General features: G+C 38.6%; 3 protein-coding genes across 3 annotated transcripts; 2 read left to right on the top strand and 1 right to left on the bottom strand.

The window, feature by feature from the left end:
• The first annotated feature begins 22461 nt into the window (after window positions 1–22461).
• LOC146139447 (serine/threonine-protein phosphatase 6 regulatory ankyrin repeat subunit C-like) lies at window positions 22462–27307 on the top strand. The gene has a single exon (XM_083391854.1). It carries the CDS (start codon window positions 22514–22516, stop codon window positions 25841–25843), a length of 3330 nt encoding a protein of 1109 aa, XP_083247980.1. The 5' UTR covers window positions 22462–22513; the 3' UTR covers window positions 25844–27307.
• Window positions 27306–45089, top strand: LOC146139446 (cap-specific mRNA (nucleoside-2'-O-)-methyltransferase 1-like). The gene is made up of 20 exons (XM_083391855.1): window positions 27306–27427; window positions 28009–28055; window positions 28297–28384; window positions 28745–28782; window positions 29038–29184; window positions 30516–30653; window positions 31518–31589; window positions 32665–32820; window positions 34706–34892; window positions 36179–36297; window positions 37166–37395; window positions 38688–38870; window positions 39570–39626; window positions 39967–40228; window positions 40928–41050; window positions 41458–41549; window positions 42156–42272; window positions 42662–42777; window positions 42943–43051; window positions 44007–45089. The coding sequence occupies exons 1-20, from the start codon at window positions 27352–27354 to the stop codon at window positions 44140–44142; spliced, it is 2493 nt and encodes an 830-aa protein (XP_083247981.1). The 5' UTR covers window positions 27306–27351; the 3' UTR covers window positions 44143–45089.
• A 766-nt stretch (window positions 45090–45855) lies between these two features.
• On the bottom strand, window positions 45856–48153 carry LOC146139445 (uncharacterized protein C5orf34 homolog). The gene is made up of 2 exons (XM_083392194.1): window positions 48072–48153; window positions 45856–47650 (listed from the first exon to the last, which is right to left on the bottom strand). The coding sequence occupies exons 1-2, from the start codon at window positions 48114–48116 to the stop codon at window positions 45860–45862; spliced, it is 1836 nt and encodes a 611-aa protein (XP_083248320.1). The 5' UTR covers window positions 48117–48153; the 3' UTR covers window positions 45856–45859.
• Window positions 48154–72089: the final 23936 nt, after the last annotated feature.

Below are 72089 nucleotides of genomic sequence, written 5' to 3'. Positions count from 1 at the left end.
AATGTACTAGTCGAAATTTCCTCAGTTTGGCTGTTTATAACGTCTCATTTTACACTTGTGTTTAAAACTGTCTGATAAGTTTACACATCGTATAGTGACTTAATAGTAACTCAATATGCAGTAAACATTTTAATGTGTATTACAGCAACTGGTAAAAGTAAGCCGTAACTATCCGGACGCCGTTCCTTCCTTGCATATTCGTGCACTACATCGAACAAAAACCTCAGGTGTTAGAAGTTTACGTTTTTTAGAACGTCCTTTTACGACGTAACTTTCTGACTTCATCTCTGAAAATTTCCATGTACCTATTGCGGTAAGAAAATTTATTATCGTTACGACAAAAAATTTATTTTACTTTCACCCCTCATTATAAACAATCGTGAATCATAAAAGTTATTTTCGAAAAGAAATAGGAAATAAATATTACCACAAAGAAACTATATAGGTACATGTAGTCTTAGAAAGGCTTCTATACCAAAAGACAGACATTTAGTTGCAATAATTTTTTTGTTTTCTAAATATAGATATGACAGCTTAAACTTACATGCTACGATTAATGATGCTAGTGCGACACATCTATAGGGTAACAAAAGATTCGACACAATCCGTTCACAACGCGCAACAATAATCTAAACTCCTGAAGTCGTTTTATGGGAATGCAAATTTTCATCTTTTGTCGATTGAGATCGCTCATCAGAAACAACGGGTTTAGTGTTCATACGAAACTTGGATAATTGTGCTCGGCAAAAACCCAAAGCAATCGGTAAGGTATCGGAGTAAATTATTGGATTTAAAGCGCTGTTAATTGGCAACAGGATAACGGCGGAAAAGGCGTAAGCGAAGGAGGGCATGACCACTCCGCCCATACTTAGGAAAGTCATAATGCAAATGGGCATCCAACAGCACATATCGGTTGCAATAAGGAAAGTGATCTTGCGTTGCATTGTAGCATTTCTAGTAGAAGAATCAACCGCAGAGCGAATGTCTGGTGGTAAGGTTGGAAATGTGTTACTTTCAATACAAAAGATATATCACAAAGATTTTATCGATTTACACAAAGTCAAAGAAACGCCTTTATATTGTTTAAAGCTGGCAAAAACTATTTTAGATGACGGAGGGAGAAAGATGTTTGCATTGGAATATAAGCAAAAATGCAGATTGGGTGCCATGTCGACGTGGCTTATTTCCAGTTATCTTCTGTTTCCTAAAAAAAAACATAAGAAATTCTGTCCGAGTTTCACTAAAACATGATGCTAGTTTAATTTAAATTCTTCTGTCAAGTTGCTATTAGCCATTAAAGGTTTTTCTTACTTCCGTTAATTGGTTAATAAGCCGGAAGTTTTACCGTTTGACCATTCAACCGTACAGGCAAAACGGTGCAATTAAAAACTGCAAACCTATATGTCTGTCATTTGTTTGTCCCAGTAAGGTTCAATACAAGGGTCGGCAACCTTTTTCTAGTCGTGGGTCAAAACCAAACTCAGAAAGGGTGCTGTGGACCGCACAAAATGTTAACTAAGAATTGTGGTATTAAAATGTTAAAACAGCAGTGCATCAGGCGGGCCTCGGATCTTTTTTGCACTTTCAGACGTGTATAATAACGTTTAAAGAGGCAGTAAAGTGTGGCCGCAAAATTCGAGGTTCACACGTTATACATACTATTAATAAAAAGTGTAATAAGACTACTTTAAGGAGAACGCGATAACATTTAAAGTTAATTGAAGTAATTGTTGGTTAACTATTTTTAAGTTCGAGCGCACCTGGCGAGCGAACCGAGCGCGATTTTTTGGTAAACCGGCATTTCTTTTCATTTTCTTGCAAGTTTTATTACATTGCCGAAAATAAAAATAAAAAAAATGGTTAAAAAATATGTGCAATATTTTTAAATACGTTTTCCACTTTTCCGCGACGCACTATAGGCAGTCTTGCACGGCGCAACTATAAAGAATCGCTGATTTAGTTAAAAAGACAGCATAAAAAGGTACAAACCGGATGTAAAAAGATCATACGCGCAAAGCGCGAGAATAGGTAGCCTTAAATAGTCAAATAGGTAGCCTTAGGTAAAATAGTCAAAAAGTATGTTAAATGGACTCGTGTCTAATTTGTCAAACAGGCGGCGGGCCGGATGAATTATATCAGCGGGCCGTAGGTTGCCGAACCCTGGTTTAACATATGACGTTATGGTGTGCTCGCTATATGGTAATGAATTAGCTGCACATTAAATACGTCATTTGTACAATTTATTATTTTATTACAAAAACGCCTTAACACCGAATACATAACCGTGCTATTTACAACCAATAATACGATCGTTCAGTCCGTTGTCTGTTTCGGAATGTTTATAGCCTATACCCTCATAATCTCATAAATTAAATTTAGAATAACAGAAAAAAAATGAAGTAAATAGTCACAAGACAACCCTATGAGTGTGCAGTCTACAAACAGAATTTAACATAAGACAAAAAATAACAAAAATGTTTTTTTCTACTGGAATAATAAATACAACATTTGAACTTGCATTAAACAAAAGACGCTACAGCATCACAACCTTAACGTGTAGTCAAAAGTTCAAAACTTGAACAAACTTCTATACTGCACAGCGTGTGTAAAAATCTATAGTCCTGAAGTCGTGTAAGGGGAAGGCAAGTTGCCTTCTTTTGTTGATTGAGATCGCTGCTCAGAAACAACGGGTTTAGTCTTGGTGCGGAACTTTGAAAGATGCGTTCGACAAAAACCTAAAGCGGTCGGTAAGGTATCGGAGTAAATTATTGGATTCAAAGCGCTGTTAATTGGCAACAGGATAACGGCGGAAAAAGCGTAAGCGAAGGAGGGCATGACCACTCCGCCCATACTTAGAAAAGTCATAATGCAGATGGGCATCCAACAGCACATATCGGTTGCTATAAGGAAAGTGATCTTGCGTTGTATTCCAGCATTTCTAGCTGTAGAAGCCGAAGCTGAACGAATGTTTGGTTTCTGTGCAGATCTTCGGTATATAATGACATAAGCTACTAAAATATATAGCAAAGAAACGAAGCTAAACGTGATTGTCACAGCGGAGTAAATGTTGAAACCTGACTCGTCACCTGACAAGCGATAAATCTTAGGTATACAGACGCCGTTAGCGCTGTAATACCCGTGAAAGCCTAAAACATCAGTGGTTTGATTAGGAAAGTTTTTCGACAGGAACTGAACCAACTCGCCCCAGTCCAGCGGTAAATTAGAAGTCGCATTTTCAGGTTGAAGTGCGTTTAAGCGCAATGCAAATTGCTCCAGTTCGTAAAGTTTCACTGTTCCTTTTTTGAAGTAAGGGCTTTTGGCAATCAGCATGTCTGTCACCATATACGTTGATAAAATATCGCTCAAGGGCATGAGAGCAATAAACAAAGCAACTGCCCAAATAGCTGCAAGATACCCAACAGCCACCCTAACTCTCAACTGACGACTTTTGAAGGGCAACAGGACTCCGTAGAGGCGATAAGACGTTAGAAGGATAAGTGTGAAGACGGATGCCTCGCTTGACAAAACTATGCTCACTCCCAGCCCACTGCAAGAAGAACTCGCTCGCCAGACCAAGTCTTCCAAGCAATAGTTTCCCGAAAATTCAGCCGACTTGGCGCCCAAGCCGAAAAGGCAACAGCCCATCAGTAAATCGGCAAAGGCGAGGTTAAGAACAAAGATGTTGTTAATAATCGAAATAGACGATGCCTCCCGATTTCGAGAATGGAAAATGAACCTGACCGTCTTGAAGATCACGGCGACATTTCCGAAGAATGCTAAAATAGCCATGAGCCAAACGAAGCCGCGGAGGACGGGCGACTTGATCATCTCGGTCTTGGAGGAAACGGCGCTCGTGTCGGCAAAGTCCTCCGGACATTCGTCGGATGAGTCCGTGCAATCGATCTTCCCGTCAAGAACCTAAGAAAATTAAAAAAAAACATCACCTAGCAGAGTTTGGGTTTGTCATTGTTTTAGCTTAAAGGTGTTTGTTTCACCGATGTAAATGAAGTTGTTGGCAACCTGCAAGATGAAAGATATAATAGCCTTTATTGCTTTACAGGAATTGATAACAAATATATGTTAAAACTGAAAACAAATGGCACTTTTGAAAATTTGTATTTAGTGTTAATGAGCTTTTGTACAATAGTGCATCATCAGGTCAGTGTAAGAATAAACGGTGAAAATGTGCAAACGCACAGAGTAAAATGCGATAAAACATATTCGGTCAAACAATTCACATATAGGCGCAGGTTTGCTGATGCGTGGACCCCCGCAAAAACATAGGTAGCATCGCATCTCTTAATGGGATATATGGCTATGTCACGCCCAAATTGGTCCGGCCAAAACTGGTCCGGTCGTATCGATTTTGGCGTTGAAACAGCCGCAAAAACAGGTCTGGCTAGGGTCAGGGTTAGGGTTAGGGTTAGGGTTATGCCGGACCAGTTTAGGCCTAGCCGGACCTGTTTTAGCGGCTGTTCCAACGCCATAATTGATCCGACCGGATAAGTTTTGGCCCCGGACCAAAGTTCGCGTTACAGCTACATGTTAAAAGGCTTGAAACCAAAATCACCATGAAACCAAAATCACGATTAAGTCCGACGTTAACACATTTATCTTTTGTAACGTTTTGCTAAAGGGCGATCCTCTCAAAGGTGCGTAATAGTGTAATTGTTTTTAATTAAGTCGACTCTGAGGTCTTTTAGGTTGTGCGCTTATATGTAATGTAGCTTTGGCTTTGAAAGTAACATCTCACCAACCTAAGACTTAAACCAACTGTCTGGAGCACTTAAGGTTACATCTTTATGGCGTTTTACGTTTTTATGTAACTTTGTGGTGTTATGGTTATGACGTAATTTCGTGACGCTATCTCTGCGACGTGGTTCTTTCCTATCGAAAGGGCTCACATCATTTAGTATAGTTATAAATATTGATGAACAGCCATTTGTAAATTCAATTATTTTATTTATAAAAAGGCGATGACGGTTTTACTTAAAAATTGTTTGTTGAAGGTATTAACTATAACTTTGAGAACTATAAACACAATGCCACCAACCTATGGCCGTTCGTTATGATACTCGTACCTTTTCGCGATCAACAAACAGAGGCTCTCTGTTTTTGCAATAGAAATGTGTGGATTTGTTGCAGTTCATTTCGTCCGTTTTGTCCTTGCAGTCGAACTCTCCATTGCAACGTTCCAACCAAGGAATACTAATCTTCGGCCTTGGTCCTAAATAAATATTTATTTATCTGTGTCTAGTGTGTGTTGTGTTTCTCATTTTATGTCGGTCTGTTACAATCCATTTTGTGCCAAGAGTTTGTTCAGTGTGACCCCAAATACCCTAAGTTGAATACAATCTGAGTTTTCGCCTTTGGGTTTGAAATACTCGAAATATGTGGATATATTGGCATTTGCGATTTCTCGCGGTGGATTTGCACTTCCTGAAGAACAGATGAGGTCAATGACCTGGGGTAACCTGGAGACCAGGTGAGGACAATGACCCGGGGTAACCTAATGACCTTGCATGGGGCAGGTTTTGCTAATCAACAGCCAACAGTGAAGCTGGAACTTTTGTAATCCAACTAAAATGGAACGTAATTCCCTTTCGTGTCGTGTGCTTTTATGTGCTTTCACCTGAGATCCACGGCACTTTTCCCGCGTCGCAGTAGAAACGATCGCAATCGGTCTCGTCTTCCTTTTCGCTACATTCCTGAACACCATTGCAAATCGAAGATCCAATCACGTATTCCAGGAAACCACCGCACAAACGGTTCATTTCCTTGCCTGTCGCGTTGTACAACCTTGTCCATAGCGTGGGAATTACTATCTGGTGAAAAAAAGCGTTCCAGGCTTTTGTGTTGTACAACACCTATAACCTACTTTTATTCTTTGCATCATGAGTGGTTTTAAACTTTCTTTAATCCGTTAATGATAGGTTCACTACCCACTATTATAGTAATAGTCTCTATTAACTTTCCACAAAACAAAGTTATGCTCTTTAAATATAAAAAAAACTCACTTTTTTTAGTGGAATGCTGTCGCAAACTTTGAGCCTTGTGCTACAATTTGCTCGCGGGGAGCATTCGTCTTCAAAATACAGACATTCCACTTTTCCATCGCATCTAGATTAAAAATAGCTATTCCTTAAAACGAAAACGGCAACCCAAAATATTAGAAAATATTCATGCTGCTGTTTTTGCTTCACAGATTATTGTTTGAGTAAGAATTTGTAGTTTAAAGTTAAAATTACCCAACAGCGTCGTGGACAATCGCTTCTGCTGTGAGCTTGAGAATACCCGCCAAGGTACGGTGAAGGGAACTAACGGGGTCGCAAACAAAACGCTTTCGTTTTTTGGCAGTGGTATTCTCCTTTTCTCTACCGCAATACAATTCGTCTATTTTCGATTTATGGCAATCCGAAAGGCCGTCGCACAATTTATCCTTTGCCAAACAGTTTGAATCGCACTTGAAATGCCCAACGCTGCAGTTGCGACACGCAGCACCCTGTAGGTCCGTATTGTAACACACGTTCGAGCAGACCTCAGTAAGGACAGTCGTATTAAAACTATTCGAACAAAGGCACTCGTCTGAAAGATCTGGACAGTCAATTATCCCATCACACAACTGCCTCTTGGCTATGATGGTCTTGCCGTCCAAGCACATTGAGCACAGAAAATCGCCTCTGTCATCGAAGCAAATATCAGATCCGTCGTCGCACCAAGGCAACTGGTCGTGTAAAGCCCACTGAGGCACTGAGCAGTACTTCTTGCCGGTAGGCGAGTTTAAAACTAGTTTTTGGCACTTAAAGCCTGGAATCCACGTGATGTCGTCGGCGCCATTCGGGCAGTCGGTTAACGCGTCGCAGGAATACTGCCAAGACAGGCAAGTGCTTGGTTGGTTCGGGCAGCGAAACATCTTCGGACCTTGCTCTTTGCAACTCTCGATCTCGTCGCTACAATCCCCGCAGTTGTCGATTCCGTCGCATAAATATTCAAGTGGGATACAGCGACGCGATGAGGCGCATAAGAATTGGTTTGCCGAACAGTTTGTTGGTTGCATAATCACCTTTTCATCGCTCCCGTCTGGACAATCGCTTACTTTGTTCCCAATCCAGGTATCGGGAATGCATCTTCCGCTATCGACACAATGAAACTCGTCTCTGTTGCATACGGGTTGCTCAAGCTCGTCGGAAGAGTCGCCACAATCCGAGTATCCGTCTCTTACCCTATACCGCCGCACGCATCTGCCGCTATCTTTGCAGCGAAACTCGGTTACATTATTACAGGAGCTCAACGGCGCCACTTCGTCACTTCCCGTTCCTGTACAATCGGTAATGTTATCGCGAACCCACGCCCGCGGAATGCAGCGCGCCTTCTTTAAGCTTATTCCTATGGGAAGATGACAGCGCACCTCCGAGCTCGTGCAGGATTCGAACCCGCGCTCCTCGTCACTTGTATCGTTGTGCGACAAAGTGTCGCAATCTCTCTCTCCGTCCATCACCATCCACCTCGGGATGCAGCGGCGAGTCTTGCGGCAAGTGAATTCTGCGGCACCAATTTATGAAGGCAATATCACAAAAGTTATGATTTTCGGATTTGTAAAAACGTTGTTCAACATTTTCTTCACTACGCCTTGCCCTCACGACATAAAGAAAACATGAGAAAGCAACTATATTCTAACTCCAATTAAGAAAATATATTTAAAACCTTATGTCATATATGCGACGTATCTAACCTTTATCTTCTCTGCACCCGAGTATCACGTTTCTTTTACGAACACATCCGTCCACCGCAAACTGCCTCGGAACGCAACGGAAGGTCGATCGGCAAGGGAATTCGTCGTCCGTGCAATTTATTGCTGGAAGGTAAATTCGTTGCCTTTAGTTAAAGCGGACCATGCGTTTCTATGCGCACAACTTCATGATTTGAGTTAAGGTATCCAAACACATTAAGGGCACATTTTACTCTACGGTTTCCCAAAGGAAGTTTGAAAATTAAACATTATTAAAAATAAATGCTATGTTTTCTCATTTCTTAGTAAACCCCGGGATTAGCACTATTACAGGGTGACAAACTCAAGTCTTACTGAGAACCCTGTGACATATTTCGATTACGTCTGTGGGCCGCAACAACAAACCTAAGAAACAAAAACGTTTTAAAATGATCAATATAGGCCTATTTAATGTATCTGCACTAAGCTGTTAACAGTATTTCTTTTCGTTTGCTGGTGGCACACCTGCGCTGATTTACTTGTAGATACACACACTAACTTTTAGCAGCATTCATAAATATATAGTGATAGAGTGGTATGGGCGCCCACAGAAATGTTTTCTAGCTCAGAAAGTGCCACGAATCCGGAAAACGTTGCAAATGTAACGACTGTAATTTGCGACAAAGGCACCAATAATCGTTGTTTTTTTCTTGATTTTAAAACCATAAAAAAGTGTTCAAAAGATCAGTATATCCACCCAGTTAAGCAAGAATTTTAAATATTCAAACGTTGTATGCGCCTCAGCTGCAAAACGTGAGTATAGGTTGCATGTGTGACACAACTTACTTAGACAAAATCTTTCATTTTTAAACAGGCAAGCTGGCTAATTTTAAATATGATATTTAGGTTTAATGACAGTTAATTAGCAATAGCACAAGACAATGGTGTTAAAAAGGATGGAATGCGGAAGATAATTCGAGTTCTTGCCCAAAATTTAAAACGATTCGCGGGCCTCACAAAATTTAACTTTGTGATGTCATTCCTGAAAAATTTCCCGGCTCCCCTAAACGAAAATCCTGGGCTCTTTTCTGGTGGACATATATAATTTATTTTTAAAGCTTTTTGGCTTGTGTTGGATTCATGGTAAAATCAAAAGTCTAAACTGCTCATTGTATATCAAGTCTTGCTAAGATAATAATATGTGGCATACGTGAGCGCTGGTCACTCCCATCTGCGCAGTCGATTGTGGAGTCGAGGACATCCTGTCTTTGCACGCACTGCAAATTGTCGCACAGGAAAAATCCATCCTCCGTCCGACAGGAGGAATCACGTCTTCGGATCGCCAAGTAGTGGCTCTCAACTGGAATTTGTAATATACAAGTATAAACTTTAAAACTTATTTTTAACATTAACCAATTATTATACACGACAGCAATTATGGTGTTGCTATATTGGCTGGGCTTAAAGAGACTAGTAGCTCAAAATCCAATCATGGACCAACAAAAATCTACTTACCGAAAACAGTTTTGAATTTAGTTGAGATTACCAGGAAGCAGATAATTGAATAAAGAAAATCGAGCATGTTGTATAATAGGCCTGTTGGTGAAAGCTAAAATATTGATCGTTTTTTCTTGTACTTTGATTCGTGTTATTATTATTTATTTTAACCTTGGTAGACTAGTCACGCTGAAACAGGAAACCATATTTAATTGAACTAAACTCATGAACGAAAACATATTCTTCGTAATTTGCTGCGGCATAAGGTATAAAAAACTAAATCGTTTAAAGCTACTCACTATATGGCTAAGTTTGAATATAGGCTGGCAACTTTGAAAACATAAACTTGTGGTTTCGAGTTGCACGGTGACGCATAGAAACGTGACGTTAGTGGTTAGCTGCACCAAGCACAATTGCACGTATCTATGGGTGTTTACCGGAAAGTTAAGCGTGGATCATTCAACGGCCTTATTTTTCATTTCGTAAATTGGACGGCATGACGCAATACTTCCTTTTACTGGCGCCATCTTAAGTCTCTATCATGTAATATAATATAGTCCGAAAATTGATTCAAATTTCTTATAATAAACTAAACGTAAAAAGAAGTAAAGTCTTGTAAGGTCGCCCGTGCGAAGCAGATGGAAAAAAATATAAGTAAAAAATCAACACCACTGTAGCTTATGGCGTATTGATATAAACGTCCTATTAGAGTATTAGACCATGGTCGTTCTACATTACATAATTTCAAACAGACTTTATAACAAAACAACAATTAACCAATATAAAGCACTGTGCCGTTATAGTATAAAGCACTGTGCACTTATATTTGAGTTTGTGTGGAATATCGAATTGAGTTAAAAAAAGTCAGCAATGTACTATATAAGGCGTGAGTGAGGCATCGTTGGCGGTGAAAAAGTTCACTATTCATATTACCTTATAAACTACAAAATTATCATGGTAAATGGTCTTGATTAAGTTAAATGACATATTTTAGGCGTTGACATGAAAAACATAATTATCGTCATTCAGATTCACTCGTCTTGGGAGGTAAGATATTATGATGTTGTAAAAGCCGAAACAGATGCCACTTTGCGTTTTATTGTTATCCTTTATGTGTTATACTTTGCAATGAGACATCGCAGGATTTGTCACTGTTGTATAGTGGTTGCGGGAAATTTTGTTAGGATTAGGCAGCGGTCACGCCAAACACTCCTGGCCGCGTTTTGATAAATGTCCAGAATTTTCTGTGTTGTTATTTCGTGTGTTGGATGCGTGATTTCAAGTCACTTTACTGATCGTATGTCACAAAAGCTTAACTACCAACATCTGGCCGATGTAAGCTATATAAGGGCAAGTAAAAATCGTTATAAATAGCAGTCGACGTTCTGTATATTTCGGAGTCGAATGCGCTCGTTTATGAGTGAATATTACTAAACATTTTCTATGTACAGTGTATAAGTACTGATTTGCTTTTTGTTCTTTGTAATTGTTAAATTCTTTCATATCTTCCACACTCCTATATTGATATGTACTAGTCGAAAGCTTCCTCAGTTTGGCTGTTTATAACGTCTCATTTTACACTTGTGTTTAAAACTGTCTGATAAGTTTACACATCGTATGGTGACTTAATAGTAACTCAATATGCAGTAAACATTTTAATGTGTATTACAGCAACTGGTAAAAGTAAGCCGTAACTATCCGGACGCCGTTTCTTCCTTGCATATTCGTGCACTGCATCGAACATAAACCTCAGGTGTTAGAAGTTTACGTTTTTTAGAACGTCCTTTTACGACGTAACTTTCTGACTTCATCTCTGAAAATTTCCATGTAGCTATTGCGGTAAGAAAATTTATTATCGTTACGAAAAAAAAATTATTTTACTTTCACCCCTGATTATAAACAATCGTGAATCATAAAAGTTATTTTCGAAAAGAAATAGGAAATAAATATTACCACAAACTATATAGGTACATGTAGTCTTAGAAAGGCTTCTATACCAAAAGACAGACATTTAGTTGCAATAATTTTTTTGTTTTCTAAATATAAATATTACAGCTTAAACTTACATGCTACGATTAATGATGCTAGTGCGACACATCTATAGGGTAACAAAAGATTCGACACAATCCGTTCACAACGCGCAACAATAATCTAAACTCCTGAAGTCGTTTTATGGGAATGCAAATTTTCATCTTTTGTCGATTGAGATCGCTCATCAGAAACAACGGGTTTAGTATGCATTCGAAACTTGGATAATTGTGCTCGGCAAAAACCCAAAGCAATCGGTAAGGTATCGGAGTAAATTATTGGATTCAAAGCGCTGTTAATTGGCAACAGGATAACGGCGGAAAAGGCGTAAGCGAAGGAGGGCATGACCACTCCGCCCATACTTAGGAAAGTCATAATGCAAATGGGCATCCAACAGCACATATCGGTTGCAATAAGAAAAGTGATCTTGCGTTGCATTGTAGCATTTCTAGTAGAAGAATCAGCCGCAGAGCGAATGTCTGGTGTCTGTGTAGATCTTCGGTATATAATGACATAAGCTACTAAAATATATAGCAAAGAAACGAAGCTAAACGTGATTGTCACAGCTGAGAAAATGTTGAAACCTGACTCGTCGCCTGACAAGCGATAGATCTTAGGTATACAGACGCCGTTAGCGCTATAATAACCGTGAAAGCCTAAAACATCAGTGGTTTGATTAGGAAAGTTTTTCGATAGAAACCGAACTAATCCGCCCCAGTCCCGCGGTAAATTAGAAGTCGCATTTCCAGGCTGAAGTGCGTTTAAGCGCAATGCAAACTGCTCCAGTTCGTAAAGTTTCACTGTTCCTTTTTTGAAGTAAGGGCTTTTGGCAATCAGCATGTCTGTCACCATATATGTTGATAAAATATCGCTCAAGGGCATGAGAGCAATGAACAAAGCAGCTGCCCAAATGGCTGCAAGACACCCAGCAGCCACCCTAACTCTCAACTGACGGCTTTTAAAGGGCCACAGGACTCCATAGAGGCGATAAGACGTGAGAAGGATAAGTGTGAAGACGGATGCCTCGCTTGACAAAACTATGCTCACTCCCAGCGCACTGCAGGAAGAACTCGCTCGCCAGACCAAGTCTTCCAAGCAATAGTTTCCCGAAAACTCAGCCGACTTGGCGCCCAAGCCGAAAAGGCAACAGCCCATCAGCAAATCGGCAAACGCGAGATTAAGAACAAAGATGTTGTTAATAATCGAAACAGACGATGCCTCCCGTTTTCGAGATTGGCGAATGAATCTGGTTGTCATGAAGATTACGGCGCCATTTCCGAAGAAAGCCAAAATAGCCATAAGCCAAACGAATCCGCGGAGGACAGGCGACTTGATCATTTCGGTTTTGGAGGAAACGGCACTCTTGTCTGCAAAGTCCTCCGGACATTCGTCGGATGAGTCCGTGCAATCCATCTTCCCGTCAAGGACCTAATAAAATTATGTAAACATCAACTATAGCAGAGTTTGTGTTTGTCATTGTTCTAGCATAAAGGTGTTTGTTTCGCCCTTGTAAATATTGATTACACCTATATGTAAAAACTGAAATTTTAATGTTAACGAGCTTTTGCATAACAGTGCATCGTCAGGTCAGAGTAAGAATAAAACGGTGAAAAACAAGCAAAGTAAAGGCGCAAACGCACAGGGTGAAAGGCGATGAAAGTTATACGGTCCAACAATTCACATATAGGCGCAGGTTTGCTGATACGGTTTGACCAAGCAGGAGCATAGGTACCAGCGCATCTATTGGTTGGATATATTTAAATAGCTTGATGCGCCTTGAAACCAAAATCACGATTAAGTCTGGCGTTAAATGCATTTATCTTTTATAACGTGTTGTTAAAGGGCGAGTTCAAAGGTGCATAAGAGTGTAATTGTTTTATTAATTATGTCGACTCTGAGTTCTTTTAGGTTGTGCAATTATATGCAATGTAGCTTTTGCTCTGAAAGTAACACCTATCCAACCTAAGACTTAAACGAACTATGCGCAGCACTTAAGGTTACATTTTTATTGCGTTACATTTTGATGTAACTTTGTGGTGTTATGGTTATGACGTAATTACGTGACGCTATCTCTGCGACGTGGTTCTTTCCTATCGAAAGGGCTCACAGCATTTAGTATAGTTATAAATATTGATGAACAGCCATTTGTAAAATAGATTGTTTTATTGTTAAAAAGGCGATGACGGTTCTAGTTAAAATTTGTTTGTTCTAGTTAAAGGTATAATCTATAACGTTGTAAAATGTTAACACAATGCCACCAACATACATGGCCGTTCGTTAGAATACTTATACCTTTTCGCGGTCAACAAACAAAGGTTCTCCGTTTTTGCAATAGAAATGGGTGGATTTGTTGCAGTTCATTTCGTCCGTTTTGTCCTTGCAATCGAACTCTCCATTGCAACGTTCCAACCAAGGAATACTAATCTTTGGTCTTGTTCCTAAATAAATTTATATATCTGTATCTAGTGTGTGTTGTGTTTCTTATTTTTATGTCGGTCTGTAACAATCCGTTTTGTGCAAACCCAAAAGTTTGTTCAGTGTAGCCTACCCTCAAATAGCTTATACTTTCAACATTAGTTTAGGTTAATTCTATATTGATAAAAACGAAAAGTCACCCCCCCCCCCATTTGCCACTCTGAAAAAAACTTTTTAGAAATGAGACAAATTAATTGTCATATAATAAACAAATTAGTTCAATCAATTAGAGTTCCCGCCTTTGTGTTTGAAATACTCAAGTTTGAAATGGACAAAATTGTAGGAATAACAAGTCGTGTGCATTTGTGCGTTTTCACCTGAGATCCACAGCACTTTTCCCGCGTCGCAGTAGAAACGATCGCATTCGGTCTCGTCTTCCTTTTCGCTACATTCCTGAACACCATTGCAAATCGAAGATCCCAGCACGTATTCCAGAAAACCGCCACACATGCGGTTCATTTCCTTGCCTGTCGCGTTGTACAACTTCGACCATAAAGTGGGAATTACTATCTGGCGGAAGAGAAAGCGTAGCGGTAGGGTGTGTGACGCCTGATTTAATCTTTCACTTAACGCTGATGTGATAGTTGGCAGCAAAGAAAACTCATAGCTATCGTTGAGAGTAATTTTTAATTTTGAGATATTGAATGTATTCTTATAGATTTTATACTGGTGTTCCACTTTGTATTTAATTTGTGTTTACGATGCAGTATCTTGTTAGAAAAAAAAATTCTCAGTAATATAGCAAAACAAAATTGAACACTTGGGTATTAACATACTAACTTTTTTCATTGGAATGCTGTCGCAAACCTTGAGCCTTGTGCTACAATTTGCCCGGGGGGAGCATTCGTCTTCAAAATGAAGACATTCCACTTTTCCGTCGCATCTACAGTAATGGTAAAAACAAATTCTTTCTAAAGATCAAATACTTAAAAAGCGGGAAATGTGGACGCATTTCTGCTACGTTTGCAATCAGAATTTTTCGCTTGTTTTATATTTTATTGTGTTTCTATCAATGTTGTACTGACTTAAGTGCACTTAAGTCACTGTGTAACTAGGGTACAATGACTTAAATTGACTTAGGTCTTTCGGACAAATGACTTGACTAAACTTAAGTCTTATGGACAAATGACTTGGGTGAAAATAAAATGTTTTTTCTTTATTTTTTTTTTATAAAATTGAGCTATTAATTTAAGTTTTTGCACATAAAACAATTTGCTTGCTATATGTTGCATTTTTCTTAAATTTTACTTCAGTTATTGCTCATATTCAAACGAGTTTAATAGTTCTAATAGTTTAACTTTTTATTTTTATGACAAGCAACGTGACGTGAAGTTGACTTGCTCTAATTATGACTTGACTTGGACTTGACTTGCGCAACTGATGTCTTGAACTAGAACTTGACTTGTTATTTATTCAAAACGATTTGACTTATACTTCAGTATCACAATAAAATCAAAACAAACTGACTTTAGGTTTTCTCAGTTTAAGCTTCTCAAGGTGAAAATTTAATTTACCCGACAGCGTTCGCGACAAGCGCTGCTCCTTCAGCGTACGAGGCGAATTGAAGGATGTCACCCAAGGTTCGATGTAAGGGAGTAATCGGGTCACAAACGAAGTTCTTCGGACTTTTTGCAGCGACAAGTTTTTGATCTTTAGCGCAATACAACTCGTCTGATTTAGATATCGGGCAATCTACCACGCCATCGCAAAATTTATTTCTTGCCAAACATATTGAATCGCACTTGAGATGCCCAACGCTGCAGTTGCGACACGCAGCACAATGCCGGTCAGTATTGTAACACACGTTTGAGCAGACGTCAGTAAGGACAGTTGTATTAAAACCATTCGAGCAGAGGCACTCGTCTGAAAGGTCTGGACAGTCGATGATCCCATCACACAACTGCCTCTTGGCTATGATGGTCTTACCGTCCAAGCACATCGAGCACAAAAACTCGCCCCTGTCATCGAAACAAATATCAGATCCGTCGTCGCACCAAGGCAACTGATCGTGTAAGGCCCATTGAGGCACCGAGCAGTATTTCTTGCCGGTGGGCGAGTTTAAAACTACTTTTTGACACTTGAAGCCTGGCATCCAAGTGATGTCATCGGCGCCATTCGGGCAGTCAGTTAACGCGTCACAGGAATACTGCCAAGACAGGCAAGTGCTTGGTTGGTTCGGGCAGCGAAACATCTTTGGACCTTGCTCTTTGCAGCTCTCGATCTCGTCGCTACAATCTCCACAGTTGTCGATTCCGTCGCATAAATACTCAAGAGGAATACATCGACGCGACGAGGCGCATAAGTACTGGTTTGCCGAACAGTTTGTTGGTTGCCTAATCACCTTTTCATCGCTTCCGTCTGGACAATCGCTTACTTTGTTCCCAATCCAAGTATTGGGAATGCATCTTCCGCTATCGAGGCAATGAAATTCGTCTCTGTTGCATACAAGTTGCTCAAGCTCGTCGGAAAAGTCGCCACAATCCGGGTATCCGTCTCTTACCCTATACCGCAGCACGCATCTGCCGCTATCTTTGCAGCGAAATTCGGTTGCGTTATTACAGGAGCTTAACGGCGCCACTTCGTCACTCCCCGTTCCTGGACAATCAGTGATGTTATCGCGAACCCACGCCCGTGGGATGCAGCGCGCCTTCTTTAAGCTACTTTCGACTGGAAGATGGCAGCGCACCTCCGAGCTTGTGCAGGATTCGAACCCGCGCTCCTCGTCACTCGGATCGTTATATGACAAAGTGTCGCAATCCCTCTCTCCGTCCATCACCATCCACCTCGGGATGCAGCGACGAGTCTTGCGGCAAGTGAATTCTGTGACAGTAAGTTATGAAATTCCTTGATCGTTAAATTGCCCCAACTACCTTGAACGTGTAATTGCGTAGCACCCGCAAATCATTTGTGCTGTGAAACTTGCTCTTCGCGCATTGCGAAATGAGCTATCAATATTGTTGAACAAACGAACAAGACGTGTAGGACTAAATATGCACTATCTGTGTACTTTGGTTAAACGTTTTAGTATTTTATTGAATTAAAACGTTGTCAGTTGGTTTGGGACTTTGGTAACTCACACTTCAAACATTTGTGGCCACTATTGAAGACACTTGCTTCATAAACAAACTTTTTTAAGGCAACACTCGTTGGTGACTTGATATTTTTGAAATTTATTTAATAGAAAAGTAATTTTTAGGAATCGTTTGGGTTTAAATAAGTCCAGTGTGGTCATCAAACGTATGCCCTAAACATATTTGTATGCAATTTACATACTCTTATATTTATTTTATTGGCCGAAAATTAATCATTTTACTGGAACAGAGTGTTACCGACTGTTCCGGCTTACTTTCACCACTGAAGCGAAGTCGTACTGCGTATTTCTAATACTTATACTATTTTATTTCAGTAGCGCAACTCGATACTTAGGCTAATAGATCGTTCGCTGAAACCAATATCCAATGACATCATAACTAAAGTTAAAAAAGAAAATTTGCAAGATTTACAAAGTATTATAACTCAGATTATAATTTACTTGCTTAACGGGATGATAAATGATACTTGAAACTGGGACTTGACTTGTTATTTACTCGAAAAGACTTGACTTGGACTTAAGTTATTTTACGAATGACTTGACTGGGCCTTAAGTCATTTCAAAATGACTTGTATACAACACTGCAAGCTCAGTACCTTGATTTTCTCTGCACCCGAGTATAATGGAACGTTTATGAAGGCATCCGTCCACCACAAACTGCCTCGGAACGCAACGGAAGGTCGATCGGCAAAGAAACTCGTCGTCCGTACAATTCAGTCCTAGATGTACAAATCAACATAAAGTGATGAAGCTGACGAACTAACTGTTGGGGTGTTTAATTCCATAATATACATTTTGTGGTCAAAATTTCCTTATTTTTACCAAACGATGGACATCTAACTCCATGCTATTTAAAATAGTTTGAAATAAGTTTAAGGTTTACAGATAGTTTTAGGGAAATAATTTTTTTAAACCGCGGGTTTTCTGAGCGAAAAAAACAAACTGTATATGCTAAGAGCACATTTAAAAAATAACAGATAGTTAAGCTAGTAAAACCACTTGTTTACAATAGCTACATTTGACATTGAAGCAACATACAATAACAGCCAAGTGTTTCTACGTTTGCACCACACCAATCGAAATTGATCTAGATTAAATCACCGTTAATGGCCTTTGAAAACGTATATGAATTGTTACAATATTCCCCCACATAATGTTTATAGCCTACTAAGCGTAACGTCTCTTGGCGTCAGAGCTTAATAAAAGAAAAGGATTGAGTCTGCCATGGTGTCCTTTTTAGAGAGTTTGTTTTCCTTTTTCATTGTCAGTTTTTTGTTTTTCTGTATTTATTCAGATTTATAAACAGATTCCTTTCCTTATAAAATAGGTTTATATCTAACAAACAAACAAGCGTGATTTATTTGAAAATGTTTTTGAAAAATGGTTAGTCTAAAGACAGACTACAACAAACTAATTCAGCTCCTAACAAACAAAAGACCTTTTTTCCGGAATGTCATCCTACAAGTAACTTGAGCAGACAGATTATTTGTCGCAAAACTCTTAAATAACTTTTAATGTCTGCCTGTGAACCAGATTACGAAAACGCTACTGTTAACTGTGAAGTTGACTTATAGATGGTCTATTTGTCTGCATCGTTGCCTAAAAAATCTGACTTCAATGAACAACATCCATGCTATGTTAGGCTACACCTCGTTTAGGGCCAAAAACTAATTTTCTATCCAAAGTGCGATTTCGTCCAGTTCCGAGACTGACTCTACAGCCTGTAATCCGCCATTTTGCGTAACTAAAATAACGTCGATATTCAGCAATCCACTGTTATGTTCATTCACTCACAATAACGGTTGAAAAATATACCACCATATGCTATTCCACCTTTACAATTTCCAGTTGGCTGCCTTATCAGATTTAAAATTTGGTACTGAGCATGCGCATGTCGGCCCGTTTTAAAACAAACTATTTTTTACCTGAGCGTTGATCGCTTCGATCCGCGCAGTCGTCGTTAAAGTCGCGAACTCGCTGTCTTTCAACGCATTGTGAGTTGTCGCAGAGGAAGTATCCGTCCTCTGTCCGACAAGACGAATCCCGTTTGCGGAGCTCCAACAGGTGACTTCCCACTGGCCGCAATGGAGTTTGGTCAAGTAAGTATGCAATTTTTTTCTCATTTTTAAATTCAATATTATCAGAGGGCACTAGTTGGTTAGTGATTAGTAAGTAGGTTAAAACCCTAAAACAGGGACAGACCCATGCAGGGAAGGGGGTAATGCCATATGCTCGCGAAACTATATTTTTTACCAACGTTTACTATGTTACGTTTAAGGGAAAATATATTTAGCGTATAGCCTATGGAATGTTACGCCCGTGCGACCTCGTGAAACTCTATAAAATATGCGATTTTGTTAACTCAAAAAAATATAAATACTGTTATTTCGAGCAATACGCGATTCTCTTTTATAGGCCTATACCTGCGTCACGTACCGTTTGTTTCGAAACATTTGTCAATTTGAACCAAATAAACTAATTTTTTGGGCTTGGTAAGACACACGTTCTGCATGTTCCATATTTGTAAATTTATAATATTAAATGTAAACTTAACAATGTTTGGTGCCTCTATAAAATACACGCGTAGGCCTATACGTTTTAAAATTAAACAGAACAATCCACAAAAGAGAAACCCTTACCGAAAACTGGTTTGAATGCAATTGAAATTACCAGAAACCAGGCAATTCGAACAAGTAAAAGAGACATATCTTGATGTGTTTCGTAAGATCAAAACAATTTCTTCGTATACCATTTGGCTAACATTGGCTGAACATTCTTTCTATTTCTACAAGAGAAAACGATCAACGATTAATTCAAATGAACTAAGGGCCTATGGTTACAGAAAGTAGCCTACATGTTGAAGGCTATAGTTGCTTCTACTTATAAAGTACAATATACATAGGCCTAACGTCAAACTATCAATTTACTACATTTAAATAAATACTTTTTAAATTTTTCTACCTTAGCTATAAAATGTACGTGATTTATAGAGAAATGAAAACATACAAAACGTTTGACGCATAGCGAACGTGACGTTAATGGTGAACTGCATAAAGCACAATTGCACGTATCTATGCGTAACGGTTTCCCGAAACATATCTGCGAGAAGGGTCAATTCGCTAATGCTTTTATGTTCTTTTAGAAGTTGGAAGTGACGAACAACGACTTCCTTTTAATGACGCCAATTAAAATGACTTTAACTTAATAAACTGTTTTCTAAAATGCATAGGCCTAGCCTACTCTTCGTTACCCTTTAAGCCAGCGCTTCTCAACCTTTTTTCGCAGCGACCCAAATATTAAGCGTAAGTATGAAGCTTTGGCGACCCAATTGTTTTTTTTTTGTTGTAAGCGAAATAAAAACTAGCTTCTTGAAAGCGAACAAAAAATAGGCATTAGCATAAAGAAATAATTAATTATAAGACAATATCTGTATTGCTTACTCAATTTTCTTAATTGAAAAATATTTCTCAGAACCAATTATAAACATATGAACTACTGCGGTTGGCGACCCAACCAAATCAAACAGCGACCCAATTTTGGGTCGCGACCCATAGGTTGAGAAACACTGCTTTAAGCAGAATCGTAAACTTTGAAGATCTAGCTTAGTTAAGTCCACCAAGTGCATTCTAAATTAAATGTTGTTTTCTATCGTGCATTTAAGAAACAAATAATCTTCAAGCGATATACGACTAAAATAACAAGATGAAATAATTTTAAAAACATCGCATTACAAAATCTTTAAATTATTTGCAATTCAGTATTGGTCTCATGCTGAATCCAACCAGTTTCACTTTTAAACACAGTTGTTTCATGCAATTCTAAAACAAAAATGGCTTACCAATAAATGTCTGTGAAAACAGTAAAGCGACTAAACAACTTTGGTAACATTGGTGGCGCCAACTTAGATAACGATTATGGCCTAACAACACTTCCGCTTACAATTTTCCTTCTTTGTATATCCAAACCAATTTCTACTGGTCAAACGAAATAGAAAATAAAATTAGTCAAAGTCTGTTACAAGGCAGGAAACGAAAGCCCACTTTTTGGGGTAATAGGTTTTTCTAAATAAAAGCGTCAAAACGAGATAATTAATTGAAGTTATAGCCTACGTTAAACCTGTTGCTACTCCTTATCGAACTGAACCTATAAATAAGTTATTTCTAGTACCTGGTGTCACGTACTGGTATTGCCATTATATACTAAACTCCTCGCATAAACAGAGCTTCGAATAAAACTGGTCTTTTTATATAGAAGATACAACAAAGCAAGTTCTGTTTTTTAAACGCCATGATGTCGCTAAAGGAGATCAAGAGTTTAAATAGTCAATCTGGCAAATGATGATTAAAAAATTTTCTTTAGGCATTTTAAAGGAACAGTTTTGTCGTTTTTCATTTATTTCGTCAATTTTCCGAAAGGAGTTTTTCACGTTTTATATGATTGATATATATATCGCTAGGTGTCAGTATTACCCCGCCTTGTCGAGAAATAAACGCGCTAGCCATGCATAACGAGCCAAGAAATTGGTTTTGCCTCTTTAACTGTACTGTCGTAACTAGTTAAACTTAAGCTATAAGTATAGACTGATCTTGACGTTTAAATATGTTTAAAACATTCAGTGTATTTCCAGTTGGCTGTAATTTCACTTTGTGGTGATATATTTATTCTCTGTAAATTTGCAACATAATTATCGACTAGACTCATACATTTGCAAGATTGGAAACTTTGGATTTTGCGTGGGAAAATGTCGGCGCTGATCTAGAATCCTAACACATTTTTTCGCCCGGGGATTAAATTATTAACATTTTTTAGGTTACGGTTCGAGTTAGCGTTTCGCTGGGTCAGGTAATATTATATTTATTCTGCCATATTTTTTATTTCTTGCAATTTTATTTATGACAACTTGCTCCGTTAATGTAAAGAAAGTGGTAGATAGTAGAACCAAAGGGAAGCATATCTGCAGCTCGAAACTTTATCATTCAATATTCCAGGAAGTAAACAAGATCAGAATATAAACGCTAAATTGTGCAGATGGGTTACCACTCAGTGTGTTTCAAAAAGTTGTGTTTGGTAACTAAGATACTCTTCCGACACCATATGCGCCAGTAAAGTTTTTCGCTTTCGACTTCAGCAGCTAATGTTAATTTTACTTATTTCACCTCTATTGTCATGGCTGAGGGCCAGTTTGCATTAAATGACATTTCACGTAGAGATCTCATGTCTTCAGGGCCAACTTTTTAGTTGTGCAGGTGTGCAATTAAAGTTTTATGCACACCCAAGGTTTGCAAATCTAGCACAATTCAATCTTTTTTTATGGAATTCAGGTGTGCAATTACTATTTCAAGTGTGCACACCAATTGCTTTCAAATAATATCTGGTTGGCACCTGTCCCAGAATGCAGACCGCACTGAGAGTGGCTGAACTTTCCAATCTGGAATACACTATTATAGCTGTACAGTTATTTTTTAGTTGGATTAATATATAGCTCTATATTTAATCTTCAGGAGGATTATAGATTGTAATATTGAGCAAAACTCTGACTGTAACAACATAGTTTAATGTGGTGTTTTTGGCACTGACACTACTATATCTTTAAATATACATATCTAATTCTTGGCCGTTTACTTTATATTTTTGTTTTATTTACTTTTTAGATACACTTTGTTAAACAAGATAAAATTTTTCATTAATAAAACTGAATTTGCTTAACAAATGTCATGCATTCATTTCTTGGTTCTCAATCGATAATATCAAGTCTAAGCGACGAGCCACCTTTGGTGCAAGCTATATTCGGAGGCGATGCAGATGAGGTGAGGTCGCTAATCTACAAAAAAGAAGATGTCAATTGTCAGGACACAGAGCGGCGATCTCCGCTTCACGCAGCAGCGTACTTGGGCGATGCTGACATCATCAACCTTCTCATTTTAAGTGGAGCCAGGATTAATGCAAAGGATTCCAGGTGGCTGACACCTCTACACAGGGCTTGTGCATCACGTTCGGATGATGCTGTCAGTGCTCTTTTAAAGCATCAAGCTGACGTGAATGCAAGAGATAAACTGTGGCAGTCACCGCTGCACGTGGCAGCTGCCAACGACGCCCTGTCATGTGCCGAGCTGCTCATTCCGCATCTTAGCAACTTGAACTTTTCTGATCGCGCAGGTCGCCAAGCACTTCATCACGCCGCATTTAATGGCCACCTCAACATCGTCAACCTACTCATCAAACATGGTGCCAACATTCACGCCTACGATCGACAAGAACGTCGAGCCATTCACTGGGCGGCATACATGGGCCATACCGAGATCATCAAGGTTCTTGTGTCACAGGGTGCTGAGATTCACTGCAAGGATAAACGGTGTGGTGACACGCCTATGCATGCTGCAGCGGCCGCAGGACAGACCTCCGCTGTCAAGATGCTGCTTGACCTTGGTTTTGACATCAACACACAAAACGCCCAGAAATGCACACCACTTCATCTTGCCTGTTTTAATGGCCAGGATTGTGTCGTTCACGAGTTGCTTCAAGCCGGTGCAGACCCCAACATATCTAATGATCAAGGATGCAACTCACTTCATCATGCTGCTGCTTCCGCTCACGGTGCACTTTGCCTTGAACTGCTCGTCAACAATGGAGCTAATGTCAATGTGCAAAACAAGGAAGGCAAGACGCCCCTTCACATGACCGCAGTACATGGTAGATTCACAAGGTCACATTCTTTACTTGAAAGTGGAGCAAGGGCTGATATATTGGATTTCCAGGGCAACAGTGCATTGCATGTTGCGGCAAGACATGGCCACGAGCTACTGGTGACAACACTGCTTGAGGCTGGCGCAGATCCTTCAAAACATGGCTCCGGTGGAAAGCTTGCCATTCACTGGGCAGCTTTAAAGGGCCATGTTAATTGCTGCCGCAAGTTGTTGAGTGCCCACGCCTCTGAAGATACAGGTCTGTCTTCTGCTGATGTTATTGGGATATGTGATGAAGAGGGAAGGTCCTGTTTTCACCATGCTGCATGTGGTGGATCATTGGAATGTCTTGATGTGTTCTTGTCATCGATTGAGAGCATGTCCCTGCTAACTCAATTAGACAAAACTGGACGCACTCCGCTCCATTATGCCCTAAGTGCTGCAAGGCGAGAATGTGCAAGAAGGTTAATTAGTAGTATAACCAGGCGTGAAGATGCTGATAAGGATTTGAATTTTCCGGACAAGGACGGAAGGACCCTTCTTCACCACGCTGCCTCATCTGATGCCAATGGTGGTTGTGTAGAATTGCTGCTTGAAAGGGGAGTAAACGTGTTAGCAAGTGACAGTGCCGGTTACACATCTCTACACTTTGCAGCTGCTTGCGGTCACGACACAGTTGTCAAGCTGCTGGTTGAAGCTGATTCTGCTATTCTGAAGACAACTCATGTCAGCGGCTCTAACATTCCTTCTCCACTTCATCTTGCATCCTACTATGGCCATGTTGCCACTGTACTTCACTTAGCAGAGTTGCTTTTAAACCTTGACTTGGCTGATGCAGAAGGCAGAACCCCATTGGAGCTGGCCGCATTCCAGGGCAATGCTGAGTGTATGAGGGCATTACAAATGCAGGGTGCTTGCGTAACACAGAGGAACACCAAGAGCAAGAGAACAGCTCTACACGCTGCCGCGAGCTATGGCCACATCCACTGCATGCAGCTCTTAATTGAAGGCGCTATGTTAGACCAATCAGTGGACAACAACGGCATTGGAAAGTTTGTTAATGGCAGAGATAAAGACAAATGTACACCCTTGATGCATTGTGTCACAAATGGGCACCTCACCGCTGCTGATTTTCTGATGGCAAGGAATGCCTTGGTCTGGCCAGTAGATAAGTTTGGTTGCAATGCATTGCATAGGGCTGCTGCTGTCGGACGTGAAGACATCCTGCGAAATCTTATACACCATGCACAACAGCAACAGAAACCAGTGAGGGCTCGCTTTTCTAACAGCAGCGATTCAACGACGTCAAGCAGCATCAATCCCACAAATTTCAGTGATCCCATAGCTGCCAGAACCCACGATGGTCGTACAGTTCTTCACTTTGCAGCCATTAGGGGCAATCTGGGAATGCTGGAAAACCTGTTGGAAATCACCAACACTGTCAATGTTATCGACCGTTATGGTTACACGCCCTTGCATTACGCATCCTTTGAAGGGCAAGAACCGTGTGTTGATGCAATCTTGTTGCACGATTCCTTCCTCAAGTTTGAGGGGTCACCTTCCACGCCACTCCACTGTGCTGTGTACAATGACAACGAGGCCTGTGCTGAAAGGTTGGTGGAAACCCTGGGAGAAGAGATTGTCAACCTTAAGGACAAAAAGGGAAGATCTCCGCTGCACACTTGCATTCTAAACGACTACACCGATAGTGCTCACTTTCTGCTTTCACACAGTGCAGATGTTGACTGTACTGACACCCAAGGACAGTCACCTTTGATGTTGGCTTCATCACTGGGTCACGACTCATCTGTTGAAATGCTCCTGTCCTTTAAAGCCGATTGCGCCCTGGTTGACGTTGAAAACAATAATGCCTTGCACTTGGCGTGCATAAATGAAAATGAGCCATGTGCTCTTGCACTTTTAGAAGGCATCGAAGATATGAACATCATCAACGCACAAAACAACTCCGGTCAGATTGCCCTACACATTGCAGCCAAAAAAGGTCTCACTCTTGTCACTTTAAAGCTGTTAGAGAAAGGATCAAATGTGGAAACTGCCGACTGCAATGGCTTAACACCTGCATTGGCCTGCGCCCCTAACAACAACGTCGCAGACTGTCTTGACATGCTTATTACCATTATGATAAAGTTTGCCAGCTCTTCTAGTGGTCAGAATTCATTTGACATGAGCAGCATTCGTGCCAGTCTTGAGTCGTGTCGTAGAAGCCAGGGGTCGATTTCTGCCCCAAACTACAAAATAAATTACAAGGCATCGTCTGAAAGTGAAAACACAGCTGACAATATTCCAGATGAAAAACCAACGGAGGAAACACAAGATGATAGCGACAATGAAACCTACTAGCTTGGAATTTTACAACTATAAAATGGTCATTTAAAGACTGTGTTTTTGGGAGATCCTGAACACAAGCCAGAAGTTTTATCTTAATGATCCAGTATGATAAATTGTCTTCTGGGTCGCTTCCACTTAAATAAGCACAATTACATTTTTCAAATTACAACTCACATGTACAGTAATTTCTGATGTGAATATTTTTTTTATATTATATAAATTATAATTTTTGTTGTGCTTCTCTACAAATGGTTTAAAATGCACTTTTTAAGTTTATGAAAGCTTTTGTTGCCGTTCTGCATTATATACCCAAAGTCTTAGTTCAAAACCTTAATAAATTTCTCTCAAAAGTTGTTGCCCAACTGCTTGTTATAATGATAAAGAAGATGTTTTGTATGATTCTTTGCGCTAGAACAAAATAAAGTTCCTGCCTTGCCTTTTTTGTACAATTCGCAGTTCTAGCTCTAATTTTTGTTTTCCTTTGAAATGTCTCAACTTTTACATCCGGTCCAAAGTTGTTGTATGTGCAGGGATTTTTGGGAACATTTTATTGTTTTTTTTTGATTTATTTGCTGATTTTTGTGATTGATGAAAAACGTTGTTAACACCACACCTGGTATTCTATTTTCTTTTAAAAAGCTATTTCAATTGTAATAGCTTTGGTTACATATTAAGTCCTGTAACTACTGTTGGTACTGTTTTTTTATTGATTTCATCTTGTTTCATCCTTGTCTGAATATCCTATGTGCTTAATTATTTAAAATCCTGATTTATTTCCGTTGTGTTTAAATAGGCACCCTACTGACAAAAAATTATTTCTATATGAGCAACTTTTGTTCAAATCGTTATTACAATTGTGCGTGATTGTATGTTGCAATGTATCTTCTGATTCGGGTGCTTTCATTAACTTCATTTTTGGGTCAACTATGTTAATTTAAAGCTCTGCGCCTGAAAGTATTTCTAAAAAAAATTTAAAGGTTTCTTTTGTCATTAGGAAAATTTGTCAGAATTAATAAATATTCACAGCTCACATTGCACTGTGTCATCACCTAATAGCGTTTGCTATGTTATATATATTCCAAATCGGTTCAGTGTTGTTGCGATTGTGGAAAATTTACTTGAACATAATGTGGTGTCGCCATTGTAACTTTTTGCCTGACCTTTAATATGCTGAATGTTCAAAAGTTTATCTCTTTTTGCTTAATTTGTAAGGGTTGCAAACTGTTACTAGATAACTTCCTCAAGGCTACAAGGTTATGATGAAATAAATGCTGTATTTTTTTAATACCCACAAAAACAATTGCAGCCCTTTTCTATAAATTTTGCACCTTGTTCCACTTTTGTGATTTGCTTCATTTGGTGATGCTACTTCATCGAAAATTCCAACCGTTGTCAACTTTTCCATCAGCATTACAAATGTTTTTGTATTCCATCACTTTGTAGTTCATGTGAACATAATTAATTGCTTTGTGTTAGTCTCAGAAAATAGGGAACTAGCAATTTTGTAACTTACTGGACTTATGGCTTCATCAACAAGCCAGACGGAGTCAAGTTCTGACGAATCTGACTCTAATGAGGAACCAGACACAGCTAATTGTAAGCACTATAAAACTTGAAGTTTTTATTTTTATTACAATTTGGTTTTAGTCTGTTCAACGATACAACAAAGTTGAAATATAAATTCCACTTTAACAAACTAAACAGTATTGAAAATAGTTAGTCAGACTGCTCTTGTTTTTCAAGGTAGAACTAAGAGGCTTGTTTCTCTCACATAACTTCAAATTTGAATTAAATTAAAATATGGCCTTAATTCCCTTGAAAAATTTCAACTATGCCTTGCTGCACTGCAGATTGTAGGACAATTGATGATAATTCTACATGCCTATCCAAATTTTTTAGGATTTCAGACACCTAAATAGAAAAAAACATGAAATATTTGCGGAACGCCATATGCAATTACATATTTTGGATGTTTGCAAAAGACAATTATATATACTCGATCAGGGTTTATATGTTGTTTGTAAAACAAAGCAAAGGATATATGCAGCTTTATGTCAATTTTACCCAAAAGATAATAAAACTATTGAGTAAACCAACATGCTAAATCAATAATTCAATAATATAATTGGACAAATTAAATATACTCTGCCTCAAATTATATTTTACTACATTTACAGATTATGGAAGTTTCAATCAAGTATCTGATGAAAGGAAAAGGAAGTTTGTAAGACCCTAACATACTATATATTTAAATTAGTTTCTTGTTAATTAAAAGCTGAATGGTTCTAAGTAAATGGTTGTGTTGCCGGAGAAAGGTCACTCTAATTACTGAATATATTAACCTCATTGTTCAGTAGAAATGTATGTAGCCTCATTACAGAATATCTGTTGATCTGCATTTTTTGTTTAATTTAGGTATATATCTACAATATCCATCTTTGTTAACTTCCCCCTGATATTTTCAGGAATATGGAAGCAATGCAAATACCCTGTCAAGCAGTGAATCAGGGGATGGAAGGGAATTCAATGAAAGTCCACCAAAGAAAATTAAACGTAAGTAAACCATTGTTTTTGTTTCATTTTATTTTCTATGAATTGATTTCATTATAGTTTATCATGATGAGACTTCATTGTATGTTAGTTAAAGTCAAGTTTTATGATTGTTTTGTCACTTTGTGTCCTATGATAAATGGTATATAACCAAAAACTAATATAATACCATTTATATATATATATATAAGAAATTGTATCATTAAGTGCACATTAAACAGTCTAAAATAAGTTACTTTAATGGAGGAGCAATGGTTAGAAACAATACTCTAATGTTGTTAAAAGTTTTTACTGGTATTTTATTTGAAATTTATTGCTAATGCCTATTTTTGAATTCTGTTTTTAATTATGTTTGTATTACAGAAGAACAACAGGAAGAAATGGCCAAAATGCAGCAGCTGGTAAGGATTAAAAAAATTAGCCATATAAAGTTGAGTTAAAATTACCCTAACTATGACTTTTTGCTCAAAACAATTGTAAACCTTATAAATTTAGTCACCCATTCAACCAGTTTGTTTATAGGTAATTGTTTTAAAAAGGCATTTTACAGCCATTTTTATCATTTTCATAAACAATCACCTTAATAGCTAGGAATCCATAATTTTAACACCTGTTTATTGAAAAAAATGTTAATATTGAAAATCAACTTTTTTCAGGGTAACTACAGCAATTTTGCCAGCAACATGATGTCGAAGATGGGCTACAAGCCGGGCACCGGACTTGGCAAGTCAAGCCAGGGGCGAGTGAACATTGTGGAGGCCTCGCAACAAAAAGGTCGCCGAGGTCTGGGCCTTACAATAAAGGTGAGGGTGGCCTTTGTAATCCAGATTACACAATTCGTCACTGGATATGTTGCACTTTCTTTGTCTCCTGTTGTGTAATCACACCACTATTTCTGATTTCTTGCCAATGTCCATCGTAATCAATATAGGCTTTGCTTGAATGGGTAGGTTAATTACCACTTGTCAAATAGTGCGCTGAAAACTGTAATGCAATATCAATATGATTTTAGAAGAACTTAAATGTTCTCACTTGTCAGCAACTTTTCTCTTGGATATATCAAATTTACTGTTTGTCAAATTTTATCGAATTTACTGGGTGTCAATGGATTTATCAATTTTACTGTTTGTCAAATTTAACAAATTTACTGTGTGTCAATGGATTTAACAATTTTACTGCCTGTCTACTGTCTATAGTCAATAAGATTCAAGTTTGGTTACGCAAGTGTTTTAGATGTTGTGAATTTTTAAGTAGCATGGTTTTTGGTAATGTGTGTATGCCCTCTGCTTTGAATGGCAACATTCTACAAGGTCTTGTAATATTAGTACTGTGATATGATACACAATACTTCAAAAAACTTTTATTAAGTTATTCTTATTACTAATATTAGTATACAATGGTTAACAAGGAGCCCAAGAATCAAACTAGTGTTTCCTGTGGCTCATTTAATAGTAGCCTGAGTGCAATGCTACATTACATAAAAGAGAAGTTATTCCCTAATGCTAATTAAATCCTTGGTGCAACAACAAAATTTTATGGAAACAGTACCCATTAACAAATAAATTTAAGGTTTAGACTTACAACCTGTACTAACAATGTTAAAATCGAACTTTGCGATAGGTTTTTTTTTTTGGCAAAATGTTTTTTATGGGAGCCTAACAGCCCTATTTTGTTATAGTGTTAACTTGCTTATCACTGGAGTTCGCGTTTTTGTTGCCTGCTTATTATGTGTTTTGAGTCATTTCCTTTCAAGTAAATACGCAGCTCAGCATGTTGCCGCATAGAAAAGTAAACAACCTGTCATTGCATAATTATGAGCGTTATCGCTTAATTGTGACGTAATTTTATTGCTAGAATACGTGAAATTTTTGTAATTGTCAAGTATGTATTGTTGAGCAATTCATAACATTGTCATGTGTTTTTAATTATTTTGTTTATGAGGCATGTATGCAAAAATCCTGTTTTTTTTACAATATTTTTTATGATGTTTGACTTTTATAATATGTTAAATATCCAGTTAGAAAATAAAAAAGCAGCTGTTTAAGATTTTTTTAAGTTCAAGGATTGCAGGAGACATCTTTCATTTTATTCCTTTAACTGAATTACCAAGTAATCCTTTGTTTTTTCTTTAAAGGCCTTGGACCAAGAGGTTGTTGTTGATTGGACCGACGAGAAAGCTCCTTCTGCTCACGAAGAGGTCAGTTGGATGCCAAACTATACAGGGGAAATTCCCGACGATGATGAACTTGTTGACTGGATACAGGAGGGAAAAGTAAGTAAAAAAAACAGTGGCTCAAAGTTGGGCCAGCAAGTACCATTGTTGGGAGTTAAAAGAAACATTTTTATACTTAACAAAACTCAAATTCAAAATAGATGTTTTGATTAAAACATAGAGAGAGTAGGTTGGGGTGCTTAGGGTGCTCAGGGACCTTCAGCAAAAACTTTGGGTGCTCAGCCTCCCCTGAATAATGAAATCTTTCTGTAAATTACTTAGATTTCGTTTGATGAGTGCGATTTAGGACTCTGACAGTTCTTTAGCAAAAACGCGATTCAGCAAAATACTGGCCTAGAGGTGATAAACAGTTATTTATCAATCAGTTTGGGTTAATAATAATATGAACGTTTTATTATAGAAGCTGTTAGTCGGAATTACAAAACTAATTGGCTCATTAAGAAGAACTTACTGAAATGTGACACTCAATTTTTTCTCGTTATCAAAAATAAACTATTAGTTACCAAAACTTAAATATGCTACTCAGTTACACACATATAAACTCATGTAAGCACTCCTGTGAACAACTGAATTCCTCTATGCATGTATGGGACATCCAGCTTATTGGGCTTTGTTATTCTTTTGCTTTTTTATATGCAGTATTCTGTAAATTACCAGAAGTTTGCAAGCGATCTACAATCCGAATTCTTTAATGAAATCTGGTCTAAGTCTCTTAAACTGATCCATGCTGTGCTGCTATACATATATTATTTAAGGACTTATTCGATCATCATTTGGTGTACTTACGTTTATTAGTTATATGTTGAAATAGAAAAACAGCCTTTTTAAAAAAAAGCGATGTCGTAGTTTTCCAAATCCCCACGCAATAACATTATTATATATTTTTATTTTTTGTTTTATCAGAGAAAACTTCGAATCGATGACGAAACGCACTTTTGTGATCACAAAGCTCTGCAGACGGTCCTTACATGCAAAGTAAGTTTTTTTCAAATGCCACACAACTAGCGCAGGTGTCGCATTTGCATACTTCTATAGGTACGCACCTTCAAGCAGCGTTAAGGCCGTTGATGGTTTGGTTATACATATCTTTTAAAGGCTGCAAGATTTCGAATTGTTTGCCACCTTACTGTTAAACTATAAATCAGTATTTTTGCACTGTTTTTTTTCAATAGGGATAGATACTATAGCTATTTAAATTCGACCGAATGGATAAATGCCTTATCCTTATGCTTCTAAATTAACGCTTGTTTTTTGCCCAATACTTTCTCACTCAAAGCCTAACAGTTACCAAAGTTGAAACATTTACCAAAACCACGCGCTTAGAAATGTAAGAAATATGGATTAAATTTACCTGTAGATTCTCATTGATTTCAGGTCGTAAATATAAAACATGACCTTGAAAATATTTTTATGATCGACATTTAGGGAAGTATAGTCGACAACTCGACATTAAGAAAACACAATTTATGCAAAAACTATATAGTATATATTATACAGTTTATTAGTTAGCACCATTTGTAGCCGTCCACGTTAAAAATCGCAAAAATTAATGAGATTATACTGATTAAGTTTCTTTGTTTAGATTTTAAAACAATCTATTCTAGAGCAGCAACAGTATTGATTGGCTGCAGCAAAATTATAGTTTTATTAGTATTGTTTGAAGTGGTAAAAAGCGTTTTTTTAGATTATTTAGTCAACAAACATCGATTTACATCAAATATTTGATTTTTTATGCGACCAACGCAACATACGGTGCATAACGTTTTAAGGACCATTTTAATTTAACGGACAGTTTGTAAAACTAATGTGAATAAACACAAATGAGACAACAAACATAACAATCAAGTTTATCACGTAGTGGGGCCTTGAATTAATTTCTTCAACAATTCGGTCAAATTTTTGTGCAATCTTGTCCAGGGACAATCTACTCAAATCTAACGATGTGGTCTTACTATGTTCGCCGTCTAAAAAAATGACGGTGACATACTTTTCGGGAAGACCCATAGACTAAGGAACACTGTCTCAAAGTTAAACATTTAAATTTGAACAGACAATCTTCGACGACCTCGAAGGTCCTGAAATGCGGAAAGCGCGGACGCGTTCAAATCCGTACGAGATCATAAAAGGCGGAATCTTCCTCAATCGCGCCGCCATGAAGATGGCCAACATGGATCATTGCTTCGGCTACATGTTCACCTCGCCAAAAGTAAGTTTTTCGCTTTGTTCGGTAAAAGTATTTCTATCGGACGTTCATGGTTTACAAATTGCCACACTCCTGTCGTGGTGGATTCACCCGATCTCAGTTTTTTCGAATTAAAACCATAAATTCATTAAACTTTAGTTAGTGCAATTTACCCTTCGAGTTAAATTAAATGCAAAAACTGCCTCGTGCAACATCCATGTCGTTGGCAATCTTGTCAAGGTGAATATAAATTTACACGATTTTTACGTTACATTGGTAAAAGCCAAGCATGTACAAAGTTTTCATAATTTTGTAGACTCGAATAGTGATAAATGGTTATTGTCGAAAACACAAAATAGAGAAAGCCAAGAAACGCCCTAAAAACAGAAAATTATTTAAAATGTAAAATTTGAGTCCCATACAGAATAAGAAGTTTTTAAAAGCGCTTTAAATAATTTTTTATTTATTTCGAACAAAGTACAACTTCCAGCCATTACGCTCCAATGTTAAAAATATAAATTCGCCAAGTTATTTTTTAACCGTTGTAATCCCATCCGTGACGTAAAACAGGAATACGCAAATATGCCTCGACTTGTTGCAGTGACGTCAGTATGATGATTGATTTCCCGGCTGTTAGTTTCCGTTGTTTGATCTTTCTCGGATTTCGACACATTTTTTTACTTCCCGGTGTCATGATGACCTATTGTTGTAGACTGACGTTTTTTTAATGGAAAGATATTAAAATGCGAGTGCGCATGACGTTTATTGTAAGATGTCGCACATGACGTTAACTATACCAAGAAATGTTCTCATTACTCGGTATCAGTGCCTAGCTGCATTTACAGCCTACGTCATTCGCTTTGTAGTTTGGTAAGGTTTTGTTGTAAATATCGAACACTGCTGTTTTACACAATTAGTAATTAATTTAGTTTACTGTTTTTTTTGGTGATTTGCGAGGGCCTATACCTTATTCTTGATGCTCGAGCCCGAAAATTGTTAAAATTATATGTTAAGTCAAATGTGTAAATGTTGACTGCGATGTCGTTTATTTTACTGTTTTTTTACAGCTGTTTGTTTATTACACAGCATCGTTTACATTTCATTCTCTTGAGAAGTTATGACCACGTGAGTGAATACACAACAAGATCGTTTGACTTAAATTATTTATAATGTTTTCCCAATATGTACAGCAGCTGATACAAGTGGAAGTTATAATTTTAAAATGTGCGGAATTTAATGAAATTTTCTCATATTTTTGGTGATTCTTGATTTTGCGAATATGTCAATTTTAGACCAAACAGCTTAAAACCGATGCGCCCGTATACAAATGTGAAAATAAGTTGCTGGAAAGTTCTGCGTGACAACTGTTGTGCCTGTCGATTAAACCTACGGCCTGTCAAATTACATCACATAATTAAAGAACATTACTATGTTAATGTTGTACAAAAAGGTTTGCTATTCACTTGGCTAATTGCAAAAAGTGGCTTTTATAACTTTTAAAGGATGTCAACCTTAGCAAAACCGAAGTACTCTTCGCAAATCACAATGAACCTCCAAACAAAGTGGTTTTGAAGTATTTCCGCTGAAACTCTTAGCGCTTGTTTAGTTTCGATATATCACTGTTTTACAATTGGTCTAAGAGTTTGTTAAAAATAGTGTTACGGCAATACAAAGCAGTTAAGCAGAGTTCTCTCGTATAGCTAAAAAACGTAAAAGTGGGCGAACTAGTTTACTTGTCAAAAAGGCCTTTTTTAGGCGGTTCACAGCTTAACTAGCGTCTCCGTTTCCTAATACCTCTGCAGTTTTAGTGAAAAAAGTGTCGTTATAACAGGACCTGCAGCAGATTCAACTGCCAAACTTCGTGCAAGTTAACAGGACACTAATTTTTTTGTAAACGCCATGTTTTCAGGGCTTGCAGTCCAACCAGCTGCTTTACTTCGCCGACATATGCGCAGGCCCGGGCGGTTTCTCGGAGTACGTGCTTTGGCGCAAGAAGTGGAGGGCCAAGGGCTTCGGCTTCACCCTTAAGGGCGGCAACGACTTCAAGCTGAACGACTTCTTTGCCGCCGACTCGGAGCTGTTCGAACCCCACTACGGTAAGTTTTCGTTATCTCTACCACCGTAACGGTTCACACAAGGTTATGGATCAGGTTTTTCAACCTTTTTACGCGGCGACCAAAATACTTAGCGTAAGTTTAACAGCGAAGATTTGGCAACCCAATTCTCTTTTAATTTTTCTAATTTAAGCGAACAAAACGTTAACACATTGGCTTAAATGAGTTGAAATTTAGTTGATTTGAGCCTTGTGTTCGTATTGCTTCTGCAAAGTATTGAGCAATCATTTTAAAACCAATATCAATAGATGTAACCTTGTGAACTACTACTGTCGGCGATCGAATTTTGTTCACCAACAATGGGTTAAGAAACACTGGGCTAAAGCAACGAGCTTTTTGGACAACTACCGATCGAGTTTGCTCATTTCCATGATGGTTTAAATTAAACGGCGACCCAACCACTGACATAGATACATTTATTGTACACTGTACAGTTGTACACTAACACTAACGCGCGTACTTATAAACAGTTCAGTCGATTATGCTTTGTTCGCCCAAACCCAGCCATAGACGCCATTATGAAAAACTAGCAACTTGGATTTGTCGCCGAGATATTTTATATCCTCTAGCTCACAATTTGCTGTCTCTATAAAAGGTCTTTTGTTAATCACGATAACTAGAAACCTAGATGAAACCACGAATGTCATTTGACAGACGTCGCCGTGACCCTTACACACTGAAAAGTCCCGCTACCAAAACGGTCAGACATGCGCCTTTTAAATACCACGCACTCCAGTAGTGTTTGCTGGGCCCTTATTGGTGAACTTTAATGGTTAAATAGGTCTAACGCGAAAACCAGACGATGTTTAGTTTCGAGAAAACTTGTGGTTTTACTCTGATACAACTAATACAAAAAACATTTTGTTATATTTATTTTAATTACTTATTTATTTTATTGTCGTTGAAATGTTTTGGCAAAGATTCATACCCAAAATTGTGCGTTCTGCTTTGCGCAGTTTGGCAATAAGGGCCAAAAAATCTACTGATGTGCTTAAATGCGCCGTTGAACAAAGTAGCATTTTTGTGATCTAAACTTAAATTAGAATTACATTTGGGATGAATAGTATACACAAGTTTTATAAATTGCCCAGGTTATTTAAAAACACAGCGTTCCGCCAAGTCACAGAAAAAAAAATAATAAGGGCGGGCGCTTGCCGTTTTTTAACCGGTTAATTTTTGTGGAATTGTTTAAGTGCGCCCTATACTTCTAGCCTCAGTTTATAGCATATAACGTTCTTATATGCTATAACAGGGATATTTCGCTGCAGGGGTCGGCGGCAAGGACGGTACAGGCGACATTATGAAGGGTGAAAACTTGGAAGAGTTCCAACGATTCGTGCTGGACAACACGGGTGACGAGGGTGTCCACTTCGTGATGGCCGACGGGGTAAGGCTTTTTTGTCATATATATAGGGTTGCAAAAAATCTCTCTTCAATCAATCTTGAATATCTTGGAATTAATCAGATATTGATACTTTCAAAAAAAAATCCCATGTGTTTTTAAAAATTCTGTTAAAATCCTGTGTGTTTCAGATGTTTTAGAATAGTCTTTTGATTTATTTGTTGTGCTACTTTAATTAGGTGTTTTAACAGTACCTTAGTGAAACAAATATTGGTTATTGTGTTGACTCTTGACTATGACATTTATACTGTTGTGTTTTTTTTTACTCGGAATTAACCAATGGTTTAAAATTAGTTTTTTTAGTTTTTGTAATCAGGGTCGTCCAATCAGTTATTTTTACGCGGTTTCAATGACACTATTTATTTTATGGTCGTCCAGGCGCCAGGGCATTATTTTACTTGGCCTGGTCGCGGTTATGAAAGTCTAGCTGTTGCATTCTAACCTTACAACTTTAGCCATTGAATGAATAATAGTAAAAGTAGCTTAGAAATGACCCTGTCTTAAGATTTAAACAGTAATCCGTATTTGTACCTTGTTCTTGCTGCAAAGTTTTAAAAAGTGAAAATAAATTATAACACGCGAAAAAAAAGAAATGAAAACTTACCAAATTACAAAAACTTCACTAATAAATTGCATTGAGTTTCCGGATAAAGTCCTGTCATGTCGTATTACTAATACCTCCCTATACCCAATTTAAAACATCTTCTTTAATTAAAATAAGCCGCGGTGCTGTTCACACAGTTTTAAAAAGTGAATTTTAATATCACACCAAGACTAAAAATCTTAAAATCATCGATACAAGGTGTTCCCCAAATCGCATACCGGAGAACTTTCATCTTCTTCTTTTCTCCAGGGCTTCTCAGTGGAGGGCCAGGAGAACCTTCAGGAGATCCTCACCAAGCAACTCCTCCTCTGTCAGTTCGCATGCGCTCTTTCCATCCTCCGGGAGGAAGGATGCTTCGTGTGCAAAACCTTCGACCTATTCACTCCCTTCTCGGCAGGACTCGTTTTCCTCCTAAGGATCGCCTTCGAGCGAGTCGCCATCTTTAAGCCGGTCACAAGTCGACCCGCCAACTCGGAGAGGCAAGTTTTCTTTAGGCGTTATTTTTTGGGGCGTCCTAAGGTGAACTTTAGTGAGGACGGAAACCTCGCGCAGGGCAAAAGCTCGCTTGATTTTGATTTTCAGTATGAATACAGACCGTGAAAGCGTGGCCTATCGATTTTATTAAACTTGAGAGTTTTAAGCAAGAGTTGTAAGGATAATTACCACACGTGTAGCGGTGTAGGTATTGTAGATAGCTCGAAAAAAAAACGGTTTTCGATTCGAAAAACAATTCTTTTAGCAAAAAGCCTTCTGTTTAAGACAAAATAACGCTTATTGCACTTCTGTTACGTCCCTTAAATTCCTTAATTTTGTCAGAAAAATAAAGTTAAAATTCAGAAAAAAATCTAAAATAAATTACCTTAAAAATGCGCGTGTTTTTTCTTCAAAAAAAAAAAAAAACGATTCCTGCGAATTAAAACTAAATCTTCGATTTGGTTGCTAAACAAATAAGCCCTTCACGCACAGATGTTGCGAACACTAATCTTCGACCTGTCAAATCGTTTTGGAATGGCATTGTATAATCTCTAATCTTCCTAATTTTTTGTGCCTAGTGAGAAAACTGTTTATCGCCAATGGATTAATATGTTTTACACTGGTGTAGCTAAACGGATAAGCATAACGTTCTAGGAATAACGTAATCTGCTTGCTATGCATGGGCTACCGCGATACCTATAGGTTGAGAGTTTTATTTATTTGTTTTAACGACCACAGCCCAGTTCCTTATTTAAACATTTGTACGTGTATAAAATCAGATAAAAAGATGATTTTTTTATGTAGCAAAGCTTGCTTATATGCTCATATACGCTAGGGTTGTTCAGACTTTAACGTCTATGAAAAGTTATGTTTTTCGAAACATTTACCTTCGGCTATAAAAATAGGGAATGTCCAAAAGATTAGTGAAGAAATGCCGTGCATTAAGGTTGCCTAAAAATCAATTTTTCGGAAAATTTTGCCAAAAAATCATTTTTTTCGAGAATTCGCCTGTTGTGATATTTTGCAATTTTCGCTGTAATGCGTAGAAATGTAAGCCGGCAGTAATTCGAAATTCATATTTTTACTGAATTAAAAATATAAGAAGGAATACGAACTTAATCACAGCTATGCTAATAACACCTATCTTTGACAACTCTAAAATGCGTAAAAATCAATACATTTCAAGAAGAGACTCTCGCAAAGCAGTGAACATTTCGGGAATAAACTCTAACTCACAATTGGCGTGAGTAACGCAACGTAACGTGACATGACGTAACGTTAACTGTTTGTTGTGCAGGTACGTGGTATGCGAGGGCTACCGCGACAGCCAGCAGCGACGCATCGGCAACTACTTGATGGACGTCAACGAAACCCTCAACGACCTCAAAGACACCGATCGTGACGTCACTGAAGTGGTGCCCTTCGAGATCCTGTCGGAAGACGTCGAGTTCGTTCGCTACCTGAAGCAGTCCAATGAAAGGTAGATATACTTGCAATGAGAGCCCTATAAATCAAAATTGCAGCCCGCGGGGTTAATTATTTTTCTCCCCATCCTATTGCCTTAATGAAGATAAAATATGGATTGTTTATTCATTTGACTTGCTATTGCAGCATACTGCGCAGTGTGGATTGTGTTTGTTTTTTGCAAAGCGTCACCTAAACTAAATCATAAAACAGTGAGTTTTTATCAAACATTTTTAGCCCTATTTTTGTGTAGAAGACAACGTTGAACAGGTTCGGGAATTTAGTCGGTTGACATTTTCGCATTTCACGTTTATTCACATGCCTTTATCCGCCTTGCATCTCATCAAATATCACGAGACTCCGTCCAAAATCGCTAACAGACGCAGCATATATTTGTGGAATCACCTTATTGGATGAAAACGAAAAAAAATATTATGTTTTTGATATGCAGATCTGTTTTTTTTTATTAGGATGTCCTAACCTAACTTTACGAAGGATATTTTTAACGTGTTTAAACTAATAGTTTGTTGTCCCGACATTTTTGTACACTCGTAGAAATTCTTGCGTTATAATGGTAAAGTGTTAGGCTTATAAATTCCAAGTGTTTTCCATTAGACTTGACGATAAAAGGTTACTGTGTTGTAAATTTGACATTCAGAAGAGCTTATAGTCATATCTCAACACACTATATTTAACTGTTTAACTTTGTTTTTAGCCTTGCCGAACAGCAGTGCAAAGCGCTCGCGAAGATCCATGCTTTCACCAAAGACAGGTGTGTTGTGTTTGCACTCACTTTTAAACTGGACGATTTTTTATTGTAATCGACAGTGGAATTATATACTCTCATCAAGGGTACCCACGATTTAAGCGCAATATATATTCCATTTGACTTAAGTCTGAACCTGTATTTCTCTCGAGACTTTAAACTTATCTACTTGTTTAATGTTTATACTCCCACAAGAGTTAGTTTGTTTTATTAGATTATTTTCAATATTTTCGCAGAGATGGATCCAAATATAAAATGCCTATAAAAAGCACAACAGAGACCACTAAGCCCCATGCCCAATTACCACAGTGTCACTCTTTTATCTTGTCGAAATATTCGGACGCAGAAACCTTATCGAGACGACGCAGGGCGACATCCGCACCCAGTGCATGAACCTGTGGGGAATTCCCGACCGGCCGCGTTCGGCGCCGGTCAAGAGCGACCCGGCCTCCATCTTCCGGCGCCTGACCGGCCAGGACGACCCCCCTGCTCTTTTCACGCGACCCCCTGAACTTCTCAAGGCTGACAACACCAAGACGCTGGAGCGAGTCTACAACTACAAGTGTGTCGTCACAGCGGCAAACAGCAGCGTCATCATAAGTCTGGGGGTGAGTCGTCGTTTTTTTGTTATTTGGAGGGTAGGGGTAGGTGGGACTGTAAAGGGTACTTGCGCGCTTGGGACCTGGATTATTTTCAAAAACAATTTTTTCTGCTTTTTCTTGTTGTTTTTTTTTAGATCGGGAAAATCGATAGTAACTATAAAGTAAAATATTTCCGATTTTGACTTTTAAACTGATAATAATAATTAGTTGAATCGTTTTTCATCGTCGCCATATGATTTTAAGAATAGAAAAATTCTTGTCGACCAAAAATAAACACTAATTAAATATGTTGTTCTCAATGTCGTTCCTCAAAATCGGTTGAAAATCGGATCAAACATGATTCATTTTAACATGTTTTGCGTGTTGTTCTTTTGTCATGCGTGCAAGTCTTTTTGCTTGAAACTTTCCCTTTGTTTGTACAATTAACATCGCACTGTTTGGACTGGCTAAGGGTTTTGTATAGAAATACCCTTCACTTTAGGTGATCTGGTGATGTTCTGCCAGCCTTTCAGCTATTTCCCATCCAACAAAATAGCTCTTAAATGTAATAGGGGTATTTTTTTCCGTAGTGGTAAAACTTTCTTTCCTCCTAAAATTCTTCAATTTATGAAAGCGCTTGCTGCGTCCACCTAAAGATTTTCCGCTTATAGTTGTGATAAATTCATCACAAGCACTCCTATAAGTTCCCACTTTTTAACCCCGCAGGGCTCCTACGTGTTCTACTGGAACCAGCGCGCCCACAAGTGGTCGAACCTGACCCAGCTGAAGTGCTCGATACCACGTGACACGATCCTCGAAGTCGAGATTGTCGACGAATTGCGGGGCGAGGCGAGTAAACTTTTACGCGGGTTTTAATTTTGAAACGAATGGCCGAAATTGCCATGTTGATGGCCATTTAGCGGTGGTTCTTTGGCTTTTTTAGCGCGGACTCCAATGCTTTTGGTTCGCGTGGACCAGGTTCGGCACTATTTTTTCGGAAACCACGTCATATAACAAGTAGACCTACGACACCTGCTGTTGTCGGCAAAACAAATATGAAACTAAAATAAAGTCCAAATACATTCAAGAAAATAGAACGAATTTCTTTTCAAATAAACACTAAAATTTTAACTTACCATGGACCCCAGTTTAAGAACCCCTTATAGTCAATCGCTGGTCTTTTTTTAACATAACCTTTTCATTTATAAAAGACTGCTCGGTGTTAAAAATATATTTTTTTTCTTTGTTGATTTTAGGGCAAGGCCCAGCGTCGCTCTTGTGCGCTCCACGTGGTGGACGGGTTGGTGTTGGCCGGCGAAAATATCAGCGAGCGAAACTTCTCGGAAAGGTGAATATTTCAGTAGATTGCAATCATATATACGAAGTGATAAAGTTGCATGGGAGCCCGCATACATTTTTTTTTCGAGCGCCGAATATGACACGATTATGATAAACATTGTATTTTAAACTGAAGGCGCCAAAAAATTGCGGGCAATGATGCCCTCTTCCATTTTAACGGCGGTCGTAAATTAAATTTTAACTTTACATTTTTTAACATTTAGCACTTTTTGTTGTTGTTGACTGAGGGTTTGTAAATGTATTTTATGGGAAAAAATGCGATATTCATCAAATGTATTCAACATTTGTACGTCAAAAAAAAATGTCCAGCTTGAGCTCTGTGTTTTGAAAGTGCCGTTAGAAATAATAAAAAATGTATTTAATTATGTTGACAACGACATATATACGGTTTTGTTTATATATACTCAAAAATTGTCGAGCGATTGAATTTTAGGTCTATAAAGACTAAAAATTGTGTTTCAACCCTCTAATTGCAATTCAGCTGGCTTGTTACACTCACTCTCTTTCTATAATTCCCTGGTTTGTTGATATAAATTATTTTCCCCACTGTATACTAACAACTGACCAGTTTGTACCGTTATGTTTTACGTTCCAGGGCTCAATGCATCGCAATGTTCATAAAGGCGATCACCAAACCGACCTTGCATTATTTAAGCGTTATACGACCCAAGCAGATCCATAGACTCGAAGAAATCCAACAAGTTTTCGAACGGTAAGCATCGCTTTTTACATCTTTTTGTTAAACGCGCAAACTGGATAGATAAGGAAATTCTTCTGGGTTCGCCAGAACTACTCTTGTTTAGCAGCATACCGATTATTAGATCAAACAAATGTTAAAGTAATTCCGCTTCTCAATGTCGTCACCCAAAACCAGTTGTTTATACTTATCGTTGTTTTGAAAATAAAGTCCATACTGTAGCATGTGAAAAAACATTCGGTCTAGAATTGAAGAAATTTTAGTAGCTTTACGCACGAATGTGTGCTGTTTTTGTTGTGGTTGAATGATTCATCTACCTGTCCGATGGATGGTTCAGTTTTAAGTTTTGGTTTTCCTAAAATGTTATCCAATTTTTTGACACTATTTTAACCTTCTACATGCAGTTTGTCTATGAAGCGCATCAAGGGCGGTGGAATGGTGCCCAGGGTGTGCTGCAACATTGCTGATACCGAAGCCTGTTTCGTTCCATCAGGAATCACCTTCATCAGAGTTTCAAAAGGTTACTGATTTCTTTGTAAGGTTGTCGGCGCTACAAAAAGCCACTTTTTCCTTTCGACTAATTCCCGTAAAACTGGCTTTACAACCTTTTTATCCGATTTTATTATCAAAAAGTTGGCCCTATAAATGTTACAGGATAAGTTACTAAACAACTTTTTGTTTGCAGATCCGTGGTCGATGGCATTCAGCAGGTCGCAGAAAAAGAAGTACTTTTTTAACGAACGTACCCGTCAGTCGGTGTTCGAATGCCCTCCCGACTTTAACGCAAATTACCAGTAAGTTCGATTTGATCTATGCTTCAGAATAATATTTTCACAAATTTAGTAAAATGTGGGAACGTTTAAAGCAAGTATATACTCTTTGCCTATCGCGGTCGTTGCCAGTTACCGAGTAGGCTGGTTTGCGGTCTGTTTTGATTTTCTTTTATGTTATTAAGAAAACTGATTGTCATTAAAATGCCAAAATGGATGTTTCCAAATTTTTCAAAACATTTCAATTAAGTTTTGAAACGATTTCACTTCCCAGTATTACTAAACGCTGGTTAATACTGCTTTGATTACTAAGGTTCTTTATATAGATCGGCCGATATCACTTTTTTGACCGATACACGATTTTTTATAATTTTTTATATACTTTTTTTTAGAACACAATACACGGGTTTTTTACTAACTTCAATAAAAATATAAAAGCCATAATATTTGATAAAAGCGACACTTCGCAATTTACAGACGTTTCAGCAATAACTCATGCCATCATCAGTGTAAAAATCAAGTGAAGATAAAAGCGATAAAACGTAAAAAGAAAGGAAAAAAAAGGCGATGTATGGGTCAATGCGTAGCGCTAGGTATTAAAAAGATATTACTGATGATGGCACGAGTTATTGCTGAAACGTCTGTAAATTGCGAAATGTCGCTTTTATCAAATATTATGGCTTTTATATTTTTATTGATACTTTTTTTAATTATTAAACTATTATTTTGCATATTAACTTGGCGTGATGCTAAAAACCCAATTTTTTTGTGAAAAAGGTCGTTTGTTGTACAGGAAAAATTATATTATATTATCGTACTAAGATATCGGCCAACATTTACCGATACATCGGTCTATCTCTAATTGTTTATTGATTTCTTTTTTTGGTTTTGTTCGATAAAAGAAATAATTTCTAATATCTTTGCTTCCATATATCATTTTCGAGGATGTTGTTTGAATATGATAACCTGTGTGGTTCAGGCTGTGTGCATCGACGCGTGTCCACTGGTCGTGGGGCGAAGGGGTCAAAGTTCACCGCGACCAGGAGCGCCACCGTGCGGATCTGCTGTCCGCCGACCAGCTGTGTCAGTTCGTGACGTCACACACTGCACACTGACGCGCATGAGGGATGGTCGCGTTGCGAAAGTCCACTACTATGCACTGAAGTTGTTAAGATATGTCTCTCTTGAAACAACGCCTAAAATAAGCGACCTGGTCAGTTTCTTCCAGACCAGACGTGGTCAAACTGCGGCTCTTTGATAAGTTTTTTGTTGTGGCACTTCTATTTCAAGAGTAATATCAAAATTATGTTCTTCATTTGTTCACAGTTATTAAAAATATTGTGTCGTGGCCCCCCAAGCCCACTCTTACGTGATCGTACAAATTTGATCCATTTTATAAGCTTTTATTTATTTTATGCGAATCTGATTTTTAAATTTTGGTCACGTCGCTCAAAATTTTTCCACCCTGGTGTAGGCTCTTGACACCTTTATTGATTTAAAATGTTTTCTTCAATTGTATTTTTCCAGTTGGGACCTTACGTAAAGACAAGAAACAAATTTGAAAGTTTCAAATGTCCCCAAGTTGTGTTTTTTTCGTTATATGGACTGCATTTCATTATTTTGGACAGTAGGCTTAATGAAACGCAAGTTGATTTTCCATTATTATTATGTACGACAAGCGTTGACAATATAAGGTAATCACTAATCACTTTAGTAATTAGAATTTAAGGCAGCCGAAGTGTTGTATGCATTTCACGAGCAACTGTGTGCCATTTTTTTCAGTCAAATGCTGTAAATGTTCATATAATAATAACCTTTTTTACAACCCGCTGTAAATTGAACTGTACTCCATGCAGTTGTGGCACAAACCATTTCCTGAGGTAACTGGCAACCAAAAGTGCAAACAATAACGGTGCTGCTTAGTTATACCACAACTACTTAAAGCCTTTTCTGCTCCAAGTGGATGGCATTACCAATATTACTGCTCTTTAATCGCAGTTTGACTGTGCTTTTCGTATGGAAATCTCCTTATTTGATTTTTAAATAAATCCCGTTCAATGATCTTGTCTGCCTCTATTTTGCCCTCTTGTACACATCAAATTGTTAAGCCTAGCTGATTAAAATCGTTATGGTATCCACAGATATTTTAATAAACTGTATTAAACAGATGATGTAAAGGGTTCATATAACAGGTAACTATAACCACCTCGTTTAGTTGTGCCATGATTCCAGTTGTTGTTTGGGCTGTTCTTGGGACTACCTTCTGTGACACTTATTTACGTCATGGGAGGGTCTTTTAGCTCTGACTTGACCTTTGTCCATGCACCAGTGATACTAGAGTTATGAGAGTGGGGTTTTGCGGATTATGTTATTAATTTATATCAATGTTTTTTGCTACAAAAATATTTGCTTGCTTCAGTCAATCAAAATACAAGCACAGCTAAAAAACAATATCATTGACCAATAATGCCTAAATTTCAACAAAACGGAAGTCTCCTGAATATTGTGTTATAATCGAACACACGTATGTGTGTGTTAATAAAACTGGACTAAATTAAACTAATTCCTCTTTGCAAAAACCCTTGAAAGTATGTTGTCCACTTAGTTTACATTCTCTCTATGACATATTATACTTACAGTTGAAAGTGATGTACACAACAGAAATCAAAATATATTTTATTGGATGTATTTAGCAAAAAAAGAATTCAGGAACAAGCAAAAGAAAAAAATATGAAAAGGAATAAATCTATAACACGAATAATTTATCAGAAAACTAGGTTTGTCACCATACATACAAAAAATAAGATAATTTAATAAAGAAACTTAACAAATCTACACAGCCTTCCAAGTGCTCAGGACATTATCAATATCCGAAATAGCTCTGCTTGTGTTGCTGAGGGCTCGCGCAATATCTGCAGGACACACATCACCACAAGATGTATTTAATTGAAACTTGAGCAGGTCACTTGTAACATTATTGTTATTACTAAGTTTTGGTTTTTCAGCTGCAGAGTTAAATGATCCATCTCCAACCTCCAAATAAGCTGTAGCTCCTGAATCACTCAGCGCTGTGTTCTGTGAACTATTAAAGCTGTTAATCTTTTCAAGTTCATCCGCTACCATTGTCAGCTTGTCAGTCGAGTAAATTGTATCCGAATAAAATGGGTGCATTGCCCTTTGCTCTTGTGAATTTGCAAGCCACAGCAGCCAATCTGCAACGGGCTGCAGGTATCCAGAGAGTCTGGAATCATAGTGAAGCAAATCCGTGGATGATTCGTACGTACCATCTGTTAGTCTAAGCCTCCAAGACAGTTTCTCTAAAAGGGAAGGTGAAGCTTTTAATGTTGTGTATTCTTCTGTAGAAATAGCAACATAGACAGAGGCGCCATCGTTATACAAAACTTGGGCACTTCCAGACACAGAAGAAAACTTGCCAAGACTAGAAATAGTTTGTTCAGTTGTTGGTAGTCCAACCTCATTTGCTGAAGGATAAAGAGAATCACTAACAAGCTCATAAGAAAGAGGTTCATGCCAGCACAGCTTGCTTTTTATAGTTGAATTTAAATATCTGTTTTGCTCAATGTAAGAAAGAAGTCTAATGGAGCGCAGCAATATGGTCTTGAGTTCTGCATTTCTAGGCAATGCAGTGGGACAGTAGGTCCGCTCCATTTCAATGTTTCCATTGAGTCTGTCAAATGTCTGGTGTTGGAAATAGTATTTGGTGGCTGATGTTGAGTATAGCAATGAACCATCTTGAAGCCACACATTAAGGGCTGGCTTTATACCTTGTTTGAAGCTGATCCAGTACAGGGTCTGATTGTTCCAGAGTATTCTCAGCAAGTTTGAGTTCTGGTTATTTTCAGGAAGGACCAGCTCGCCTTCTGTTTGGCTTCTTAGGTCCTCATTAGATCTCCATTTGTGTTTAAACTGATTTTTACAAACACTGGGTAATGGGCGTGGTGCATGCGAAACATCCAACAAACATTTCATGCTATCACTTTTTGATTTTGCACATTGAGCCAACCATAATGGGTATTCCCAGTTTTTGGGGCATAGATGAAATGGGAAGATATGCTTCATCCAAACATACTCCCTTCTTCCTACACCCATGGCTTGGTTTTGGCCCAATGACTTTTCACCTCGCGGCGATTGCGCTGGTGTAGTGTTACGACTCGTGCATGGACTGATTTTCGCTAGAAAGCTAACAGAAACAAATTGTCCAGAGTTGGCTAAAGTTAGGGTTGCTGAGTCTTCTTTTGCAGTTACAGCTACGCTTTGATCACTCAATACCAAAGCATCCACATCTAAAAGTGCAGGCCAGTAAAAGCTGGTCACATCTTTGTACAAATGCACCTTTCCCTCCTTACAAGTGTGTAGGAACTGTGCTGGCATGTAAGGTCTGCTGGCAAACAGGTTTCGGAGCGTCAACGCAAGCTCAACTTTGCCTTTTGTTTCACTTGTGGCAAAACGACAGCGTTGGCGGATAACATTGCGATAGTCCGGCACACCAGGACACCCATCCATCGACTTGAGGTATTGGAAGTTTGCTCCACATGGCGAAAGCTGCACCGACGTGTGATCTTTGAAGTGGATCTCAACACTGTCGTCAGTGAAAATCATAAACTGAAATAAAAAAAAAAACACAATTTTGTAGATTTCCTGCACTAAATGTTTACGGGTTTTCAATATGAATGTTTTAGTTTAGGGATAATTTGTGAACACATAGATTAGAAAGACAACACTTAAGAAAGTATAATAGATCTCAACAAGAGTGTGTAATATATGACGAAAACCATGGGGCTATTTTAATTTGGTACATGTAAGTTTGTCAAGTATTTAATAATAATGCTTGGCCCACCCAAACCCGCACTTTAACCCAAATATTGTGCGTTGTGGTAGGATTCTAGTGAGCGTAATTTGTAGACAGTATTTTTTTTTGCGTTACTTTCTACGTATCAAAACGAAAAATCCCAAAATCCTTTGCGCCCAACATTTCATATGTTACTGCTACCAAAATAAAGTACATTAGAAACACGTTTATTACCTGCAGAATTTCTCTTTCGTTTGTTATACTGTTGATATAATCCATTTTTCGATTGTATTATTGTGTCATTTTGAAAATCAAACACCGTTAATGGCAATTTGAGTAAAGTTCTTAATGCGATTCTAAAATACCCGCCACTGATACACAATTAATCCTGTGCGTTTCAGCTATTTTCCTGTGCAGTGTGTTGTATACTGTGCTTGAATTATTTCACTATTTTAATTATTACTTTTTGTCAACAATGTGTCGAAAAATAGTTTCAACTCCAAAAAATATTGTTCCACGTCCTAACAACCCCGCCTTGTTAGTTTTCTTAAAATAGTAAGAGCGTAAAAAGTCGGAAAAAAATGACAAAGTTAAGAGTAATCATAATATGCCCCAAAGCAGGCCTGCATAACTTAAAATGGTGTACAAGCGGCATACTGAAATTAGATCACAATTTTGTGGCATAACCTCACACAGCTACGTCATAACACGACGAAGCAAGCACTGTCAATTAGTTGTCTAGTTTCCACAGCGGCCGGCCTTCATTCAAACTTGCCACTCGCGTATGCACAATTAAGGCCCGTTCACTCCAGCTGCACTGAGCGGAGCTGAGCTGCACTGGGCGTCAAATTGTTTTTACTACAGATGCAGTGAGCTGCGCGGTGCGTAAAAATCGCTCCAAAACGTAACGTTTTCCTATTGCTGCACTGGGCTTAAGTTTAGCAACGCGTTAAAATCGCTCCAAAGCGTATTTTTTTCCATTTGCCCGATATAGGATACCCTTGAATTTAACGAAGTTGACTGTTTGAAATGGTTCACCTACAATGTTCTGGTTATCGCCGTGAGGGTAAAGGATATAATAAACTGAATTGCATAAGCATAAACAACTAACAAACGGTTTTCAAAAACGACTCATAGGCCTATTCCCGAAGGCATACTGTGTTCCAGCAAACTGATACGCTGCGACATGTAAGAAATCTTAAGGATTGTTTTCAGCCAGTTAAGTGAATTAGATTAGGTTTGCTAAAAACCAACACCACCTAAATTGAGGTGGTCCAAGTCCTTGTCTGTATAGATGTTTTTAAACGACCTTTGCTAGGTTTAATATTATTAGATCAATCATAACACCAAAATTGTAAATCAATTTTTAGCCCTGTTCTAGAATCCTACCACAACGAACCTGTTTTGGGTTAGGGTGCGGGTTAACGTTAGAGTTTGGGTAGGTTAAGCAATATTATTAATAAATATAATATTACTTGAACCACCTTCATCCAAACACTAACCGACTCCCTATAACCGAAATATTATGCGTTGCTTTATAATTGCTTCAACGCTGTGGTAGGATTCTAAAGACCAGAGCCCAATTGTATTATTGAACGATACACAGAAGTTGTGCCACTATATATCACAAATGCGAATCGTAATGCGAAACAAATGATTTCGCCTTTTTTAACAGATAAAAAGTTGGAGGCTGCAGCAGACAACGAAACACTTTTTGTACAACGATTGATGTTTGTTTTAGCTTTTAAACAATGGTATGCTTGTTTGTTGTTTCTATGTAAAAAAAAACTCTACATATAAAAGAGTTGTTATTTAGAGCTTTCACGTCAAATTCATATGAAAAGACGTGGTTTTTGGAGTTATTACAAAATCATTTTATTAAATACACCCCCAAAAAGTTTAATAGCATTCCAACAAATCAATATCATAAAAACAGTTTAACATCTTTAATGGCGAAAATAAAGTATTTTTTTTAATTTATTATTCGTCTTATAATATATTTCATACAAATTTTTACAAATAATGAAAGTATAACAAATTCTAAAAAAGTAGATAACTTCATAGAAACAACAAATTCGATTACCATGTTTACCAACAACAAAAACGTTACCAACCGTTGTGAATTTTCCCATGGGAAAGAAGGTAATTTACAATCTAACAAAATGAAAGTTAACTTAAAAGAACCAATCCAGAAGCGTCTCCTAGTTTATAATGCATTTATGTTTTTAGGATGTAGTGTACAATACACTATAACTTGGCTAAGTCGTCTTTGGATTAGTCGCCAATTTGTTAAAACACCGATTTATTTCAGCTAGTCATTACATGTTAACAGGACCAAGGAGCCACATTAAAAGAGCATTGGCTCCAGCTCCAGGCCACCAAACACATATACACGGGGTCATTTTCTGCTTCATTTCGGTCTGTCAATGCACAGGCTAAACTAAGCTACATTTGCCACACTTAACTGTTTAGTATTTATTATTTTAGCAATTTAATATTTTTTCGAGCAGAGAAGATAAGAATTCAATAGCTGCAGTCTTTAAAGTTGTTTAAAAAAATGGCCCGCTCCGTCTTCACAAAAACATTAAATGGCTCAAGCTCTCCAGTCCTGCATGTTTGAAGATTTTACATATTGGTTGCTTTAATCTTTTTAAAACAATTTCTTCATTGTGAATCACAATTCACGTAATTTATCTTATAATTGGTTAATGGAACAAATTTAAGCTGAACTTGATCAAATAAATGTGTCTGAAAAGAAACTGTGATCATAATTTTTGCACGTCTCTATGGTGGGCCTCTTGCGTGCGCTGTAAGTTTTGTGTGGAAATGTTTGTCTCGGTGACTGGTTGACATTTCTTGCACTATTATAATAAGTTTTAATCTTAGTCCAAAGAGTGTCAGCAGTTTGGCTTCCTTTGCAGCTGATAAAGGGCTAAACATTTCAAACGTGTGGTAAAAAAATTTCAACAACACCGTAAATTTTGTAAAGTAAACGTTTACCTTTGTTTGTTTATCATGACAACAAAATTAAATAAGCGGCCCAGCAAATTTATTACTTAAAATAATGTTTTGTATTATGAAAGACCTTTAGGTGGTTTGGGTAAAAGCTATTTTTGAGCCTTTGAAGCTTGATATAAGCCTGAAGCACGCGCGAAGCGCGGAAAAATTGAGTTTATTTGGTTCAACAAAACTTTTAATTTAGAACGTAGCGTTAAGCACATAACAAAGAGTCGCACAGTGTTAAATGTAATGTCATTTACCCAGTCCTCTTTCCTATATCAAAGTACTTTATTAGGCATGCACAAACGACACGTAGCTGTTTGGCTCAACAACTTTATTCAAAGAATTCTTAATTCGCCCAAAACAACAATATAAACAAAACCGAACAGATTTTATGTATAACAGACAAAAAACAACATTAAAAGGCGCATTTACAATGATAAAGTTTCTTTATTAAAGAATACTGCTAACTTATGAGTTTTGTAATCTTAGTTTAAGTACGTATAAATATTCGTTACCGTACTATAAACTTTAACCGCAGTATGTAAAGTTTAGGGCGAGATTTTAATGTTGTAGCCTACCTTGTTTGTTTTGTAGGAATGATTTTTTGGACTGTAATATTTTTCCTTTCTACAACGATTCATGTACAAACATTGAGCAATTGTTTTTATAAGTTTCTATGTATAGAATGATTTATGAATGAAATAGCCATTAAGAAGTCAATTTTTGCCTAAAACGTTTATGAACTGCTTCTTAGCTAAAACTGTTCAATCCATCAAGAAATAATCGCTTTACGAACTATTAAATAAATTTTTGAATAAATGTTTGCCCATTTTTGCAACCATAAAACTATGACAAATTTTTAGTTATTTCGATAATAAGCAAATCATTTGTAGATGAAATTTCACAAAAAAGAGACTAAGTCAGTGATTTTTGCCTGTAAATGAACAAACATAGAGACAATAATTTTGATAACCATATTTACAAACATAAAGTGTAGCGAACCGTTGTGAATATATTTTTGCAGAAGGCATAAGGAAAAGTTTTTAAATGAAAGAAAATAGCAATGAAGATTAATAAATATATCGTTGTAACGATGTCCGGGCAACAAAATATGTGCTTCTGTTGAAATTATGTTGCAGTGCAAATGGTAAGTAGAATTTCCATTACGTTATACAAATTTAGATTGCTTGATCTACAATCAAACAAACACCACCTGGCAACCACAATGTGTGATACTTGTAAGAATACCCTTTTACTGAAAGCAAACGATATTTGCCCAGCACTTTCATGAATCTCCATAGTATACATACGTTTTATTTGTTTTGTAGTTAAAACAAATGTGAATTTCCATAAAGCGTTTAAAAACCCTTGGACAAGGCATAAATAAATAAATCCATCGTCTATTACTCTCAACTACGTTGTGAGCTTTAATTTTTTTGCGTACGTGGAGAATTTTCCGAAAGAACCCTTGCCTACATCATCAGCACGGCAGTAGGTAAACTGAAAACCTCTACAGTTACCGCAGTAGAGGCCTGCAACGTAACAAAGCAATGTTAAAGCTCATTTGTTACGAAAAAAGACAACATTAACTAAGTAGGGTGTGAAAATATTTTTACTTATAGTTGAATAGTGGAAATGAATAATTGCTTGCTGCATTTCAAAAACAGTGATTTGTTGATGTCTCGTCGCACGTAAAATGCACGCTTGCTATGCACTGTTCTGTAACCCCTGTTCTATGTGTTTATGACTAATGAGCTAAATTTACACCATTTATAAGTTCACTTTTCTTTGACACTTGTAAACCCGGATTTTTTTGTATGTTTTCCCGAAGTCTTACTAAATAACTCTACGAACTATATTTTTTGGCACCATGAGCAAAAAAGTCTTTTTTTTTACCTTTTACCTTTTAGTTTTTTAGCTTACCTATCCATCAGACCAATACACGTGGACTAAAAAGCTATTTATAAAGTATATGAACCAATCTCTAAAGTAAACCATCCACGGTTAGCAATGCCGGTTGTCAATCAATTGTTCGTTGACGCAGATATCAACTGGAAAAGCACTGGGTCTGAAACAGGATGCTGCTGACATCTTCAGTAAAAGGTAAAAGAGTGAGGTGGTTTAGCTTTCATGACACCATTTATGGATACCTGTTATACCCTAACGCTGTCATTTAATTAACACAGGCTCACGCCAGAAACATTACTCTTTCAAAAACATACAACAACTGTTATAACGACTGTTGGAAAATATTTTTCATGAATATTTCCATGGTTTAAAAGTGCATTTTTTCGGCACTTAAATCAGCTTCGCTGACAATGTATGGTACACCGAAGCGGTTGCTGTTCTGTAATTTGTACTATAGTAAAAACAGCTTGGCAAATCATTAAGTGGTTGGAGATAAATCTAGCCACATCATTTATTTAATAGATAAAAATATAGGAACAACTTCAATACCATTTAGCTATCAAATAACCGCCTTGAAATGGATCGGGAAACGCAGGCCGTTAATTGCGGAATGGGCAGGAAAGTCCGCGTACCGCATAATCCCACCGACTCGCAATTTTTATCACGCAAACCAACGAATATAATCATTCCAAAGTACATCGATCACCCTCCTAACGTGAATTTATCTCCGGCCAAAGACAGAAGTCAGCCGCGAGGTAAGGGTTTACGGGTTTGGGGAGCCAGAGATAAATCGCACGGGGGTACACCGCATCGTTTATAACGCCTACGTTTTTAAAGGTTCGCGAAATGAGCAGCGACTGAGATCACATTTCCAGTTCCAGCGCAACCCCGAAGTGTGCTTGTCAAATCGCTGCAACAACAGCAACCAGAGATTTCGGCTCATACCAATCGGCGCCCATCCTCGGTAATTCAATATTTCCGTATCTGGAATGGCGCATGTTTGGGAAATTCTGTCTGTCGGACTATTTTAGGAGCGATGGAGTTTTTCCTAAATTGTTTTGCAATCGGAACGCCGTAAGCCGAAAGCCATAAAAAGTGGAGAGCGTGTTACGTATTAAGTTGCATAACGCTTGCTTTTGAAAATCGACAGCATTCATAATAGAGATTCGCATTTTTTCCCGCAGTATCACTGTTCAAGCTATAATAGTTATATTGCCATTATCTAAAACTGTGTTTTCCAACTTTTATTGTCAATGGCAACTTTAAAAAAATATTGGGCTTGCAGATTCCATTTCTTTACCTTATCAAATCATTGTGCAAAACCATGACTACACTTATGAAGACTTTAGCGAAACTCAAATGCAAAATTGTAGTCGAATTACAATAAAAAAATGCCTAAACATAAAAATATCCAACTGTTTCAAGCACTGTTTGACTCCCCACAACGTTTTCACGGACCCCTGCTGGGAACCAGTGCCCGAACATCAAATCAAGGAGAGGAATATGTGACGTCATAAGCTGATGTCCATGGATGCAAAAGTATGAACTCGAAATCAACTCGGAAAAGGGTACAAGCGAAAAGCATTACGAATGACTGAATGTGCCACTGAAATTCAACTTTACACTATGTAAGTTGTTTTTCATATATGTTCTTTAAATGACTGGCATTTTTTGCCACAGTGGTCGCGAAAGTTTTGCCAACAAGAGTACAACAATTTTTTTATACTTTACTAGTCCTATTTGTAACTATTCTACTGTACGAGTCCTCGTAGAGTTGGTAAAGTCGTTTTCAGTATGGCAGAAAACTGGCGACTTGTGTCGACCTAAGAATCAGACAGACAACCGAAGAAATTGGTCCACGTTGTTTAGCAGGGAAAAGCCAGTGTTAAGCATATAGATTGTTTATTAGTTTAAAAAGTACTAAAGTTTGATAGAACTGTTGTTTATTTGCAGTTTTACTTTGATTTGACAAGTACTTCTTTATTGAGTTAAAAATTCAGTCGTGATAGTCGACATTTCTGTTAAATAGACTGGTGTGACATTCCCATGGGCATATCAAGGATGTACCAGGCCATGCTTCTCCACCTAAGGCTTAAACTATATTTTGGGCTGTTTTAATTATGTCAACGCTAAAAATGTTCGCCCTTCGCGCGAACTTCGGCCTCGTTTAGCTATGGTTGTGTCTCTGAAGCCTATCTATTCAGCCAAAAGGCACTATCCATACTGTGCTATGTTGCACTTCACTGTGTGACTCTAATTTCAGCAAACAATTTCTATTAACTTGGATTATAAATATCGTTCAACAAAAAACAATGTTCTCCCAATTTTAAGAATTGTTTCTCGATTTTTGATTTGATTTTGAGCTGCAGGTGTGCACAGGAGTTCACCCCAAAACAGTTTATCTATGTAACAGTGTGAGAGTAAGAAAAGCAGACATGTGCACCTCCAGTCCCCGCTGTACTTCAGCATACCCCTTATGTAGGCTACTTCTGTATGTCACAAAAAATGTTGCGACTATACGGCGCAACGTTTTGCTAATTTACTTATTTGTTAATAGTCTTGTTTATCGCCTAAACATGGCAAGGTTGATACATTCCTTAGAGGCTATCTCTTTTATCTGCCTTATGCTCCACGTTTACTTTTATTTAGTTTGGCAATTTAAAATAATGAAGACAATTCTTTTAACGCTTCGCGGAATTAGACTAGATTTCAGAATCCGCCCAATGTTGTCGTAGTTGCTTTACGTAGTGGTGGGTTTCCAATAACGGTTGAAAGAGTATTTTGGGCCTCGACTAAAACGTTTGCCAAACACTGTGTTAAAGTAACACGATCAGCAGACTTTTTTTCGATCAGCAGACTTTTAGTGCGCTTGCAAATTACAGAACGCGTGTGAATAAAACTCATAGTAGAACATAATAGCTTTAGTTCGACCTGTAAGCGACTTTTTTATAATCACCACCAGCATTCCCTTGATTGCTACAACGCGCTTACAATTTGCAAAGTGGCGTCGTGATTTGCGAAATTCGCTTGACCCGCAGACGACGTTGATTGAATGCAAGCAGGCGTGCTCGTCTGCAAAAAAACTGCATAGAAACGAAGGCCTTAGCAGCAGCGCCTGCTTTAAAAAGACAGGCTGTGAAGTATTGTGTATCCAGTTATTCAGTATAATAGGGTTAAAAATTGCTGTATAATAGTGCAAGCAGCTGGATGAGTGAGTTTAAATTCCTGGAAAAGGAAACTGTAAAAAGATTTTAGAGTAAGTTTTTTGGCGAAACCCGCACCCTCGTTTTTTTTGGTGGAACTTTTATTGCATGTCATATAATTGGCGATTGTGGACTTATTTGGACTAAATATATTGTCTGCTATAATTTCACCGGATTATTGTGTTAATTAATGTATTTTTTCTGTTATCATGTACTCATTTTAATAATGGTCTTGTTCTTTAAAGTGAAATAAGGTTGGACGTCCATTTTAGTTTTATTTAGATAAATAAATACAAAATGACTATTTTTCCGGGCATTGTTTTAAACCACTTCGAGGTATCGTTTTCTTTTTAAACCAGTCTTCCAAAAATATTCGTAAAAATGAGCCGCCTTTGTCTCATTTATCCGTGAATCATTTATTCATATTTTACCTTACAAGCAAAATTAAGCAAAAAATTGTAAAAAAGAAGTAAGTGAGTCACCAAACCTAACAGTTATTAAGTCAAGCGCCCTCTTAGCAGTTGTTAAAAATCTATTACCATAGATGTTGAACAAGAAACTGCGATTGCACTCAAGAAACCTTTTCTCAATTTAATGCGTGCGCAAACCCGAGTAGGATTTCGGAAATGTTTAAAAGGGTAGTTTAGTAATGCGCAGATTTTTGTCATAGATGTTGGAATAAACAGGACAGGGTGCCGTTCTCTTGTCGCCCCTCCAGTTACTGTTCGTGTAACTATACCAAAAAATCTGCGCATTACTAAACCACCCTTTCTAACATTTCCGAAAAGCTACTCGGTTTTGCGCACGCATTAAATTGAGAAAAGGTTTCTTGTGTGCAATCGCAGTAAACAAACAAGAGCGCGAATTAGAATGCATGACGTCACACATAAGCGCTCCGACTTTTGCGGCCGTCTCTACATACTCATTCTAAAATGGCGCTGTGAGCAAAACCTTTGTGAGAGAGAGAAAAAAGAGAAAGGCGCTTTCAGGCGTGACGTCACTTCCTTTTCGAGCCGGTGACGCGATTTGTCGACGTGTGGCGACAGAAGTTTCTCTCGCGCAATGTCAAATATTTACGTGCGCCTTCGGTGTTGTACTCATACAATGGAAACCATACAAACAATGCGGAAACGTGTTTGAAAAAGCAAACTTTAGCTGGTCCGATGACGTAAGTAGCTTCGAGGTGGTTTCCATCGAGCTAAACGTCGAGCAATGACTCTGATTGTTTTTCAATAAACGTGGCGTTTCCGGTTTTTGTGAAGAACGACGTCAACTTTTTACTTCTCGATGCGCGGAAATTTCTTCTGGAAAATTCGAACATTGTACGACTCACAGTAATTTTACTTATCGTTACTTTTTTTACCAAAAGATCAGTTTTGTCTATAGATTCTGCGATATAACAGTCGATTTCCGATATACATTGCCGGCCAAAACAGTCATGTTATTAAATGGTGTTATACTCTTATATACGCATTTATTCCGCCAATTAAACATTACTTTTCCCTTCGCTTTGTTTGCAAAAATACGTGTGTCTTTTTATGATCGCTATAAAACAACAAAAAGTATAATTGAACACCATACGTATTTATCACCGATCGTGCAAAAACGAATAATATAAAACCCTACATCTGCTACCCAACACCGGTATATTAGATTTTCAAATCGCTGCTTGAAACAGCATTCTATAAGCCTAAGTTTAGTAAATGACAAATTTAGACCACAACCTCAACCTGCTGTGAACAGGATAACGAATGAGGCAATACACAGCTCAGAGTAAAAATTAGACGCCTTGTGTAGATATAACCTCAACAACAGTTTGCCTTCTGCCAAATTAAGAAACAGATCTTAATTATATCTTGTTTCGAAAATAGATCTAAATTATATCTTGATTTGAAGATTTTTGTGAATTATTTAAAAAGTAGGTAATTACAGGTACATTTTAATGTGGCCTGTTTCGGCCGGGACAACTTTTATACTAACACACAGAATCAGAAATAGCTACGTTGTTCTAAAAATGTTATCCTTAACGGGTTGTCTGAATGATGCCATCACAGCAAAAGTCTTACAGCAGAGTTTACACTGATTGCGTTCAGCATTAAATTTTATTTGAAAAGCAGTATATGGATCGTGACCAGTGTCCCACACTAGCAATACAAGTGTTTTTTTTTTTTTAGTTAAACGAAAGCAATGCGATGACTTAACGTATTTGTTCGCATGTAGACGCCTTTCTGCGCCAAAAATAGAAGTTGCGAGTTGTATGTGATTTGTATTGTGGTCAACCTGACAGTAATTTTTCCTTATTGCTATTTTTTGCATAAACGAATGCAGAACGCACTATATGCGCTTTCTACAATTATTTTATATTTTAGTCCAATTTGAGATAACTTTTTATTCTCGTGGTTTTGATACCACCGGACTTGATTTGTACATTTCAACTTTCTCCATACATTTTTCGAAACAATTTAACATTTCATTGCAGCAGAAACCCAACTACGCCAAAAAAACACTGGCCAAATTGGTATGCTACAATGCGAAGCGTCGGCGTGCAAAACTCTTTACGTCATTTTATCAGATCGATAAAGTTGGAAAACCGCGAAAAAACAGGATTCGATTTGCCGCAGGATCATTTCCTGGCACGAAGCCAGGCGCGTTTCCGAAACGCCCTGATCGCCGCAAACTGGAAACCATATTCCATAACTGCCGCGCCAACCAGTAATCAATAACCCTGCTAACTTATAATAACTCATTAACGTTTATTATACCTCGTTCGAATCTTCGATAGATAATAATGCTATAATAAACCTATAATAAACCTTAACCTAATGCTATAATAAACCAGGCTATGCTGTTAATTCTGTCGGCTTCAAATATACCATATTGCTCTAATAAATATATATAATACAGTTGAAATGTTTTACCTGTAATATAAAACAAAATTTTAATTTTTTTTTACCTGAATGACCTTTTCCAAAAGCTCATTACAGTTTTGTGCATTTTGTAAACGATTTTAACTTGAAATAATTTTGACCTAACCTTCGGCAAAATTTCATCTTTTTTACAAGTCAAAAAATAATCGCCCTAATAAAAGTACTTCCGGTCGCCTAGAAATCCACTACGAAATTAACATAGAAGTATATGAAAAACCTTTCAGGCGCTCTAATGTATAGGGGCTTGAGATGTGCTACGTCTTTATAACAAATTGCGTAATAGTACGTAACACATTGTTTGCAATTACTATTTGCCTATTTATCCGTTGATTAGCGAAAAAACCCTTTAATCCACATTTACATCCGCCAGCAGAATTATTTAAAAATAGGTGTGAAAATGTTTTAGTGACGTTTTTATAATTCGTATGACAACGCATAATCAAGTGCACTTAAGTCAAGTCATTACAACACTGATGAAAAGCAGATTCCGATTTGTTTAGCTCTGTTCGAGTGTCGCAAGTTACAGTTAAAATGTCGATGATAACGGGTCGGGGAGATATCGAACAACCTATTTACGATTCGCGTCTAATCCGATTGTTTGTCAAGACATATATCCCATTTTACAAGGAGGGCCACATTTTTTTAGAAGGGCTGCGGAGTCGGTTAAAAATAACCGACTCCGGTCAAATGTGCGATTTCGTAGATTCCCGAGTCCGGCCCTGACTTTACACTACAGCCTGTATTCCGCCAATTTACGTAACTAAAACAACGTGGATATTCAGCAATCCATTTATAGGGTTGTCGTGTCATTTATTCACTCATAATACATGGTTGGAAAATATTCCACCAAATGCTATTCCACCTTTACAATTTCCAGTTGGAAAAAACTTGATACTGCGCATGCGCATGTTGGACTCGGGATTCGGGTAGTTTTACGTGGTCTTACTCGAGTCCCGAGTCCGACTCCAGCAAAAAAAAACGACTCCTCAAGTCCTGAGTCCGACTGCGACTCCAAACCCTGCTTTTCAGGAATAAAAAAGTGGTTTCGAATTGTCGACTTTCCTTTGCGCGTTCTTGTCTAATTTATTTTTGTATTTTCCCTACTGATGTTGCTCTCATAAAAGATTAAAAAAATCTGTGTTTGTTTCGGAACAAAACGATTTTCGGTTTCTAAATTTTCTACTCATTTCTGTTGAAGTAAGTAAAACCCGAGAAAGACCGGATGAATGCATTAAGTGCAATTACAGCATGATTTAAACAGGGAAACAACATTTTATCCTACTTTTTCCCCCATAAATAAAGCATTAAAACTGTGATCATCAATCGCATCCATGGCGCCCAACCTTGGTCGTACGGTTCCATAAAACCCTAAATTCCTCACATTCGAAACACAGCCGTTGCTCCGCCACAGCATCGACTATGGAACATGGAGTGGCCAATTCAGCCAACCTATGGCTTACGAGCAAACAGCAGTGACATCGCACAACTGGTGCCTAGAGATAACACATGAAAAATATACCTGCTCGTAACAAATAATTACATAAACTCATTCGAAAAATATAAAAAGAATATTAAAGGCCATACAGAACTAAGTATTATTTTGAATGTGTTGAATAACTCTTTATTCATTTTAACATAGTAAGAAGGCACTAATTCTAAGTATATATATATTGCTGACGCCGACGACAGAAAATTTCATTTTCATTCGAAAAAATTAGGTGAACTAAAAAAAATATTTTTTTTACTCGTTTAACTAACCTTTTAAATCAAAACATTTACGTTCTGAGGTGCATATTGAGTAAAAGTTAAACAAATGTGGCGTTTTAAACAAAGGGGATTAGAACTATGAACAGCAATAGTAGTAGCAACAGCAGCAGTATAGTTAGCGCGGCGCGTTAGGCAAGGGCGAACCTAAGGCCTATTGCAGCTATATGACGGCGAGAGTGTCGCAACAGGATACGAGCGAGATAGAAAGGACGAGCGGGGAGGTGATCACTACACCATCATCATCATCATTACGGACGACATGACAGATGCTTCTTACAAGGCGCCCAACACCCCCGTCTCGCGTTTCTTCGCTCGCACGTGTGTACAGAGACGCGCGCCTTACAAAAATAAAGCACCCCGCTGCACATGCGCAACGCACCGCGCGCTCGCAGATATGAAGAACAGTCGGCTTGTCAGTCGCAGGAAGGAACAGCACACGGGATTGGGGAGGGATGGCGAACCGCCAGGGCGCCCGTAGCCAATCCAATAGATTCGAACGCGCGCGCTCTTAACAAACAAGCGAGAGTATGTGCGCTATGACACCCGCCTGTCGCCGGCACTCGTCACTTGGCCGTGTTTAACACCCCCCCACCTGCCACCCCCTTTAAAGGTTTAGGCTCGAATCGCTGTCGCCAGCGCTTTTCTGTTTTGGACGCTTTTCCGCCGTTTGAAGCTTCAAGCAAAGGTTGCGTGTCTCTTGTTTCTCGCGCTTGTGTCCTTCTATATGCGCTACACACAATCGCGCTACATATACACCCGCACCTCTCCATGCAAAAGTAATCGAGGTGTCGTGTGCAGCAAGTCGCATGATCTCTAATGTTAGACTCGTGTTACTTTAACAAGACGCCGACCACATCTGGATCTTTGATTATGGTTTTTGAGCTTTTATCAACGAGTCTTGGTTGGAAAATTGCCAGCGAGATTTGGAACATAAAAACCTCATTTTCCATTATCTGCCACCTCTAGCTTGATATTTCAATAAAAAATTAGGTTTGTGTTGTTTTATCGCAACTGCATCGTTCCCCCTTCGTTTTAGTGTAATCTTAAAACTTAAAATAGATAAATAATAAATCCAACTCGTCAGACAAAAGCTATATCAATTTTAAAAACACTTCGAAATACAAAATACCGAGTATGCGTTTTTTCATTGAATTTAACTCCCGTTTTATAAAATCTACCCAGTTCTAGCATTAACGGAACAACCAACCACAGAAACGTGATATCGTGCATGATGTCATTTTAATTTTAGAAGGCCAAACAGAACGAAACTGTTATTGCAAATGGACTTTGTGAAAAGTCTGGCAGCAAAAGTTTTGTCAATGTAAATTTTTTTGTATCGCTCTTTTCCTGTTGCAATTTTAGAATGAGGCTTCTTTGTATATTTTAATCCTTTTCTTTGAAAGCATTGCCCTGGGCCTACTGTAAAAAAATATTTGGAATATATTTTGTTTGGAATTTAGCTCACTCGCTTCTATTATGTTTGGAAAAAAGCAAACAAACGAACAGAATTGACACATAATGTACCTATGTTGTTTTCAGTGGCCGTTATATCAAGTCGTAAAAATAGTAAATCAATCGTCCTAATTTTATTTCGCTTCTTAAAACTGATGATTTTGCGTATTTAAAAAAATAAAACCATGCACCAGGCAGACAATAATATATCAGCTCACAATTTTGTGTCAAAAGCAAACTTCGGAAACCCGCGTCTGTGGCATTTTCCCGTAAACGTTAAAAAAATAACGGTTTTTGGCGCTATAGTTTTGAAACTGTCACCAATCATAGCCGAAGCCGAACGCGTGATCCCGGCTTTTCCGATTATCCACATCCAGAGTTGCGAGCGCGCAAAAAACAAACTCGCGAGGTCATGGCCAACCCAGGTGTATCAGCCACGTTTCCCGCCTATTTTTCGGCTATCTGCCGTGATTCCCCTCTAGTTTTGTCCCCCTCTTCACAGCAAACAGGCCAGAAGCGATGCAGTGCTGTTAGCTACCGCCGATTATAGTGCCCGAGCCCCGTTGCACGCCTGCTGCCTTGCTGGGCGGCTCGTCTTTTTATAAGCGTGATTAATGCAGCGACAACTGCGTGACAAAAAAATACAACACAGCGGGCGCGTGTACTACAGCAGGGAGGATAGCAGTAGGGCGCGCACATATAGGAACAGCCGAGAGTAGGGCGCCTCTCCCTTAACGAGCTTACGCGCGGGTGTGTGTACAAGCAACATGGGGTGTGCCATTTGGAATCGGCAAAAGTCCCCGCTCGTAGATTGAGATTGGAATTCTAGCGCCTGGGGAGGAAAAACCGGCGTGTTTTTTCCAGGCTTAGCTACGAAGAAGCGTCGATCGAAATACCGGGGCTCGTTAGCTGATGCTCCTGCTTGTGCTAATGAGGCTCTTACTTGAGCGGGCGAGGCCGTCATCTATCAGGTGTCGGATGGGTACATTTATAGATCGCGGAGGCGCAATTCGGCGGGTTGTAAGTCGACTTCCAGCACAGGCCACACAGCGCCCTTCTTGTCTTGCCAGTTTGAGGAGAGAGGCTATGCGTTGCAGTCTATCGACAGGAAATGTTGTTGCTGCTTTTGGGCGAATTTAGTTGCAGAGGTGATTGAGCTTTTATGGTTTTAATCGGCGGATATCGTTAATATTGTGTTTTTAAGATCGGAAACTAAGTATGCTTGTTTTGCAAGTTATTTATTTATGTTTCCACGAATTATAAATGAATAGAATTATTTCGTTAGGTAATATTCCGCTTGATTCTGCTTAAAAGTGTAAAATGTGAAACTTGTTTATTAGGAACAATTTGCTTCACAATAGAAGCTTAGCAGACAAAAGTTAATATCAATATACGACTTTAACGTCAGATAAATTTTTTGTACTGCAAACGGTGTAAAACTTTGCGTACCTATTGTTGTCGTAATTATACAGTAAAACTAATAAACCCAATAGGCGAAACGACCCGTCGAAACGCAATATAGGTATTTCATGTTTCACGTGTCGCTTAAAATCAAATGCTTATTTATACTGTTTAGGAATATAAAGTCTAATACAACATGTTATGTTTGTTTCATGTGTTTTAATTTTTTGCTAACAGAGGATTATTTATTTGGCTTGTCTGTACTTGGCGTAATTTCGATTTCCAGATTGTTGTGGCCAAATAAACACAGGGTTTGCATCAGATTTACTAGACAGAGTGAACTTAGTAATCGCTGTCATTGCGTATTTAGACTACACTAAGAAATATCGCGTTTTTTGCAATTAACTCTCAACCCGGTTTCAACCGCACAGCAATCACGACTAAATAAACTCGCGCATTATCGTGGTGACCGTCCATTTGTGACGTACTGTACGGCGACCGAATGGCCTTTCATTTAAAACGAGCATCAACTATGCAGCGCGACCCGCAAAAAAGCAACATATAGGCTAAAAATCCGTTGTGTGTGAAACGTGTTAGAGCACTGACGTGGGCTCAAACCGTTTATATAAGTGACGCGTTGCCGCCTAAATTTTGTAACAGTTTTTTAGTAGGCACACCGGGCTCTCCTATTTATAAGCCTGAGCCCTACAGTGTCATAGAAAGTTAGCTTGTTTTTTTCGGGCCATTCGTCAGCCAAACAGTGGCGATTTGCGCGTGGCGCGAATGCAGCGTGTCTATTATAACCGATTTTCCCGTTTTGCGCGGCCTGCAAACAATTAGCCGACACCCGGGGCTAATTGGATCGGCGGAAAAACACAATCGGGCCGAATCTGAGCGGTTGTCGTCGACGATTCGCCAATTAAACGCCTGGCGTGACTTTTCAATGAGTTGTCGTTGTTGTCGTAGTTAGAAAGTGGAAGGCAATACAGCACGCGACCACCGAATGCAGGTTACTACTATAACAATGTAGTCGGTACCGGATTTAGAGGCTAGGTAGGCTAAACAAGATGAGTGTATGAGAATTCAGGCTGAAATTTCTTTGCTTTGGTAAGTTTTGTGCATTCTTACCTAATAAAGTATAGTAAAAGTGTGGACTGTCCAACTGTCGCAGTTAAAACGATGTGGAAAGTTGTCGAAAAATTGTTGTTTACAGAGCCCTGACAAAAACAGTATTTGTTTCTTGCACCCAAAGGCTTTCGAACAGATAATTAATTAAAGGAATAGTTATGTTCTTTACATTTTACAGCGAAATTGGCGGGAAGTAAGTAGTTTTTGTTAGATGTGTTTGCACAACATTTTTTTCTCGAGGTTTTATTCAAAGGGGATAACTATAGTTAACGTAAAGCCACTGCTTTATTTCCAGAGTTGTTTCTTTCCATTCGAAAGGACAACGGCGTTAACCGGGTTTTTGAAAAGTCGCGTTTCCATCGCAGTACACAACTAGCAGTTACACATGCCAAAATGTTGCAGCTGCTTCACTGTATAGTATATTCCCGTATATGGCAGCACGCTAGCACCACCAGCCTTCGATAAATTCAGTGGTTTTCACCGCAGACCAATTAGTCAGACACGTCAGCGACACTTTTAAAACCGTTCAGCTTATACGCGACTGGAAACATTAAATTAAACGCCAAGCTGGTCGTTTTATGTTTAAGTTTTGAGGTTTTCGTATATATAATAGGTTTGTTTTGGGCCATACTCATCGCGTGCGCTCTAAGCAGCAGCCTAAAGTGATGATAAGCATATATTTATCTGGCATATATTTATCTGGCATATAATATCTCTGTAATAAGGTTCGGAATATTAGGCCGTCTATTCCATGCATTGCAATACCCTTGAAAAACCTTCAAAATGTCAAAAACAGAAATACTTCGCTTACAGGCGCTTGTTTTGTAAAAGTAAACTAAAAGAACATATTTTTGGACGCCCAGTTAAAAATAAAAAGCTGATTTTTGAATAGATTCAATATAAAATTCTATTCTCATATAAAATATTGTTGTATAGAAAAGGTCGCTTGAACAACGTATACGGTTGTTCCTAAATACGAATATCGCGCGCAATCCACAAACATTGTAGGTATTTAGTTGCAGTCGGCCGAAACTAACCGCAATTTGGCGTCGAACTTTCCCGCTTGTAACCCGAGCGTCGCTAATACGAGCGCAATCGATTCCTGTAAAACAAGGCCGTGTTGTTAATGGACAGCCCCGGCTAAAGTTTTAATTGCTGTAAATCGCGGCTGGTGGGCATTTGGACCAGTTCGTGTGGCCACACTCTATGCAGCCATGCAATACATTTAACGTTGGCTGTTTGATAAAACAAAATTAATGAAAAATCTTTGCGCTTTTTTTAGCTTTTTTAGCTTTTGCTTAAGTTGCAAAGAAATTAGGAAGTCTAAATAAACACGCTTTTATTGTTACATTCTTCGTCCGGGTATGCTAGCCAAATAGTGAACAAAGCCAAGAAAGATATAATTATAGGTCGCGCATTTTAACGGCCATGTACACATGTGCAGTACAGCATCTCAAACTTACGGGATGACCTCGGCACATAAAAGTTTTTTAAAGTAAATATGATTTCTGATGTTTTGTTCAAAGCGGTCATAAACACTCGCTAAGGAATGAATTTAGGAAAGAAATATGCAATTAGCCATTTCCATATATGCTTATAAATTATAAACTGTTCTAGAAATATGACGCGAAACAACCAGCTTTTCTAAAAAAAAATAGCCTAGACTAATTAAACAGGTCGATAAATCAGTAAATGTGTGCAACTGTTCGTGTGTGTGTGCCCCAAACAGTCAATTATATAAGTAAAAAGTGACCCAGCCCCAGGTAGAAGCGGTCGTGCAAAGTGGCTCACCAGTAACCCTACACCACCAGTACGCACGTTAGCGCTGCTCTACCGGCATGACGTTGTTAATTTGCAAACTACGTAATACGTCGCTGAAAGCGTCAGAATTCTTGCCGCGCTCGCGTGAAGTTGTTATTGGGCCAATTCGCCTTTTCGTAATTTGGCGAAATTGCAGTTCAGTCGGAAATTGTGTTTCGTTAGATTGGACGCAGCAGCCGAAATTCGAGGTCGACGTCCGGCCTTGCTTTCGTGACGTTACGGGGCTCTGGGGTCTGTCAAATCGCATACGTAGTTTGTCACGTGAGTAGTTCCTCCAGACTATAAAACCAAATATTGTCTTCCCTGGTTGGCCAATCGCTAAAATCGTTAGCTTGTGGTTAGTGTGTATCATGTACACAGACTGTTTAAATATAACCCTGTCTACATAGGGGCCAAACATGCCTAGCGCGTATAGGGGTATTATATATTTCAAGCGATTTTTAGGCGTGTGTGTCTATTAGATAAAAGTAACGTTTATTTTGTGCTTGTTTTCTGTGATTTTTTCTGAAAAAGAGTTAGTCCATATTACATTAGCTCAGCGAAAAGACAATTAAAATTTTCAGGATGTTCTGCCTACGACTTTATTGCTAACAATCAACGCTGTAACCTGTTAATAACAGTTAAACATTTAAAGCAATTTTGGTATGAAAAAATCTGTTCTATGCGGAAATACGTAGCCTAATTTAATTTGAAAGAAAGTTTTCAAATTAATCGAGTGCTTAGGAGTCGGACGACTCATCGCATCCCACGATAAAAACAATAATTTTAACCCACAGGAAATTAGCGATTAGCGTTGACGCTAAGCTAGAGAAAAATATAGCGATGATGATGATGAACTCTTGCAACCAGGGCGTCCTGGCCAGCGAGAGCTTCCAGGACCTCAACTCCTTCGTGAGTTCAGGACGCGAAGATCAGATGCTGGCTCAGGAGCAAAACCTCCACTATCTCCTGCCTTATCGGGAGGATCAATCCTCGTCTTCCGTGCTCCCGCCTCTGGAGAAAGCCTTCCTGGTGGACCGCGGCGCCTCCGGACACTACAACTCCCCCTTCCAGCTCTTGGAGGATGCTGGGCCCTACTCCTGCTCCAAACAGGAGAGAGCCGACTCGGAAGCGACCGCTTTCTATTTCGGGCAGGCCGACGTCAACCCACAAACGGACTTTGACGGTTTCTTGCGCCACGACAACCATCAGCCCTACATGGCCGACGACGGCTACAAGCAAATGAACCACTACGAGCAGCAGCCGCAGCAGCAGGGCTACGGGCCCATGGCCTTTACGGCACTTTCCTTGTCCGCATCCAATTTAACCATCTGTTCCTCGTCGGGCCAGAGCCTAATGGTCCACGATCGCGTCTTTGAGCCGCAGCATCAACAGCATCTGACCACCTGTAAATCGAGTCTAACGTCTTTAGAGAGCCTCGCCTCCTCAATATCGCCGTCTCCACTTTTAGACCCGGACTTCTTTCGCTCCACCAAGCAGCGGCGTCTCTCGGCCAAAGCCGGACGCGGTTTGCGCAGCAAGGGAGGCGGCAAACGGAAAAAGAAAAAGGCCGAAGATGATGCGAAAGTTGACGCGATTGGAAGCTTTGAGAAAGATGAGAAGACCGTCGAGATAAAAACGAATCCCTGTGAAGAGACGGGAGGAACGGTGAGCGTAAAGCAGGAAGCCGAATCCAATCCGAGCTGCAACGCTGTAGTTGCTGGTGTCGAGCAAAAACCAGTAGCGCAATCCAAAGGTAAGGCTCATCCTTTCTTGTCATTGCTCTAAAATTATTTTTTATATTTTTTCTCTTGCTATAACCTAATTGAGTCCAGATTTATATTAACAATTTTTGGATAATGTACGCTGAAAACCAGCCGTATGAAAGGTATGTGAAACATAAGTAATCTACCAGTTAACGTAGCTGGTTCATTTTGCGTGAGTTTGGTTTTTCTTTCTAAATATGCAAAAAAATAACATTTAAAATTGTGTCACTGCATTTAGAGACACGTGATGTATTGTATATGCATGTAGTGTCAATTAACAAGTGCTATCTCTTTCGATCGAGCCTCTCACCTTCATGCATGGCACACACAAACACACGCACGCCCGCTAGAGCGCGTGCATACACACACGCAACGCGCAACGCTCGGATTCCAGCGAAACACAACGACCCGCCCGGTTACACTTGTCGGCCTGAACGTTTTACAAGCGCGCCGCGCACAATAATGTAGAATCTCCCTACGCGATGAGAACGTGCGCTGACAGAGAGGCAGGTCGCGTGCAGGTAAACCAACCAGCAGCAGCCAATTTGCATACCAAGTCGCTGCTGCTGCGGTCGACTGGACTCTGAACCGACGCCCTTCAGCAATTTAAGTGGAAGTCATCCAGGCTATGGGTGTATAGGTTGGTGGGGGCGAGGTGGTGGTTCATTAATTTCAATTAGGAAAGGCAAAGCTAGGCGCGACACGCAGCTGCTATAAGCCCACTGACAAGGCTTTCCATCAAAAAGGCGGACTAGCTTGTGACGTTATCGCCTGCGCCCCCTCCACCCTACCCCGAAACAAACAGCCCAATAAAACGTGTTGTGATTTGCGGCCGTTATTGATAGCGCGCGTCGACGGAGAGCGTCGATCGGCGTTCATCAAGCGCCCGTCGCCTGCCAGAAAGCGCAGTGTTTTATTTATTGTAAACATTGTTCGTCGTTTTCGGGCAGAAAATTTCGCAAGGTCCCCCGCTTTGTAGAACAGGTGTGTCCCGAGTCGAGGCCAGGTACGCAGCCGAACAATAGAAACGATGGACTCGGGTTTTCGCATCGCTTTAGCTTTTCAGACAGATAGTATACGATGCCCGCTGTTTGCGAGTTTAGTTCTAAGGAAATCCAGGAACAAATTGCAGCGTTGCTTAAGATAGTGGGAATTCAACAAGCTTAATTGGAGCATCACTGTTTGAACGATGGCTATTATGCGTACGCCGTACACGATAGCTGAAATGTTGCAAGGGCTAGCTTAATTCCCTGCCTAAATTTCCGTCGACATGTCGCGGACGCTAAAAATCTTTTTCAAGTCTTTAAGTCAAGGCAGCTGTTCCCGTTTAGTCGCGACAACGAAACGCTTCCGATATTGGCCCGCGATCGTCATAATAACAGGACCCCTGCTGCTTTATGGGGCCTGGAGAGAATCAACTACAGCACGCAAGAACAATCACTTTTACGTCCGGCGCTCGAAACACTCGAACAGGGCCCATACTTCACGCGTTCGCCATCGCTGCCGCGTTAAGCACTAGCGCAAGCCTATATAGAGTGTATACGCGGGGTGGAAGCATATGCTGTGGCCTGTGCTGTTGCTATATCGCTGTTAGAGAACGCTCATAGACTGGTTGTGCGCCTGTTAGGAAGCAGTAAAAGTAATAAGCCCTTTACGCAAAACATGTCGTTTCAAGTTGTTCTATCGCCGGTAACTGAGTCATGATTAGCAGGAGATTTATTTGAAAGTTAAGAAAAACTCTTTTTAGTGTAGCTGTATAGCCTAGTGTACAATTTTTAAAGGTTGGCTCTTACCTACTGTATAGGTTTTATTGGTGTTCGGACATTACCTTTTGCCTCATTTTTGATTTGCGATGAGGATGTCACTTTACCCTCCCGGCGTAAATAGCACATCGCCAGTCTGATATTTTCCTGGTTGTTTGTTGTTGTTTTTTTCAAAAGTTTTTTTTTTGCCATTTTGGTCGCTTAGCGCACTGTGTAACGCACTTCATCGAAATTCCAAGGATAGTGTTTAAAGAAGTAAAAATGAGTATAACGAGCATTCAAAAGAAAGGCAAGTAAAATATGTTTAAAACATAAGAAAAACTAATAAGCTTACTATGTAACGCACTCAAGGAAAAGCCGATAAAATGGCATTATATGGTTGAACAAAAAGAGTAAGCCTTCTATGTAACGTGCGTTATAAGAAAGACATGATTATGAAGCAAAAAAGTTTATCAAAGCAAATAAGCCCAATAGTTTTTTTTATATTGCCAAGTAAATATGTTATTAATGTAGGAAAACAAGTATCGCCCACTGTGTGCTTCCACGCTTACTTCCAAAGCACAGAAAGCTATTGTAGGCTAAAAGGTAGAAAAACGAGAAACCCATTGTCGAAAGTTTTGTTGTCAGCTTAATCAGCAACTATGTGCAGTATAATGAGGTACCGTGGCTACCGGAAGGCGTCATGTTTAGTTACGCTACAGCGGCCAACAGCATTAAGACAGGAAGCCAATCCCGATTTTAAATATGATGACATTGTTTGGGCGCTTTAGGGCGATTCATTTTTGCCAAGCGCCGACATGTTTTTGATTTGAGTTTGAAGGTTAAAGTAGAATCACACCCTTAGTTGGATGACAATACACGTCTGATGAAAAGTTTTAGAAGGGGTTTCCTATAAACCGGGCCTGAGACAAATAATTTAAAAAGTAGATTTGTAAAGAAAGCTAATTATTAGTCTCGACCGCCGTCAGCAGGTGAATGTATTATACAATGCGGAAATAAATCGGCCTTAAACTGTTAAAACGAGAGCAGAAAACCAGCTGAAAGTGAAAATTAAAATTCTCCAAAACTAACAACGGGAAAAACTTTTTTGCAATAAAGAATTCTGCAATTACTGCGACCACATTTTACAATTGGTTAACTTCAAAGAAATTTGCCGATTGTGTAATAAATGTCGGATGTTGTATGATAGATTATCCTCAGAAATACTGTTGGCAGCGACCAGGAGTGCTGTATACCGTTGATACCGAGCTTGCTTTCGGTTGAAACAAATTGCAGGAAATTAGGTCAAGACAAGAGCTTGCACCACGCACAAGTTCTAAACAAGTCTCCGCCCGAAGAGCTGCAAGCGTAATTTTCTTTAGCGCGCATGCGCGGACTTAGCGGAAGCGACCAATCAGATCGCGTTCGAACAAGATTAGGCGCAACCCGAGAAGGTATTGAGCCTAGGCTGTTCGGGGATATGCAAGACACAATCTATTTGAAGTTGGCATTTGATTGCAACGGGAGGTTCGGGCATTCAAGACGCGGCGGTAATACTTGGAATTGGTCTTCACACAGACGATTTTTTGAAACTCAATGCCCGATAGATTGCTCTGCGATCTTGATTGCTCTGCGATTGATTTAGTTAAAGGCAGCTTGCAATGTCAGCGTGTCAGTTTGCGGTACAGAATCTTTTTTTGCATGCTTTTAGTACGATGAACCAGCGGTTGTCATACAGTGGGCCATGGCTCACTTTAGTTGGCCATGGAAACATTTTGAGGTTGGCCAAAGATAAATAAAAAAAAAACCTAGATTTATTGAAGAGTTTAGTAAAGTTTCATTTGTGTCACTATATCTAATTTTACGGGAATATTTTTTGCCTCAGGAGGAATTGAGAAGCAATGTAAGTGAAATGGAGATTTATTGTTCAGCAGCAAGTATATGACTAATGCACGGTTGAATAAATAATCTATTTTAAAATTATGTACTGCTGTTTTTTGTTCTAATCTAAACCTATTTTATCGTTCTTAAGAACCACTCGTGTAAACTATTAAGAACAAAAAATCTCTAAAATCAACAGAGGGGGGCGCGTTCACGGTAAACATAACTGCGTGGGCATTTATTAATTAGTGAAAGGTTTGCAAAAATACACCGT

This window comes from Ascidiella aspersa, chromosome 6 (genome assembly GCF_963924565.1).
Source record: "Ascidiella aspersa chromosome 6, kaAscAspe10.2, whole genome shotgun sequence".
In the NCBI taxonomy this organism is placed as follows: Eukaryota; Metazoa; Chordata; class Ascidiacea; order Phlebobranchia; family Ascidiidae; genus Ascidiella; species Ascidiella aspersa.
Note: the sequence above shows the minus strand (reverse complement) of the source record. Positions and strands in the feature narration are given on the sequence as shown.

Coding starts and splice junctions, on each gene's coding strand:
- LOC146139447 (XM_083391854.1), top strand. CDS start 22,514: ATGCATTCATTTCTTGGTTCTCAATCGATAATATCAAGTCTAAGCGAC.
- LOC146139446 (XM_083391855.1), top strand. CDS start 27,352: ATGGCTTCATCAACAAGCCAGACGGAGTCAAGTTCTGACGAATCTGAC. Junction 28,783..29,037: donor TGGCCAAAATGCAGCAGCTG/GTAAGGATTAAA, acceptor AACTTTTTTCAG/GGTAACTACAGCAATTTTGC. Junction 37,396..38,687: donor CGACCCGCCAACTCGGAGAG/GCAAGTTTTCTT, acceptor TTTGTTGTGCAG/GTACGTGGTATGCGAGGGCT.
- LOC146139445 (XM_083392194.1), bottom strand. CDS start 48,116: ATGGATTATATCAACAGTATAACAAACGAAAGAGAAATTCTGCAG. Junction 47,651..48,071: donor ACGAAAGAGAAATTCTGCAG/GTAATAAACGTG, acceptor TTTTTATTTCAG/TTTATGATTTTCACTGACGA.